Genomic DNA, 71,914 nt, shown 5'->3' on the forward strand with positions numbered 1-71,914 from the left:
TACCATTCATAAATCCCAAGGTCTTACCCTAGACAAAGCATTGATAGATAAAGGAAACACAGTCTTTAAGGAAGGCATGAGCTACGTAGCATTATCATGTTTACATACACTTGACGGTCTATTGCTAATGAACTTTGATGCAAGTAAAGTCAAAGCTGATATTCCTTGCATTCTAGAATACAATAGATTGCGTTCACTGTACACCCCTCATCTGAAACAATACCCTGTTCCAGATAAAGTAAAATGTGGTAAAAGAAAACTAAATGAAACAGAAATGCAACAGAATCCAACAGCAAATTCTGGAAAGAAAAGAAAAGAAGCTAAAGTTTCATCAATTACCGCAAACATAGAAGAACCTTTTAGGGAATGTAAACCAGGGACGTCAGCAAAGAAGCAACAGAAATTCCAAAAAATGCACTCAGATACAGAACTTGCTGGACCATTCAAATTTGCAAATGAAAGTGTGGTAAATTGCTATGCAAATGTGGCAATGAATATTCTATTTCAATTGCCACCAATTGTTAACAATATTTACCTCCACAGTACAGACCAATTGTGTTTGCAAATGTTAGTGCTGCATAGAAATGCAACAAGCAATCCTGACAACACAGACTGTGTTCATGGAGTAAGGCAACAATTGGACGACTGTGCTGGAATGGTGAGATTCACTATGAACTCACAAGAAGATCCACAAGAATTTCTAATGTACATTCTATTAGTATTGGAAAACAAAACCATACCTGTAAATTAAATCTTCCAGATTCCGTACATGTGGAAACATACATGCACTCTCTGTAGCAAAGTGATACAGGAAGAAATCCCAAATGAGCGATGTGTGTATGTTTCCTTACCAGAATTGTGAGAGCATTCCATTTCAGCAACTTGTACAAAATGCAAACCATGGCAGATTATGTACTATTTGCAATTCAGAGAATCGCTCCACCTTACTGATACAATCACATAGTGCCTACATAATACTTATGCTTCTACGTTATAATGCAGATGGCACCAAAAACAACTGCAAACTGACTGGATTCACACACGGTCAAGTGTCACTTGGAAAGAAAACCTTTACAACAGTAGGTATAATCTACCATGCAGGAGCTACAACCAATGCAGGTCACTACACTGCATACATTAAAAAGAATTGTGGATGGTTTGAATGTAATGATAGCACCATTACTTTAAAGCAGAGATTGCCAGCTAATCTTACAAATGTGTATTTAATGTTCTTAAAGCCAAAATGTACGAAATAATGTGTACTTCAAGATTTTAAAAAAAAAATTATGTGAAAGACTAAAAACAGTTAGAATACGCCAACAGGTATCTAACTACCAAACAGGATGGGAGAATGACACAAATAAATGAATATCACAGATCGTTGGGAACAAATGCACAGGAAGAATACGCCTACAGGTATCTAACTGTTGTTCAAAATCAGCAGGAAGGCAACATACATAACATTAATGGAAAAGATGAAGGAAACAGGATATAACAACGACACAAATGAATGAATATCACAAAGCTGTAGGAACAAATGCACAGTTAGAATACGCCTACAGGTATCTAACTGTTGGTAAAAATCGGCAGGAAGGCAACAAACATAACATTAATCAGAAAGATGAAGGAAACACTCAAAGGAAACAAGGAAGTAGTTAGTACCATAGTAAATTAAGGTTTTTTTAATCCTACAAGGATTTCTTTCACCCAGACCCAAGGATTAGAAAAGCAAATACAGAAGCTGAGCGTAATGCACAGTACACTGGTTTGTAAACTAAATATGAGTGAAAAAAAGGTAAACTGTCTATTAAGCAATGAAGTACATTTTAAAAAAATGCAAAGACTAACATACCTGTTTCTTTTATCACAGAAATGGAAAAAGGGATACTTCCGCCAAGTACGATAACCATTTAAAAATTGTATGTGGATTCTGAACAAAGTAAGGAGCAAGTATATTGGCAGTCATTTTCTACACATGCAAATCTACATGTCTAATCTATGGTACTAATATGCTGCAGTGCCTGTAGGGTGGCCCTTGCATCTGCGGTGTGTAACCTACCATGTACGCCTTACGACCAAGGTTCAAGGAGTATAGGTCCTAGCCACAACCATTGCTGCATATCAAAACCATGGTCCTTGTAAATTAGCTACTTATAAATGTACTTTTCGGACCATCGTCTGCAGCCATGCAGGCAAGAAACTAGGGCGTCCACACAACAAGCGCATTACACCACACCCATATTCACTTGTAACTCCACTGCTTATGACTTCAGTCTTGGGTGCATGGCCTTTGGGCATGCAATCAAGAGTCTGAGTCCTGGCTAGAAACACCACAGCATATCGGAACCATTGTGCCTTGTCATTGTACTATGTACAAACTTGGTTTTGGGAGCATGGCCTTCGCCCATGCTCCCAAAATGCTACACCCTCCCCACAATCATCTTAATGATGTTGCATAGTGCAAGTGTACCAATAGCTGTGATATGGTGCAGTAGTTTGTAGCCAGAGGCTACAGAGGTGAGTTTGAGGCCATATCATTATGAATGTATGGGTATAAAGTATTTAAAATGCATAGTTACTTACAATTGCAGTGCTTATTACTTTGTTCAAATACTCTGCATCCTGGCCACTACTACCACACCAAGTAAACAAGTAAAAATGCCTATATTTGTAGTCCCAACCCTGCAGGCTGGAAACGTTTTTTAGTGAAGAGGACAGGTTTTTGGTAGGTCAACTTAACCATAACGTCCCCTTAACAAAGTTTTTTTTGTAGTGAATTTGACATGTTTTTAGTAGGGCAACGTAACCATAACGTCCCTTTAACAAAGTTTTTTTCACTGAATTGCATATGTTTTTAGTAGTGTAATTGAATCATAACATTACAATAGCAACATTCTTCTACTGCATTTATGAGGGTTCTAATAGTAACAAATAAGCATACTACATTTGAAGTAACTGCCACCTTCCGAAGAATGCTACATTATCATATGGTGGCGCACAGCATGGGGGCGTGTTCGAAAACTCATACACACTTCACAATAACATGTGTGCCTGGTTGATAGTGCGGAAGTACATTGTATATTCTTGTAGGAAGTTGTAACTGCAAAATTTCTGGCGCAGAACTCCACAGGGCAAGTTTGCAGTACAAAAGAAGCAAAAGTGCATAACGACGTCTCTGGATCATTAACCGCCATTCCTCCCCAAAAAATGGGGGATGAATGCCATTAGCAATGGAGATTTTACAGCAGTAACCCGTAGTACCAAAAAAGAGGATTATTTGTCTTCCCGGCTGCAGAAAACAAATGCTTTTCCATGATGGCCACCATAGAAAGGGAAGAAGGGTGTTGGATAGAAAGCCTTCTTCGCTTTCCATTAGAGCCTGCAGAAAGCAAAAATTTAACCGTGTGACCATAATGGCAGCACAACATTTTTGTTCCTTGAGAAATGTGTCGTTATGAGCAAGACCTTTACCAGAAAGCCAGTAATGGCCAGTACCCACTTCCCCGACATGTGGCCACTAACCATACATAGAACCTACCCCTCAGAGATGGATGCTATAACGTTGATTTGTTATGTACATGACATGCACATAACAAAGCTTTTCGGTCGCTGTCAATGACCTTTACATACATGTGTTGTACATGCAATAATTTTTGTCTATAAAAATATGTGCACAAAACGCAAAACGCAAAGGATTCGTCTTATTAAGTCTGCACAAAATCCCAAGAAACTCTGTGATGGCAAACACAATCACGTCAGAAATACTGCAAGCAACACCATTACCACTGACCTTTCGACATATAATTTCGTAAGTGGAACAGGTCGAAAGGTGTGAAAATATGTGTATTGGGAGGGTGTAACCATGTATTATTTTACAAACATTTCTGTACAGCAAACACTGTGAGTGCACCTTAACTCATTTTTCCTCTTTTAGAAAGATACCAATCATCTGAACTAATGTTGGTTAATGGGGCATCTTGGTGACAGAAAGTGGCCTGATGGTGACAGAAATTGGCATGATGCACTAAAGCATATGAGATTGGCATGACCCTCCCGTAGTCAAAGCAAGTGGTATGCAATACCTTTCTCCATAACGTTCCTTGGCAGCGTAACCAAATACGTGCATAAGGACTTACGTGCCATGATGCATCACCTACAAAAGAACACATTAGGACCTGCAACGTAGCACACCGCATTTTGAAATAGGAGAGTAAATTTGTTAAAAAAAACACTAAGATTTAAGAATTAGCAAAATCATTGCCCTATGGAATTACTAAAGTAGGTTTGTTTCACAATACACTGTGCGAAATGATCGGCCTATTCACATTTCCATAAAAGTAGTAAGTTTGTCTCTTTGGTCGACAATGAAAATGTTAATGGTAATGGCCACGTTGTTGTTTTCCTACACAGAAAGTAAGCGTTGCTGGCACAGTAGTCGTTTTCATCGCACATTGATATGCAAGACGACATCAATGGCTGTGATCTACACCACCAGAAAGGATCGAATGTTACTCCTTATGGTGACAGCAGCGTAAGGGCATAGAGGTCCAACAGGAAATGTAATGGGACCCTATGGACGGCGACAATGTGCAATCTCCATAATGTGAAAAAAAATTCAATAGCACAGAAAGCTGGACCGTCTTTATTAATAATAACATTTTTGTTTGGAAGTAGCTGAGTGGTGAAAAGGGAAATGAAACGTGTATCAATACGCAACCTCTGCACAAAACAAAGTTGTAACATATACCATTTTTACTAAATATTAATTTAATTTGGGGAAATGTAGTGGAACCCTACAAACGACAACCATGTGCAATGTCCATATTGGGAGAAAAAAAATGTCAGCGGCACAGAAACCTTGTAATTTATTAGGAAAAATATTTTTTTTCTTTTTGAAAGCAAAACTTTAAAGCCAGTTCGGTATATAGGCGTAGAAAATAAACTTACATGATGTGGACCGCCTCCATTGCGTTCAGAACAGTCACCCAATAGTGTATTTCAAAGAGTGCCTCTTCAGGAACTGGTATTTTATGTTCGGTACAAACGTTTTTGAAGCATAACCTTATCAAACGATATGTTTTTCTAACTGTTACTCCCTGCATTCTTTCAGCTTTTTTCCTGTAGCTCAAGGTTAAAAAACAAGTGACCCTTATGGGTGCCGACAAATATGTGGCCGTACTGAGCTCGTATTGAAAAGCGAAAATTAAGTGACTTTCACTCTGAATGGAAATGCATTCTCATTTTGCAACAACATATCAGCAGCTATTCATGAGAACCGCTACTCCCGTACACGTGCAGAAGTGCTCTGTGTTTGAAATAGTGCAGGTGGCTGGCTTAGATTTTAAACTGTAGGCCGCCAGTCTGACCGCAGTAATATTGTTTATGTATTTTAACATGGACGCAGTAAGTTCATTTCATACAATGAGTAGCAAGTCCCACTCTACCATGTGACAGTGCTAACAAGAATATAACAGAAAACGAAGTAAACATGGCGGCCGTATCGAAAGATTATGATGCACTTCACGCTGTGGCACAACCAATCGGTGAAAGCGCAACATGGTCGCGGGCAGCACGCCACGGAATAGCCAATTGAAATCTTCTCCACAGAGCGAACAGCGAAGTGTGACCGCGGAGCGGACATAGATATCACTAATTTTTAGAGACATACTTTTTGATCCTTTTTAAGGAAACTACTGGATGGATTGTCACCAAACTTACAAAAGCACACTTTTGGGACCAAGCCCTTGCCCCTGCCGCTAATTTGGTGAAAATCCGTCCACCAGTTTGGCCTGTAGCCGTGCGCAAAGTTTTTCCCCCATTCAGTCCATGGAAAAAAGAGGATTTGGGACCCCCCCTATAACTTTTCCCCCCCTAGACGAATCCTCACCAAACTTTGCAAAAATATTCAGAGTGGCCCATATACATTTTGCAAAGTTTGGTGAGGATTCGTCCAGAGGGAGCGGAGTTATAGGCCACCCAAAAAGTGCTCTTCCTACAGCAACTTACCCATAACTGCACAGCCACTAAGTGGCTGTGTAATATATATTACATGACCACAGTAGTGGCCATGTAGTTATGGTTAAGTTGCTGTTTCCATAGGAAGAGCACTTTTTGGCGGCTTATAACTTTGCAAGGTTTGGTGAGGATTCGTCCAGGGGGGGAAAAGTTATAGGGGGGGTCCCAAAACTTTTTTTTCCCCATAGACTGAATGGGAAAAAAAATGTGCTCGCGCCTACAGCCCAAACCGCTGAACGGATTTTCACCAAATTTGGACCAGGAGCAGCGGCTTGGTCCCGAAAGTGTGCTTTTGCAAAATCCGTCCAGTAGTTTTTTTAAAATGACCAAAAAGTAGGTAAAAAATAATTAGTGATATCTCGGTTCGCTTCGCGGACACACTTCCCTGTTCGCTCCGCGGACAGTGTCCTGATTGGCCAATCGGCTTGCGTAATGTCCGCGGACATGCAACGTGTTCGCTGATTGGACGGTGTTAAGCATGAAGTGCATCAGATTTTCGGTAGCGCCCGCCATCTTGGATTCGCAGACGTCCGCGGACAGCGCGGTGAAAGTTTGTTCTAAATTTGCATTTAGTAGAGTGTGTTGGTGTGTAGGAGTGTTTGGGGAGGATGGAAGGGTATGAGATAGGATAAATGTTGTGCTTTATTATGCGGTAGACGTTCTTTTTGTGTTCGATTTGTCTGCGGACATCACAGGTGTTCTGGAATGTTCTAAATAAACTGAATGGGGGTGTTCTGAAGACTCAATATGTGTCCGTTTTGTTCGCAAGTAAGCTGAAACTGATCTAAGAACACTCGCGGTGTCCTGAAATGTTCGCAAATAAACAAAATGGGGGTGTTCTGGGGACGCTGTCCGTATTGTTCTGTGGCAAGTTGAATGTGTTCTAAGAACACTCGGGGTGTCCTGAAATGTTCGCAAATAAACACAATCGGGGTGTTCTGGGGACGCTGTCCGTATTGTTCTGTGGCAAGTTGAATGTGTTCTAAGAACACTCGGGGAGTCCTGAAATGTTCGCAAATAAACAAAATGGCGGTGTCCTGAAGATGCTGTCCGTATTATTTGATGGCAAGTTGAAAGTGTTCTAAGAACACTCGGGGTGTCCTGAAATGTTCGCAAATAAACAAAATGGGGGTGTTCTGGGGACGCTGTCCGTATTGTTCTGTGGCAAGTTGAATGTGTTCTAAGAACACTCGGGGAGTCCTGAAATGTTCGCAAATAAACAAAATGGCGGTGTCCTGAAGATGCTGTCCGTATTATTTGATGGCAAGTTGAAAGTGTTCTAAGAACACTCGGGGTGTCCTGAAATGTTCACAAATAAACAAAATGGGGGTGTTCTGAGGACGCTGTCCGTATTGTTCGTTGTTAAATTGAAAGTGTTCTAGGAACTCTCGCGTTGTCCTGAAATGTTTGTACATAAACAAAATGGGGGTGTGTTCTAAGAACACACGCATTGTCCTGAAGTGTTCTAAGAACTCTCGCGGTGCGCTGAAATGTTCATAGGGTGTGTCTTGAAGACGCTCTAAGAACACTTGGGGTGTCCTGAAATGTTCGTAAATAAACAAAATGGGGGTGTTCTGCTGACGCTCTCCGTATTGTTCGTTGTCAAGTTGAAAGTGTTCTAAGAACTCCCGCATTGTCCTGAAATGTTCGTAGGGGGTGTCCTGAAGACGCTGTCCGTATTGTTCGATGGCAAGTTGAAAGTGTTCTAAGAACTGTCTCAGTGTCCTGAAATGTTCGCAGGGGGTGTCCTGAAGACGCTGTCCGTATTGTTTGATGTCAAGTCGAAAGTGTTCTAAGAACACTCGAGGTGTCCTGAAATGTTCGCCAATAAACAAAATGGGGGTGTTCTGAGAACGCTGTCTGTATTGTTCGTTGTCAAGTTGAAAGTGTTCTAAGAACTCTCGCGTTGTCCTGAAGTGTTTGTACATAAACAAAATGGGGGTGTGTTCTAAGAACACACGCGTTGTCCTGAAGTGTTCTAAGAACTCTCCCGTTGTCCTCAAATGTTCGTAGGGGGTGTCCTGAAGACGCTCTAAGAACACTTGCGGTGTCCTGAAATGTTCGCAAATAAACAAAATGGGGGTGTTCTGAGGACGCTGTCCATATTGTTCGTTGTCAAGTTGAAAGTGTTCTAAGAACTCTCAGGTTGTCCTGAAATGTTCGTTGGGGGTGTCCTGAAGACGCTGTCCGTATTGTTCAATGGCAAGTTGAAAGTGTTCTAAGAACTGTCTCGGTGTCCTGAAATGTTCGCAGGGGGTGTCCTGAAGACGCTGTCCGTATTGTTCGATGGCAAGTTGAAAGTGTTCTAAGAACTCTCGCGTTGCCCTGAAATGTTCGTACATAAACAAAATGGGGGTGTGTTCTAAGAACACACGTGTTGTCCTGAAGCGTTCTAAGAACTCTCGCAGTGTCCTGAAATGTTCGTAGGGGGTGTTCTGAAGACGCTCTAAGAAAACTCGCAGTGTTCTGAAATGTTTGCAAATAAACAAAATGGGGGTGTTCTGAGGACGCTGTCTGTATTGTTCGTTGTCAAGTTGAAAGTTTTCTAAGAACTCTTGCGTTGTCCTGAAATGTTCCCACATAAAGAAAATGGGGGTGTGTTCTAAGAACACACGCGTTGTCCTGAAGTGTTCTACGAACTCTCGCGGTGTCCTGAAATGTTCGTAGGGGGTGTCCAGAGGACGCTGTCCGTATTGTTCGATGGCTAGTTGAAAGTGTTCTAAGAACTGTTTCGGTGTCCTGAAATGTTCACAAATAAACAAAATGGGGTGTGTTCTAAGAACACACGCGTTGTCCTGAAATGTTCGTAGGGGGTGTCCTGAGGACGCTGTCCGTATTGTTCGTTGTCGAGTTGAAAGTGTTCTAAGAACTCTCGTCGTGTCCTGATATGTTCACAGGGGGTGTACTGAAAATGCTGTCCGTATTGTTCGTTGTCAAGTTAAAAGTGTTCTAAGAACTCTCCCATTGTGCTGAAATGTTCGGACATAAACAAAATGGGGGTGTGTTCTAAGAACACACGTGTTGTCCTGGAATGTCCGTAGGGGGTGTCCTGAGGATATTATGAAATTTTGGAGCAGTTAGATACCAGTAGGCGTATTCTAACTGTCTATTTTTTAATATATTTTAGTGCTATTGATTTATCTGTTTGATTATTGTTAAATTTTGGGACAGTTAGATACCAACTGGCGTATTCTAACTGTATATTTTTTGATATATTTTAGTGGCATTGATTTATCTGTTTGGATATTGTTAAATTTTGGGACAGTTAGATACCAATTGGCGTATTCTAATTGTCTATTTATTGCTCTAATTTAGTGGTATTCATTTATGTGATTAATTGTTATAGAATCTTTGGGCAGTTAGATACCTTTTGGAATATTCTAACAGTTTATATTTTTTACTTCAAGTTTACTTGAGGTTTAAGTACAGTTTAGTTATCAAATTTTGGTTTTAAGAACATTAAATAAGCGTTTGTAAGATTTGCTGGTAATCTCTGCTTTAGAGTATTGGTACTATCATTACATTGAAACCATCCACATTTCTTTTTTATATATGCAGTGTAGTGCCCTGAATTGGTTGTGGCTCCTGCGTGGTAGATTTATACCTATTGTTGTGAAGGTTTTCTTAACAAGTGATATTTCACCATGTGTGAATCCAGTCAGCTTGCAGTTGTTTTTGGTACCATCTGCATTGTAACGTAGAAGCATTAGTATTACGTATTTACGATGTGTTTGCATTACTAACGTGGAGCGATTATCTGAATTGCAGGTAGAACATAATCTACCATAGTTTGCATTTTGTACAAGTTGCTGAAATGGAATGGATTCACAATTAGGTATTGATATATATAAGAAGCGTTCATTGGGGATTTCATCTTGTGTCACATTTTTGCAGAGAGTGCATGTATGTTTCCACATGTATGAAATCTGGAAGATTTCATTTATGGATATGTTTTTGTTTTCCAGTCCTTGTAGTAAGTACATTAGAAATTCTTGTGGCTCTTCCTGTGAGTTTATAGTGAATTTCACCATTCCAGCACAGTAGTCCAATTGTTGTCTTATTCCATAAACACTATACGTGTTGTCAGGATTATTTGCTGCATTTCTGTGAAGTACTAACATTTGCAAACACAATGGGTCTGTACTGTGTAAGTAAATGTTTTCAACAATTTGTGGTAATTGAAACAGAATATTCATTGCTACATTTGCGTAGCAACTTACACCAACTATATTTGAGAGTTTAAATGGTATCTGACTGCTTTTTTTGCAGTTTGTCTTCCTTCTTTGAAGAAGTACCTGGTTTACTTTCCCTAATTGATTCTTGTTTGCTTGTGGCACTTGATGAAGTGTTACTTTCTTTTACTCTATTTGGAGGATTTGCAGTGACATCTTGTTGCTTTTCTGTTTGATTTATTTTTCTTTTATAATGTTTTACTTTTTGTGGAACAGAATATGTGTTTAGATGGGGAGTGTATAGTGAGCAAAGTCTATTGTATTCTAAAATGCAAGGAATATCAGCGTTTATTTTACTTGCATGAAAGTTGATTAGAAATAGACCGTCAAGTGTACGTAAGCTTGATAGTGCTGTAGCTCATGCCTTCTTTAAAGACTGTGTAACCAATATCTATCATTGCTTTGTCTAGGGTAAGACCTTGTGATTTATGAATCGTAACTGCGTATGCAAGAGTTAGAGAAAATTGTTCTCTGCGTACATACATGTCTTTGAAGAGAAGGAATCGAGCTGTTGAGCGTCCTATCCTTTTAACTTCTGAAAGTTTGTCAAAGAGTATATTGACAAACTGAATTTTGTTGTCACGTGGGTATGTTTGAAAGCCAACAACTGTACCCAGTGCTCCATTAACTAGTCCTTGGTCCACGTCAAGGTTACGTTTAAGCATTACTCTGCAATTTAAGGATAATTTTAATATCTTTTCTAAGCCTGCTGTGTTTGAGATTGATTTTTCTAAACTATTTAGTCTTGTTGTGGCTTGGTCACACATAGGTAGTGTCATACCATGTACATCTAGTTTGTCTGTGGCGCAAATTTCCATTAATGGTTGCATTTCTTTACTTAACATTATTTCATTGAATTTGAAACAGCTTGCAAGAGTTGGCATTAAGGCCATACAATTGACATTTTTGTGGGCTAATTGTTCCATAACATCTGTAGCACATGCATTATCGCCATAAAGTGCATTAATTTGCCGGGTTTTCAATATTGTTTCTGCTTCTTTAGAGAGAATATCAACTCTGATACTTTTTAAGATGTTGGCATAAGTGAGATCTGCAGATTGCCACATGTTTTCTGTTAATTCTCTGTATTGGAAATGTTGCCAAAGGTTGACATTTCCAATGCTGCCAACAGTTTTACGGCAGAGTTTGTGTCCTAATATTTTAAAAATAGGCTCACCTTTTACTGGTGTCAATTGAAGAAGATCTCCAAAAACAATAATGTGTTTTCCTGCAAAGAGCTCTTCATAGTTTGTTTTCAGTACTTCTTGTAATCTAAGGTGAATCAAAGCCAACATTAGGTTGGAGACCATGCTCACTTCATCTATTAGTAGCATTTTCATTTGTTTCAATACTCTGCAGAAGTTTGTATTAGTCTAATTTGTTCTGGTGTTCTACTGGCAATAGTAGTAATCGGTGTAAAGTGACACCACCTATGTTGTAGGCAGCTAAACCTGTGGGGGCAGTGACAACAGCTGACAGTTTGTTGTTTGTCAATTGTTGAAGGAATTTACTGATGATTTTGATTAGGAATGTTATGCCAAAACCAGCTTCAGTAGTATAGGTTTATAATTATGGCAGGAACATTCTTTATTTTCATGTTGTACACCATGTGCAATTTGTTTTGTTACTTCTTCAAAAATGCTACGTTGTTCGTTGTTTAGTTTTGATTGTAGTATAGTTAAGTCTTCTTTATGTTCATACTGACATATGGTGTTTTCTACTTCTATAATAGCTAATTCTGCCTCATTTATTATTAGTGGTTCTCCAAGTGGTTCTTGGCTTCCTGTTACAGAAGGTTGACTACTGTCAGGAGTGTCTTTATCTAGTTGGGCCTGGAGTTCTTCTTCCTGTTGCTGTTCATTGTGCAACATTGTTTTGTATTGTGTAAAGTTTACATTAGTTATAGTGCTTTCATTTGCTTTGAAAGCATCTTCATATGAGTCATAGTTTTCTAGTATTTCTTCTTCTTTGCTCCATGGTTTAAAGAGTTGTAGCAGGGACATGTAATATATTTCTTTATGTTGAGGAATCTTCAATGACAATTTTATATGATTAATTAAATTTGGTTTAGTGAGTTTAACTAAGCTGCCTTCACAGTTTGTCACTCTGTATTTACCTTTTTTTTCATCAGGTTTTATATTATTTTTGTATGTGTAGTTTTGGGCTATGTTGTATAGACACATGGTTTACAAAGTATTACTTCTGTTTGGGTAGTATGTGTCCAATAAATTGTTTTTTGAAATGTCTCGGCTGTTGGGATCATGTTTGGCTATTGCTTCTATATCTTCGTATGTTTTTAGAACTCTTTTTCTAGATTTAGCTGGACCAGGACTTAGCCATACTATATTTTCAGATTTACCATACAATGCAGTACCAGTTAAACGATCAGCTGCTTCATATGATCCACATTCTCTATGGGAGAGCATTTTTATGATATGATAATGATAATGATATGATATGGCATTCATAACGCGCCTATACACAAGTGTTTCAAGGCGCGACGAGGCAAGGGAGGGAGAACAAGGGAAGACAGACAACGATCTTACTAGGCCAAGTGTCATTCAGATCGCGCAAGTGCGTGGGAGGGGAGAAAAGGGAAAAGTGCAAGGGGGAGGGGAGAGGGGAAGTGCATTACATAGGATAGTAGAATAACAAGATAGTAACGGCCAGAAGGCGCCAAGTGCAGGGTAAGTGCAGATAAGTGCTGGTATGGCACTGTAGGGCTACAGAAAACAGTCCCCAGGTACAAGGGTTGCCAGGAAGGCAGTGCGGGTGTACAGCTGGCGGGGCCTGGGCCCGAGAACAGAAGGGTAGCCAGGTAACCAGTGCAGTATCAGCCAGGAATTCGGCAGGGCAGAGGGGGAGAGAAAGCAGAAGCAAAGAGGAAGGTTTTAAGGTGCTTCCGGAACCGGAGATGGTCCTCTTCAAATTTAAGGGGGGCAGGAAGGCTGTTCCAGAGGGAGGCCCCTGCCGACGACAGAGATCTTCCGCCCACTCGTTGCTTGGAGAAGCGACTGACCCGGAGGGAGTTGGAGGGGGATGAGCGAAGAGCTCGAGAAGGAACATATTTAGGAAGACAGAGTTGAAGATATTCAGCCCCAGGCCCCAGAAGGCCTTGTGGACAATGCAGAGGGTTTTGAACTTGCAGCCACTGGGAGCCAGTGCAGAGATTTCAGTCCTGGAGAGATACGATCCCTGGGCTTCAGGCCAAGGACAAGACTCGCAGTCCTGTTTTGGATAAGTTACAGAGGGCGGAGAGTAGAGGCAGGCAGTTTTAGATAGAGGCTGTTACAGTAGTCCAGCTTAGAGGGAACCAGGGCTCTGGAGACAGTGAGCTTCTGGGGGAATGCCCAAGCTGTATAATTTCTGAGACACTGTTTTATCTGATGACAGATCATTCCAGAGGTCTTGGAACTCTGTCTTTTCTGCTTTTGTTAAGTATGCTGTGACATATCGTGCAACTGCAGTAGAATTGTCTGCAATGTACTGCACATCTATGTTTGCATTCCATAAGTGGGCAATGATTGCATTATAATCATTGATATATTTTTCTTCTTCTTTTCGTTTTATGTAATATGTATTTTTAGGTGACTTACCTTTAACACTATGTCTAACTGAAGACATGAGGTTGTTCACTTGACCTGTAATTGTAACTGGTCTAGGGAAACCAAATCAGCATTTGGTGTAGTATTTCCCTTTGTTTTTGTATTTGCGATGACAATATTTGCCACATTTATGTCTTTGAAATTGTAAAATTTCTGCATGAAGATCGCTATTTGTGGATTCTGATGGAATTTCACAAGTGATATATTTTTCAATAAACTGTAAAACAGTGGCATCACTGTCTTAACCAAATTTAGAAGCATCTTTAATCCATAAAAGCATGTGGATATGTGGTGCTCCTCTGGCTTGGTATCCTTTTCTCCAAAAAAAGTGTTGCACTTCTCCAAGTGGAGGAACAGTTTTATTACAAATAAAATGTTGCATAGCAATGAAGCGATGGTGAAAATATCTTGAAACATTAACAGGATCCAAAGAACAAAGTTCTCCTGCTGTTAGTATATCTATGTTTGTTTTGTTTTTATTTGATATGCGTAGGAAATCATGTAAATCTGCCCATGCATATTCTGCACAAATTAATGTAACAAACCAAGTGGGTGGGCCAAGGTTTCTGATCATACAACATAGGCAGAGCCGTGACGTCGAAACCAGTACTCTTTAGTACCACGCATATTTGCTAATAGATTTGTAATATTTGATTGTAAACCTCATCCTTTTGTAATAATTGTGTAGCTGTCATATTTTGAAAGTGGGATCCTGATTTTAATATGTGTGCAACTCCGTAACATAAAGTTGCTAGTTCACTTTCAAAGAGTAGGTGGAATATGTATTGCACATTTTGTCTAAATCTGGGATCTTCAGAATACATCCGCAATGAGCAGTGTTCTGAAGCTGATATTTGAATAGGTCTATCATTATACCTTCCTCCTTTGCCAGTAGGAAAGAGTAGAGGAAAAGCACATGCTTCTATACTTTTTTCCCAAATGCTGATTGGTGATCCTTTTGTTTGATGCATTTGGTATGTTTCCAGTGCATCTTCTATGGTGTCATTAGAGTGCAAAGGATGAATTGTATAATGGTCTAAAGTATTTGATATTGTAGCAGGATCTAGTAGCTCAAATTGACCAGCTTCTTGTGTTTCTTGAATTATTTCAGTTGTATCTTTCAAGTTTTCTTCAATATTAATTTCTTTGTAATATTCATTATTCTCTTTAAGATATTGTAAGGCTTGTCTAACTTTATGTAAATCTACCAGCTGTTGCCATATTTTTTTGTCTTTTGTAGGTTCTCCATTTACTAAGATAATTAAAGATTGCTGCATTGGACGTTGCACTCCTAGGGTATGCACATTTTCTTTTAGATGGTAAATAAACTACTTTTCCACAAATGCCTTTTACCAATTCAGAGGGAGGTAATTTTACTGTTTTTGGTTGAAGGCATATTATTGCTTGAAATGGGTGTACTGTTTGAATTATGATGCTCTCATGTAAATTAAGTTGTTGTAGGGGTTTTGGTAGTGGGTATAATTCCAAATTATTTGTGGTAGCACGTGAAGGAGTTTGATTGTTGTCAAGTTTTGTAGTGCAGTAACTGCAAAGTATTAAGGGGTCACTTATTTCGTATTTGTTTTCTGCTACAAGGTAGAGAGCTAATTCAAACCATTTAGAATCTTCATTGTCTTCTATTTTATATGACAGGTCTACAGTTTTCGTGTTACGTTTATAAAAGGTTCTGCAGCAACATACACATACATGGTTTGGTGTGCATTGGGAACTACAACTAGTAGGGATGTGTATTCTTCAATTAATATGTTACTAAACTCAGATTTAGATGACAAAAAAAATAAGCTGGTGGTGTGGAGAAGTACAAATAGTAAATCTAATGTATACAATAAAAACAGTTGTTTGTTCTATAATATGAAAATTCTAGCGGTTGAGTAGGGTAATTTGTGTGTCCAAAAGTAGGAATTTGTGCGCCATTCTGGCTGTAAATCGCTGTTTAAGAGAGGGGGATTTTTGGACAGAATGGTACACAATCTCTATTTTTAGACACAGAAATAGCATGAATTAACTTTACAGTATATTTGACTAATAATACAAATATTATGGTGATATTCTACTTACTTTTTTTCTAAAATGAGCAGTTTAATTCTTAGTTCTTCTTTGTTGTTGAAATTCGGCTGCTTCTTTTCAGGAGAATGGTCTTCACTGCAATTGTAAAAGAAACAAATTAGTAATCTTGTTTGTATATAGCATTGTTTTTAATTTAGATATTGATTTTTTTCATTGAAATCCTCAGCACCTTCCTTAAAACCATTAAAACTATCTTAATCACATAAAATACGTTGCACCAGTTCAATACATATGATATGTTCTTAATGAACAAATTGTATTGCAATGAGTAACTGTAACAAACAACATATCTTTAGTATGTCTTGTGAAATTCATAATGTACCACTGAATACCACCATTTCTGTAACTAAGCTGTTTTAGGTAATAGTGCCTTAATGTCATGCCTAAATTAAGGTAATCAAATAAATAAATAAATTAATTAATTAATAAATACATGTAATTGTATAAGTATTATTTTTTGAGATTGGAACATAGAGTGTGCATGCATGCAATTTTGTTTCAATATATGTAGTCTATAAATTGAATTTAAAAAATGTTAGTTTAACATGATTTGATAGTGTGTGTATTAAAAAAGTAAATAGCATAAAGGTTTAAAGTGATAGTTGATTTTAGGAAATTGGAAAAAAGACAGTAGATTCATGTTACAGATTACACAAGCTAAAAGTCAGTTTGAAAATGTGTTCATGAACTGTACAGAAAATATGCATACCTGTAGTTTGTGTTCACGCATATGGATATGCATGGAGCTGCAAGTAGAAATCTTGGAGACTTGTACAGTATTTCTTGTAGATGGTGCGTGCCAATGATATGACACTTGTACTCAGAGAGATTCACAGTACATTTGCAGTGCTGATCTATGATGATGCAGTTAGATGTAGAGGTCTTGAATGTGAATGGTGCAAGGTCATGTGATTTCTTAGCTACATCCAATGAGGGAATGGCACAGAGAGTGAAGTGGAAATGGTAGAAGGTCTGTTCATGTTACGATATGTTCGCGGACAAGGCGGTAGTTCGCGGGCATCAGGAGTTACATCCGGGGTTTTTGGGTTCAGAAGTCATGCAAATGAGAATGAGCAGTGGAAGGAATTGGTCAGGAAAGTTTAGTGAGTGTGTTGTGCCAGGAAAGAGTTTCTCAGATACTCTTTTTGCTGAGAGAACAACAGATAGCTATGGCTGTGTGTTTCAGAAAACAGATTGTTTGGATTTTGGGAGATTCGTGGATACATTGGTATAAGGTGCATGCACAAAGCTGTGAAGTAGCTGTAGATCTTGGATTTCCACATGTGGAATGAAGTGGTTGGACTTGCTACCTCTCTGTGCTACTTTGGAAACAAAGCAACATCCAGACATAATTGTAATTCATTGTGGAGGGAACAGTTTAGGACATGTGTCTGGAATTTCTTTGCAATTTGCTATGAAAGAAGGACTTGGGAAAGTCATGGACATGTTTCCTAATTCTGAAGTAATATTTTCACAGATTGCGCAGAGAACAATGTGGCTTCGTTCTTCTTCATTTGGTCCACAAATGGAAAAAGCAAGGCGCAATGTTGATAAGGCTGTTTGTGCATTTCTAAGAGATTTTGGCATATCCTCTTTTCACAATGAAAATATTATGTTTCATAGTACATACATTTTTCGCAGAGATGGAGTCCATCTTACTTATGCTGGCAATCAGATTTTTCTGAGAAATGTACAAAATGCACTGCGACCTTTTTTAGAAATACAGCATCCATTTTGAAGTAGGTGTTAAGTATTTATAATTTTTGATATACAAACACCTCCCAAAGGCTCTTTTCAGAGCCACCACTTCCTCCCAGAGACAAATGCATTGGTAACAATAGGGTAGCACCCCAATTTTTTAAATGTTCGCGAACTGTCTGCAGACTTTTAATAAATACAAAGGGCCCTGCTTTATTTATCTTCACTTCTATTTTTTAACTCCGAAAGGCGGCTCTGAAAAGAGCCTTATTTTTTTTGATTTATGTAATTTTATATATTTTTGGTTTTTTTTAGACACAACACACTAGGAGAGGAGGGAAAAGGAGGGTAAAGGGGGGGATACCAACCACAGGGATAAGAAAGGGCGAGCTGAGAGAGGAAGATGTAGAGTGGGTTTTATTTGGGTAGTGAGCAGGTCTTCTCGTTCTCTGAGACGATAGTCTCAAAAGCACTCCGAAGTCGCTCCCCCCCTGCAGAGTATTGTGTCACAGTACATACATACAAGTGTGACCCTCGAAAGGTAAGGGTCATCAGAATTCTGTATGGCCTGTGAGGCAGCTTGAGGAAGACGCTGTCCCACAGAGGTGGTCCTTGTGGTGACAGGATCAGAAACAGAGGATGAAGTAGAGGAAATCAACCTACTACGTTCTTCGCAAGGTACAACCTTGCAAATAGCCCCAGAGTGAAATAACCTCAGGTGTCGCTTCATGGTCGTGGTCCCAAAGCTGTACGAACCATGCTTCCCGTGACTGAGTATCATTTTGCATTTCATTGCAGATAACACGGTTCGCACAAGCCTTAGGATCATTCCCATAAATGGAAAATAACCTCACGTCTAGTGTGGGTAGTAGGGAATTCCTCTACCTCATTTTCCTCATCCTCTTCTTCCTCCTCTGCATCCTCACTCCTGTTACCCTCTTAAGGCCCTTGGGAAGGTGGTGGTGGTGGAGGGGGTGGGGTGGTGCTGAAGCAGGTGCAGCACCAGGTGGCAGTTCTGCAGCCAGGGATGCCATCTCGATGGTGGAATCAGCAATTGCTGGAGAAATAGCTGTGCTCTGAAGAATAGCCAGAAACACAATGAGAATAAGCTCTAAGGCGTGGTCTTTTTTAGGGGTGCTTGTGCGCGGTTCGCAGACATGCGCGCTGTCGCGGACAGATCGAACACAAAAAAGGGTTCAACAAGTTTCAAAGATATGTAGAAACTCCGGATTACTATGTTGGACTTGTGCCATGATGAGTTTTTATGGAAAAATATTGTGGATTACTCAAAAGTGTACTTTTAAATTGTTCGGGGACACGAACAATGTCCGCATTCAGAACACGCGATCAGCATGGGCGCGGTCACATGATCCCTTCGCGAACAGGTCTGCGAAGGAAGCTCCTGTCCGCAGGATACCAAATGCACGGACATTGGTTTGCGCATGCGCGTTGATGTTCTGCGGACAGTGTTCGGGTCCTGAATTCATTAAAAGTGCGTCACACATCAAACAAACATTTCTGGACATCGCGTATGTTCTAGAACAGTTTAAACTTGCTAGCGAACACTACGGACAGATATAGTGTTCTTTAGGACACTTCCATTTTCGTTTGATTACGAACATTTCAGGACACTGCTTGTGTTCTTAGAACAGTTTCAACTTGCTAGCGAACAGTACGGACAGGTATAGTGTTCTTTAGGACACCTCCATTTTCGTTTAATTACGAACATTTCAGGACACCAACTGGGTTCTTAGAACAGTTTCAACTTGGTAGCGAACAGTACGTACAGGTATAGTGTTCTTTATTGGGACACCTCCATTTTCGTCTAATTACAAACATTTCAGTACACCAATTGGGTTCTTAGTACAGTTTCAACTTGCTAGCGAACAATACGGACAGGTATAGTGTTCTTCAGGACACCTCCATTTTCGTTTATTTACGAACATTTCAGAACACCCGCGCTGTCCGCGGACATCTACATTGTTTAAAAAAAAATAAAAAATGGGAACTAATTACAACACAATATAAAAATGTAACTTTATTTAACATATATTAACAATTTATGACAGAGAAGGTGAGGCAGAAACAGAAACAAAAACAGGAGAATTAGGGGTTTCAACATGATTGATATCAGGTAAAGAAGGCATGGAAGTCTCATCAAAACGTTTTGGATTATGGAGAGGGTTTGGGGATAATTGACTGGGATATGGTGATGGGGACAAGTACATGTGGGACAATGGTATGAGGTTTTTGGTTTAAAATGATCCTCAACAAAAGTTTTCAAATTATTAAAATTGCTCAATAATAAGTCCATTTTTTTCTTTTAAGCTGTCAAGCGTGGTTTCCATGACAGTTTATTCAGACATATTTTCTATTTTGGTATGCTATGTACAAAAAGAAATATATATGTTAAATATAATAAAATAATAACACTTAAATGGTTTATATTGTAAAGTGTTTACCATTAGCTTCACTATTTTCTGACACTTCGTCACGTGGGAAGTGCTCCTCTAGCCATTCCAGAGTACTAGATGTTTCTGTAAGAAAAAAAAATATATAATATATTTTTTTTAATCTAATACAGACAGTTTATAAAGATATGAGTAAAATGATGTACACTTACTATTTCAGGTAAGATATGTTCTGAGTAGTCTGTAGGTCTGGTCTTGGTCTTAGTTGTGGAGTGTCTGTCAGGTAATTATGTTGGAAGCCTATTTATCTTCTCTTGGTATATTCCATTTTAGAATATGTTGTATTTAAATGAATGGTTAGTGTGGTACATATATGGGTTACATTTCTTATGTATTAATACATATAATATGTATGTGTACTACTTTGTGAATTTTTTAAATGTTATCATGTTGTAATATAACAATGAAACATGCCCCCCCACCGACTTTTTAGGTAGTGGTACTGTTGTCCGAATATGTCCGTGGACATCAAAAATGTTCGCGGACATTACATTCAGTAGAAGTGGTTCAGTATGTTCCATATTACATGTACATAAAGTCAAAGTTACTATTGTTAAGCTTTGCTACTAAAACCTATGAAATTCAGTGAAAAAAACTTTGTTAAAGGGACGTTATGTTTAAGTTGTGCTACTAAAAACCTATGAAATTCAGTGAAAAAAACTTTGTTAAAGGGACGTTATGGTTAAGTTGCGCTACTAAAAACCTATGAAATTCAGTGAAAATACATTGTTAAAGGAAATTTATGGTTCCAAGTAAAACTGAAAAACCCTTGAAATTCGCCAGTTATGGTAAGCTAAGAAACCATAACTCACGCCACCACCGTGCACTGCTAAGACTAACACCCACGACATCAAAGATGACATCACAAATGTCATTGATGACATTACTGATGACATCACATGTGTATGTACTTTTCATGAAATATGTGTACGAGGGATTCTTATTATAATGTTGCGAAAAAAGTGTCAAGGATCATAGCAATAAATATCATACCCTAATTAGTGCATTGAACGATGCATTGATATAAATAGCATTCTATTATGGGGTTCTATCTAGTATACTAAGCTACTAATGCAGAAACATAGCATTGTGTGCAGCGTACAAGATGAAGGTATAATATTCGTAATGTTCATATGTTGAATAATGAAATGATAATTGTTTTCTTAATAGATTTTTGTGTACTGTGAAATATGTAATAAGTAGCTAATAAAACCCATGTATTACATAATTGCATTACTATAGACAAAACACAAAGAGACAAGAACACATACCAATATGGGTATATACAGGGAAAGTGAAGTTAGCAAAAAAGCACAAGTAGTAGCACAAACAATTCATAACCTAACTGATTGTTTTCATGCAAATAAATTATTGCTCTGTTTCAAAGCTGCTATTTACCCTGTGTATATGTATCACTTGATGTGATTGGACCCTAAGGAAAGTAGTGTGAGTACAATGTATACAAATATGACCATATACAGGGAAAGTACAGCCATAAAAAAACAACAGAACTATCAGAAAGTGCTGATAAGTCTATTGATTATCTTTATGCACAAAAAGGATTGCTGTCTTTAAAGCTCGTGTCTTCCCCTATGTATATGTTTCATATGATGTGACTGGACTCTAAGGGAATTACTATAAGAACCTACTTGTAGGATACGTCTACAAATAAAATACAATTTTTTGTTTCTGACTGTTACTGAAGAAAACCATGTGGCCTAGATATGTCAGCAAAAGAGAAAAGAGTGAGCCATGCATGTGATGTCATCAGTGATGTCATCAATGACATTTGTGATGTCATCTTTGATGTCGTGGGTGTTAGTCTTAGCAGTGCACGGTGGTGGCGCGAGTTATGGTTGCTTAGCTTACCATAACTGGCAAATTTCAAGGGTTTTTCGGTTTTACTTGGAACCATAACGTCCCTTTAACAAAGTTTTTTCACTGAATTTCATAGGTTTTTAGTAGCGCAACTTAACCATAATGTCCCTTTAACAAAGTTTTTTTCACTGAATTTCATAGGTTTTTAGTAGCGCAACTTAACCATGACGTCCCTTTAACAAAGTTTTTTTCACTGAATATATAAATATATTACATGCCCACGGTAGTGGCCATGTAGTTATGGTTAAGTTGCTGTTTCCATAGGAAGAGCACTTTTTGGGCGGCTTATAACTTTGCTCCCCCTGACGAATCCTCACCAAACTTTGCCAAAAATGTAAATGGCCCACTCTGAATTTTGCTGCAAAGTTTGGTGAGGTTTGGTCCAGGAGGGGCAAAGTTATAGGGGAGATCCCAAAACTTTTTTTTTTCCCATAGACATAATGGGAAAAAACTTTGCTCACGCCTGCAGCCCAAACTGCTGGACAGATTTACACCAAATTTGCAGCAGGAGTGGTGGCTTAGTCCTGAAAGTGTGCTTTTTTTATTTGGTGTAAATCCATCCAGTAGTTTTTTAAAAAAAGACAAAAATGTAAGTGAAAAACATTAGTGATATCTGTGTCCAACAACACACTTGCCTGTTCGCTCCGCAGACAGGACAGGGATTGGGCAAGCGACTTGCGTGATGTCCGCGGACATCTGACGTGTTCTCCCATTGGCTGCAGTAAAGCATGCAGTGCATCTTATTTTCAGAGACGCCCGCCATCTTAGTTTATTGTTCGTATATTGGCATCTGTGGCAAGCTCTGCGGTGACTTCAGACTTCACAAGTGATTATCACAATGTAACAAGCAAAAATTCCGATGCGATAAGATCAGAGGACAGCGGGGCCTCCAATGGGGCTGTGTGAGGTTCATGTGGATTACATTTCCTGAAAGTCCCAGTCTGCTGCAGACTTGCAGGAGACACGCCATCGGTACAAGGTGGCCTGCAGAGGACTGAGGAGCGGATATCCCGTTCCCCCCACCCCCGCTCATTACCCGTGTCTCCCGCCTGTATCCCACCACCCCTGCTCATGCCCGTGTCTCTCTCTTGTTTCCCCCCACCCCACGCTCATGCCCTGTGTCTCCCCTGTTCCCCACACCCCAGCTCATGCACCGTGTCTCCCTAGTGTTCCCCCCACCCCACGCTCATGCCCCGTGTTTCCCTTGTGTTTCCCCCACCCCCGTTCATGTCCTGTGTCTCCCTTCTGTTCCCCACACCCCCCGCTCATGCCCCGTGTCTCTCTCCTGTTCGCCCACCCCCCGCTCATGCCCCATGTCCCCCTCTTGTTGCCCCCCACCCCCTGATCATGCCCCGTGTCTCCCTCGTGTTCCCCCAACCCCGTTCATGCCTGTGTCTCCCTCTTGTTGCCCCCACCCCTGCTCATGCCCCGTGTCTCCCTCATGTTCCCCCCACCCCCCGCTCATGCCCTGTGTCTCCATGCTGTTGCTCCCCACCCCCGCACATGCCCCGTGTCTCTCTCCTGTTGCACCCCACCCCCTCTCATGCCCCTTGTCTCTCTCCTGTTGCCCCCCAACCACTGTTCATGCCCCATGTCTCCCTGCTGTTGCCCCCCACCCCCTGCTCATGCCCCGTGTCTCTCACCTGTTACCCCCCACCCCCCGGACATGCCACGTGTCTCCCTGCTGTTGCCCCCCAGCCCCAGCTCATGCCCTGTGTCTCTCTCCTGTTGCCCCCCACCCCCAGTCATGCCCTGTGTCTACCTGCTTTTGCCCCCCACCCCCGCTCATGCCCCGTGTCTCTCTCCTGTTCCCCCCACCCCCCGGTCATGCCCCGTGTCTCCCTGCTATTGTACCTCACCCCCACTCATGCCCCATGTCTCTCTCCTCTTACCCCCACCCCCCGCTCATGCCCCATGTCTATCTCCTGTTGCCCCCCACGCCCTGCTCATGCCCTGTGTCTCTCTCCTGTTACCCCTCACCCCCCTATCATGCCCCGTGTCTCTCTACTGTTACCCCCCACCCCCGGTCATGCCCCGTGTCTCCCTGCAGTTGCCCCCCACCCCCCGCTCATGCCCTGTGCCTCTCCTGTTGCCCCCAACCCCTGCTCATGCCCCGTGTCTCTCTCCTGTTACCCCCTTCCCCCCTCTCATGCCCTGAGTCTATCACCTGTTACCCCCCACCCCCCGGACATGCCACGTGTCTCCCTGCTGTTGCCCCCCAGCCCCAGCTCATGCCCTGTGTCTCTCTCCTGTTGCCCCCCACCCCCAGTCATGCCTCGTGTCTCCCTGCTTTTGCCCCCCACCCCCGCTCATGCCCCGTGTCTCTCTCCTGTTCCCCCCACCCCCCGGTCATGCCCCGTGTCTCCCTGCTATTGTACCTCACCCCCCGCTCATGCCCCATGTCTCTCTCCTCTTACCCCCACCCCCCGCTCATGCCCCATGTCTATCTCCTGTTGAACCCCACGCCCCGCTCATGCCCTGTGTCTCTCTCCTGTTACCCCTCACCCCAATATCATGCCCCGTGTCTCTCTACTGTTACCCCCCACAACCCGGTCATGCCCCGTGTCTCCCTGCAGTTGCCCCCCACCCCCCGCTCATGCCCTGTGCCTCTCCTGTTGCCCCCAACCCCTGCTCATGCCCCGTGTCTCTCTCCTGCTGCTCCCCACTCCCCAGTCATGCTCTGTTCCTCCCTCCTGTTGCCCCCCACCCCCCGCTCATGCCCGGTGTCTCTCTCCTGTTAAACCCCACCCCCCGGTCATGCGCCGTGTCTCCCTGCTGTTGCCCCCCGCTCATGCCCCGTGTCTCCCTCGTGTTCCCCGCACCACCCGCTCATGCCCAATGTCTCCCTCATGTTCCCCCACCCCCCAATCATGCCCCGTGTCTCTCTCCTGTTGCCCCCCACCCCCCGGTCATGCCCCGTGTCTCTCTGCTGTTGCCCCCCACCCCCGCTAATTCCCCGTGTCTCTCTCCTGTTACCCCCACCACCCTCTCATGCCCGTGTCTCTCATGTTACCCCCCACCTCCCTCTCATGCCCCGTGTCCCTCTCCTGTTGCCCCCCACCCCCGGTCATGCCCCGTGTCTCCCTGCTGTTGCCCCACACTCCACGCTCATGCCTGTGTCTCTCTCCTGTTACCCCCACCCCCTCTCATGCCCTGTGACTGCCTCGTGTTCCCCCCACCCCCACTCATGCCCTGTGTCTCCCTGTTGTTTCCCCCCACCCCCCGGTCATGCCCTGTGTCTCCCTGCTGTTGCCCCCCACCCCCCGGTCATGCCCCGTGTCTCCCTGCTGTTGCTCCCCAACCCCCGCTCATGCCCGTGTCTCCCTGCAGTTGTCCCCCACCCCCGCTCATGCACTGTGTCTCTCTCCTGTTACCCCCACCTCCCTCTCATGCCCTGTGTCTCCCTCGTGTTCCCCCCACCCCATACTCATGCCCCATGTCTCCCTGCTGTTGCCCCCCATGCCCCTCTCATGCCCTGTGTCTCTCTTCTGCTACCCCCACCCCCTCTCATGCCCCTTGTCTCTCTCCTGTTGCCCCCCAACTACTGGTCATGCCCCATGTCTCCCTGCTATTGCCCCCCACCCCCTGCTCATGCCCCGTGTCTCTCTCCTGTTACCCCCCACCCCACTTTCATGCCCTGAGTCTCTCTCCTGTTACCCCGAACCCCCCGGGTATTGTCCTGTGTCTCCCTGCTGTTGCCCCCCACCCCCCACTCATGCCCTGTGTCTCCCTCGTGTTCCCCCAACCCCGTTCATGCCTGTGTCTCCCTCTTGTTGCCCCCACCCCTGCTCATGCCCCGTGTCTCCCTCATGTTCCCCCCAGCCCCCGCTCATGCCCTGTGTCTCCATGCTGTTGCTCCCCACCCCCGCACATGCCCCGTGTCTCTCTCCTGTTGCACCCCACCCCCTCTCATGCCCCTTGTCTCTCTCCTGTTGCCCCCCAACCACTGTTCATGCCCCATGTCTCCCTGCTGTTGCCCCCCACCCCCTGCTCATGCCCCGTGTCTCTCACCTGTTACCCCCCACCCCCCGGACATGCCACGTGTCTCCCTGCTGTTGCCCCCCAGCCCCAGCTCATGCCCTGTGTCTCTCTCCTGTTGCCCCCCACCCCCAGTCATGCCCCGTGTCTACCTGCTTTTGCCCCCCACCCCCGCTCATGCCCCGTGTCTCTCTCCTGTTCCCCCCACCCCCCGGTCATGCCCCGTGTCTCCCTGCTATTGTACCTCACCCCCGCTCATGCCCCATGTCTCTCTCCTCTTACCCCCACCCCCCGCTCATGCCCCATGTCTATCTCCTGTTGCCCCCCACGCCCCGCTCATGCCCTGTGTCTCTCTCCTGTTACCCCTCACCCCCCTATCATGCCCCGTGTCTCTCTACTGTTACCCCCCACCCCCGGTCATGCCCCGTGTCTCCCTGCAGTTGCCCCCCACCCCCCGCTCATGCCCTGTGCCTCTCCTGTTGCCCCCAACCCCTGCTCATGCCCCGTGTCTCTCTCCTGTTACCCCCTTCCCCCCTCTCATGCCCTGAGTCTATCACCTGTTACCCCCCACCCCCCGGACATGCCACGTGTCTCCCTGCTGTTGCCCCCCAGCCCCAGCTCATGCCCTGTGTCTCTCTTCTGTTGCCCCCCACCCCCAGTCATGCCCCGTGTCTCCCTGCTTTTGCCCCCCACCCCCGCTCATGCCCCGTGTCTCTCTCCTGTTCCCCCCACCCCCCGGTCATGCCCCGTGTCTCCCTGCTATTGTACCTCACCCCCCGCTCATGCCCCATGTCTCTCTCCTCTTACCCCCACCCCCCGCTCATGCCCCATGTCTATCTCCTGTTGAACCCCACGCCCCGCTCATGCCCTGTGTCTCTCTCCTGTTACCCCTCACCCCAATATCATGCCCCGTGTCTCTCTACTGTTACCCCCCACAACCCGGTCATGCCCCGTGTCTCCCTGCAGTTGCCCCCCACCCCCCGCTCATGCCCTGTGCCTCTCCTGTTGCCCCCAACCCCTGCTCATGCCCCGTGTCTCTCTCCTGCTGCTCCCCACTCCCCAGTCATGCTCCGTTCCTCCCTCCTGTTGCCCCCCACCCCCCGCTCATGCCCGGTGTCTCTCTCCTGTTAAACCCCACCCCCCGGTCATGCGCCGTGTCTCCCTGCTGTTGCCCCCCGCTCATGCCCCGTGTCTCCCTCGTGTTCCCCGCACCACCCGCTCATGCCCAATGTCTCCCTCATGTTCCCCCACCCCCCGCTCATGCCCCGTGTCTCTCTCCTGTTGCCCCCCACCCCCCGGTCATGCCCCGTGTCTCTCTGCTGTTGCCCCCCACCCCCGCTAATTCCCCGTGTCTCTCTCCTGTTACCCCCACCACCCTCTCATGCCCGTGTCTCTCATGTTACCCCCCACCTCCCTCTCATGCCCCGTGTCCCTCTCCTGTTGCCCCCCACCCCCGGTCATGCCCCGTGTCTCCCTGCTGTTGCCCCACACTCCACGCTCATGCCTGTGTCTCTCTCCTGTTACCCCCACAACCTCTCATGCCCTGTGACTACCTCGTGTTCCCCCCACCCCCACTCATGCCCTGTGTCTCCCTGTTGTTTCCCCCCACCCCCCGGTCATGCCCTGTGTCTCCCTGCTGTTGCCCCCCACCCCCCGGTCATGCCCCGTGTCTCCCTGCTGTTGCTCCCCAACCCCCGCTCATGCCCGTGTCTCCCTGCAGTTGTCCCCCACCCCCGCTCATGCACTGTGTCTCTCTCCTGTTACCCCCACCTCCCTCTCATGCCCTGTGTCTCCCTCGTGTTCCCCCCACCCCATACTCATGCCCCATGTCTCCCTGCTGTTGCCCCCCATGCCCCTCTCATGCCCTGTGTCTCTCTTCTGCTACCCCCACCCCCTCTCATGCCCCTTGTCTCTCTCCTGTTGCCCCCCAACTACTGGTCATGCCCCATGTCTCCCTGCTATTGCCCCCCACCCCCTGCTCATGCCCCGTGTCTCTCTCCTGTTACCCCCCACCCCACTTTCATGCCCTGAGTCTCTCTCCTGTTACCCCGAACCCCCCGGGTATTGTCCTGTGTCTCCCTGCTGTTGCCCCCCACTCATGCCCTGTGTCTCCCTCGTGTTCCCCCCACCACCCGCTCATGCCCCGTGTCCTCCCTGCTGTTTCCCCCCACCCCCCGGTCATGCCCCTTGTCTCCCTGCTTGTGCCCCCGCTCATGCCCCGTGTCTCCCTCGTGTTCCCCCGCTCATGCCCCGTGTCTCCCTGCTTGTGCCCCCACCCCCCGCTCATGCCCCGTGTGTCCCTGCTTTTGCCCCCCATCACCCGCTCATGCCCGTGTCTCTCTCCTGTCACCCCCCACCTGCCGCTCATGCCCCGTCTCCCTAGTGTTCCCCCCAGCCCCCGCTCATGCCCCGTGTCTCCCTGCTGTTGACCCCCACCCCCTGCTCATGCCCCGTGTCTCCCTCATGTTGCCCCCACCTCCCGCTCATGCCCCGTGTCTCTCTCCTGTTACCCCCACCCCCCGCTCATGACCCGTGTCTCCCTGCTGTTTCCCCCACCCCCTGCTCATGCCCCGTGTCTCTCTCCTGTTACCCCCCACCCCCTGCTCATGCCCCGTGTCTCCCTCGTGTTCCCACCACCCCCTGCTCATGCCCTGTGTCTCCCTGCTCTTGCCCCCCACCGCACACTCATACCCCGTGTCTCCCTGCTGTGTCTCCCTCGTGTTCCCCCCACCCCCGCTCATGCCCTGTGTCTCCCTGCTGTTGCCCCCCACGCCCCGATCATGCCCCGTGTCTCTCTGATACGCCCCAACCCCCTCTAATGCCCCGCGTCTCTCTCCTGTTACCCCCCACTCCCCTCTCATGCCCCGTGTCTCTCTCCTGTTGCCCCCACCCCCTGATCATGCCCCATGTCTCCCTGCTGTTTCCCCCACCCCCTGCACATGCACCGTGTCTCTCTTCTGTAACCCACCACACCCCTCTCATGGCCCGCATCTCACTCCTGTTACCCCCATCCCCCTCTCATGCCCCGTGTCTCTCTCCTGTTGCCCCCCAACAACCGGTCATGACCCGTGTCTACCTTCTGTTGCCCCCACCCACCGGTCATGCCCTGTGTCTCCCTGCTGTTGCCCCCACCCCCCGCTCATGCACCGTGTCTTTCTCCTGATACCCCATACCACCCTCTCATGGCCCGTGTCTCCCTTGTGTTCCCCCCACGCCCCGCTCATGCCCCGAGTCTCCCTCTTGTTGCCCCCCACCCCCGCTCATGCCCCATGTCTCCCTCGTGTTCCCCCCCACCCCCCTCTCATGCCCCGTGTCTCCATGCTGTTGCCCCCCACCCCTGCACATGCCCCGTGTCTCTCTCCTGTTGCCCCCCACCCCCTGGTCATGCCCCATGTCTCACTGCTGTTGCCCTCCACCCCGGTCATGCCCTGTGCATCCCTGCTGTTGCCCCCACCCCCTGCTCATGCCCTGTGTCTCTCTCCTGTTACCCCGAACCCCCTCTCATGCCCCGTGTCTCCCTCATGTTTCCCCACCCCCTGCTCATGCCCCGTGTCTCCCTGCTGTTGCCCCCACCCCCCGCTCATGCCTGTGTCTCTCTCCTGTTACCCCTACCCCCCGTTCATGCCCAATGTCTCCCTCTTGTTGCACCCCACCCCCTGCTCATGCCCCGTGTCTCCCTCATGTTGCCCCCCACGCCCTGTTCATTCCCCATGTCTCCCTGTTGTTGCCCCCCACCCCCACTCATGCCCCGTGTCTCTCTCCTGTTACCCCCACCACCCTCTCATGCCCGTGTCTCTCTCATGTTACCCCCCACCTCCCTCTCATGCCCCGTGTCCCTCTCCTGTTGCCCCCCACCCCCGCTCATGCCCTGTGTCTCTCTCCTGTTACACCCACCACCCTCTCATGCCCGTGTCTCTCTCCTGTTACCCCCAGCCCCCTCTCATGCCCTGTGACTGCCTCGTGTTCCCCCCACCCCCAGCTCATGCCCCGTGGTTCCCTGCTGTTGCCCCCCACCCCCTCTCATGCCCTGTGACTGCCTCGTGTTCCCCCCACCCCCAGCTCATGCCCCGTGTCTCCCTGCTGTTGCCCCCCACCCCCCGCTCATGCCCTGTGTCTCTCTCCTGTTGCCCCCACCCCCGCTCATGCCCCATGTCTCCCTCGTGTTCCCCCCACCCCTGCTCATGCCCCGTGTCTCCATGCTGTTGCCCCCCACCCCCCGCACATGCCCCGTGTCTCTCTCCTGTTGCCCCCCACCCCCTGGTCATGCCCCATGTCTCCCTGCTGTTGCCCTCCACCCCCGTCATGCCCTGTTTCTCCCTGCTGTTGCCCCCACTTCCTGCTCATGCCCTGTGTCTCTCTCCTGTTACCCCCAACCCCCTCTCATGCCCCATGTCTCCCTCACGTTCCCCCACCCCCTGCTCATGCCCCGTGTCTCCCTGCTGTTGCCCCCATCCCCCGCTCATGCCCTATGTCTCTCTCCTGTTACCCCCACCCCCCGCTCATGCCCGTGTCTCCCTCTTGTTGCACCCCACCCCCCGCTCATGCCCCGTGTCTCCCTCATGTTGCCCCCCGGTCATGCCCCATGTCTCCCTGTTGTTGCCCCCACCCCCACTCATGCCCCGTGTCTCTCTCCTGTTACCCCAACCACCCTCTCATGCCCGTGTCTCTCTCATGTTACCCCCCACCTCCCTCTCATGCCCCGTGTCCCTCTCCTGTTGCCCCCACCCCCGCTCATGCCCTGTGTCTCTCTCCTGTTACCCCCACCACCCTCTCATGCCCGTGTCTCTCTCCTGTTACCCCCAGCCCCCTCTCATGCCCTGTGACTGCCTCGTGTTCCCCCCACCCCCAGCTCATGCCCCGTGTCTCCCTGCTGTTGCCCCCCACCTCCCGCTCATGCCCTGTGTCTCTCTCCTGTTGCCCTCACCCCCTGCTCATGCCCCGTGTCTCTTTCCTGCTGCTCCCCACTCCCCAGTCATGCCCCGTTCCTCCCTCCTGTTGCCCCCCACCTCCTGCTCATGCCCGGTGTCTCTCTCCTGTTAAACCCCACCCCCCGGTCATGCGCCGTGTCTCCCTGCTGTTGCCCCCCACCCCCGCTCATGCCCCATGTCTCCCTCGTGTTCCCCCCACCACCCTCTCATGCCCCGTGTCTCTCTCCTGTTTCCCCCCACCCCCCGGTCATGCCCCGTGTCTCCCTGCTGTTGCCCCCCACCCCCGCTCATTCCCCGTGTCTCTCTCCTGTTACCCCCACCACCCTCTCATGCCCGTGTCTCTCTCATGTTACCCCCCACCTCCCTCTCATGCCCCGTGTCCCTCTCCTGTTGCCCCCCACCCCCGGTCATTCCCCGTGTCTCCCTGCTGTTGCCCCACACTCCCCGCTCCTGCCTGTGTCTCTCTCCTGTTACCCCCCACCCCCCTCTCATGCCCTGTGACTGCCTCGTGTTCCCCCCACCCCCCACTCATGCCCCGTGTCTCCCTGCTGTTTCCCCCCACCCCCCGTTCATGCCCTGTGTCTCCCTTCTGTTGCCCCCCACCCCCCGGTCATGCCCCGTGTCTCCATGCTGTTGCTCCCCAACCCCCGCTCATGCCCCGTGTCTCCCTGCTGTTGTCCCCCACCCCCCGCTCATGCACTGTGTCTCTCTCCTGTTACCCCCACCTTCCTCTCATGCCCTGTGTCTCCCTCGTGTTCCCCCCACCCCATACTCATGCCCCTTGTCTCCCTGCTGTTGCCCCCCCACGCCCCTCTCATGCCCTGTGTCTCTCTTCTGCTACCCCCACCCCCTCTCATGCCCCTTGTCTCTCTCCTGTTGCCCCCAAACGCTGGTCATGCCCCATGTCTCCCTGCTGTTGCCCCCCACCCCCTGCTCATGCCACGTGTCTCCCTGCTGTTGCCCCCAGCCACTGCTCATGCCCTGTGTCTCTCTCCTGTTGCCCCCCACCCCTGGTCATGCCCCGTATCTCCCTGTTGTTGCCCCCCACAACCCCGCTCATGCCCCGTGTCTCTCTCCTGTTCCCCCCACCCCCCGGTCATGCCCCGTGTCTCCCTGCTGTTGTCCCTCACCCCCTGCTCATGCCCTTTGTCTCCCTGCTGTTGCTCCCCACCCCCCGCTCATGCCCCATGCCTCTCTCCTCTTACCCCCACTCCCCGCTCATGCCCCATGTCTATCTCCTGTTGCCCCCCACGCCCCGCTCATGCCCTGTGTCTCTCTCCTGTTACCCCCACCACCCTCTCATGCCCGTGTCTCTCTCCTGTTACCCCCAGCCCCCTCTCATGCCCTGTGACTGCCTCGTGTTCCCCCCAACCCCAGCTCATGCCCCGTGACTCCCTGCTGTTGTCCCCCACCCCCGCTCATGCCCTGAGTCCCTCTCCTGTTGCCCCCATCCCCTGCTCATGCCCTGTGTCTCTTTCTTGCTGCTCCCCACTCCCCAGTCATGCCCCGTTCCTCCCTCCTGTTGCCCCCCACCCCCTGCTCATGCCCGGTGTCTCTCTCCTGTTAAACCCCACCTGCCGGTCATGCGCTGTGTCTCCCTGCTGTTGCCCCCCACCCCCCGCTCATGCCCCGTGTCTCCCTCGTGTTCCCCCCACCACCCGCTCATGCCCCATGTCTCCCTCATGTTCCCCCACCCCCCGCTCATGCCCCGTGTCTCTCTCCTGTTGCCCCCCACCCCCCGGTCATGCCCCGTGTCTCCCTGCTGTTGCCCCCCACCCCTGCTCATTCCCCGTGTCTCTCTCCTGTTACCCCCACCACCCTCTCATGCCCGTGTCTCTCTCATGTTACCCCCCACCTCCCTCTCATGCCCCGTGTCCCTCTCCTGTTGCCCGCCACCCCCGGTCATGCCCCGTGTCTCCCTGCTGTTGCCCCACACTCCCCGCTCATGCCTGTGTCTCTCTCCTGTTACCCCCCACCCCCCTCTCATGCCCTGTGACTGCCTCGTGTTCCCCCCACCCCCCACTTATGCCCCGTGTCTCCCTGCTGTTTCCCCCCACCCCCGGTCATGCCCTGTTTCTCCCTGCTGTTGCCCCCCACCCCCCGGTCATGCCCCGTGTCTCCATGCTGTTGCTCCCCAACCCCCGCTCATGCCCCGTGTCTCCCTGCTGTTGTCCCCCACCCCCGCTCATGCACTGTGTCTCTCTCCTGTTACTCCCACCTCCCTCTCATGCCCTGTGTCTCCCTCGTGTTCCCCCCACCCCATACTCATGCCCCTTGTCTCCCTGCTGTTGCCCGCCACGCCCCTCTCATGCCCTTTGTCTCTCTTCTGCTACCCCCACCCCCTCTCATGTCCCTTGTCTCTCTCCTGTTGCCCCCCAACCACTGGTCATGCCCCATGTCTCCCTGCTGTTGCCCCCACCCCCTGCTCATGCCCCGTGTCTCTCTCCTGTTACCCCCCACCCCCCTATCATGCCCTGTGTCTCTCTCCTGTTGCCCCCCACCCCCGGTCTTGCCCCGTATCTCCCTGCTGTTGCCCCCCAGCCCGCTCATGCCCCATGTCTCTCTCCTGTTCCCCCCACCCCCCGGTCATGCCCCGTGTCTCCCTGCTGTTCTCCCTCACCCCCCCGCTCATGCCCCGTGTCTCCCTGCTGTTGCCCCCCTCCCCCCGCTCATGCCCCATGTCTCTCTCCTGTCACCCCCCACCCGCCGCTCATGCCCCGTCTCCCTAGTGTTCCCCCCAGCCCCCGCTCATGCCCCGTGTCTCCCTGCTGTTGACCCCCAACCCCTGCTCATGCCCCATGTCTCCCTCCTGTTGCCCCCACCTCCCGCTCATGCCCCGTGTCTCTCTCCTGTTACCCCCACCCCCCGCTCATGACCCGTGTCTCCCTGCTGTTTCCCCCACCCCCTGCTCATGCCCTGTGTCTCTCTCCTGTTACCCCCCACCCCCTGCTCATGCCCCGTGTCTCCCTCGTGTTCCCTCGTGTTCCCCCCACCCCCCACTCATGCCCTCTGTCTCCCTGCTCTTGCCCCCGACCGCGCACTCATACCCCGTGTCTCCCTGCTGTGTCTCCCTCGTGTTCCCCCCACCAGCGCTCATGCCCTGTGTCTCCCTGCTGTTGCCCCCCACCCCCCCGATCATGCCCCGTATCCCTCTCCTGATACACCCCAGACCCCTCTAATGCCCCGCGTCTCTCTCCTGTTACCCTCCACTCCCCTCTCATGCCCCGTGTCTCTCTCCTGTTGCCCCCACCCCCTGATCATGCCCCATGTCTCCCTGCTGTTTCCCCCACCCCCTGCACATGCACCGTGTCTCTCTTCTGTTACCCACCACACCCCTCTCATCCCCCGCATCTCACTCCTGTTACCCCCCACCCCCCTCTCATGCCCCGTGTCTCTCTCCTGTTGCCCCCAACACCCGGTCATGACCCGTGTCTCCCTTCTGTTGCCCCCACCCACCGGTCATGCCCTGTGACTCCCTGCTGTTGCCCCACCCCTGCTCATGCACCGTGTCTTTCTCCTGATACCCCATACCACCCTCTCATGCCCCGTGTCTCCCTTGTGTTCCCCACACCCCCCGCTCATGCCCCGAGTCTCCCTCTTGTTGCCCCCAACCCCCTGCTCATGCCCCATGTCTCCATGCTGTTGCCCCCCACCCCCCGCACATGCCCCGTGTCTCTCTCCTGTTGCCCCCCACCTCCTGGTCATGCCCCATGTCTCCCTGCTGTTGCCCTCCACCCCGGTCAGGCCCTGTGTCTCCCTGTTGTTGCCCCCACCCCCTGCTCATGCCCTGTGTCTCTCTCCTGTTACCCCCCACCCCTCTCTCATGCCCCATGTCTCCCTCACGTTCCCCCACCCCTTGCTCATGCCCCGTGTCTCCCTGCTGTTGCCCCCACCCCCCGCTCATGCCCCGTGTCTCCCTCATGTCGCCCCGTCTCCCTCCTGTTGCCCCCCACCCCCTGCTCATGCCCTGTGTCTCTCTCCTGTTACCCCCAACCCCCGCTCATGCCCCGTGTCTCCCTTCCCTCTTGTTGCTCCCCACCCCCCGCTCATGCCATGTGTCTCCCTCGTGTTCCCCCACTCCCCGCTCATGCCCCGTGTGTCTCCCTCCTGTTGCCCCCCACCCCTCGCTCATGCCCCATGTCTCTCTCCTGTTACCCCCACCCCCCGCTCATGCCCCGTGTCTCCCTCTTGTTGCTCCCCACCCCTGCTCATGCCCCATGTCTCCCTCATGTTCCCCCACCCCCCGCGCATGTCCCGTGTCTCTCTCATGTTGCCCCCCACCCCCCGGTCATGCCCCATGTCTCCCTGTTGTTGCCCCCCACCCCCGCTCATGCCCCGTGTCTCTCTCCTGTTACCCCCACTACCATCTCATGCCCGTGTCTCTCTCATGTTACCCCCCACCTCCCTCTCATGCCCCGTGTCCCTCTCCTGTTGCCCCCCACCCCCGCTCATGCCCTTTGTCTCTCTCCTGTTACCCCCACCAGCCTCTCATGCCCGTGTCTCTCTCCTGTTACCCCCAGCCCCCTCTCATGCCCTGTGACTGCCTCGTGTTCCCCCCACCCCCAGCTCATGCCCGGTGTCTCCCTGCTGTTTCCCCCCACCCCCGGTCATGCCCTGTGTCTCCCTGCTGTTGCCCCCCACCCCCTGTACATGCCACGTGTCTCCCTGCTGTTGCTCCCCACCCCCCGCTCATGGCCCGTGTCTCCCTGCTGTTGCTCCCCACCCCCGCTCATGCACCGTGTCTCTCTCCTGTTACCCCCACCTCTCTCTCATGCCCTGTGTATCTCTTCTGTTACTCCCACCCCCTCTCATGCCCCTTGTCTCTCTCCTGTTGCCCCCCAACCACTGGTCATGCCCCAGGTCTCCCTGCTGTTGCCCCCACCCCCTGCTCATGCCCCGTGTCTCTCTCCTGTTACCCCCACCCCCTCTCATGCCCCATGTCTCTCCCCTGTTACCCCTCACCCTCCGGACATGCCACGTGTCTCCCTGCTGTTGCCCCCCAACCCCTGCTCATACCCCGTGTCTCTCTCCTGTTGCCCCCCTTCCCGGTCATGCCCCGTGTCTCCCTGCTGTTGCCCCCCACCCCCGCTCATGCCCCATGTCTCTCTCCTGTTAACCCTCACCCCCCTATCATGCCCGGTGTCTCTCTACTGTTACCACCCACCTCCCGCTCATGCCCCGTGTCTCTCTCCTGTTACCCCCACCCCCCGCTCATGACCCGTGTCTCCCTGCTGTTTCCCCCACCCCCTGCTCATTCCCCGTGTCTATCTCCTGTTAACCCCCACCCCCCGCTCATGCCCCGTGTCTCCCTCGTGTTCCCTTGTGTTCCCCCCACCCCGCTCATGCCCTGTGTCTCCCTGCTCTTGCCCCCCACCGCACACTCGACCCTGTGTCTCCCTGCTGTGTCTCCCTCGTGTTCCCACCACCCCCGCTCATGCCCTGTGTCTCCCTGCAGTTGCCCCCCACCCCCCCGATCATGCCCCGTGTCTCTCTCCTGATACACCGTAGCCCCCTCTAATGCCCCGCGTCTCTCTCCTGTTACCCCCACTCCCCTCTCATGCCCCGTGTCTCTCGCCTGTTGCCCCCACCCCCTGATCATGCCCCATGTCTCCTTGCTGTTTCCCCCACCCCCTGCACATGCACCGTGTCTCTCTTCTGTTACCCACCACACCCCTCTCATGCCCCGTATCTCACTCCTGTTACCCCCCTCTCATGCCCCGTGTCTCTCTCCTGTTGCCCCCCAACACCCGGTCATGACCCGTGTCTCCCTTCTGTTGCCCCCACCCACCGGTCATGCCCTGTGTCTCTCTCCTGTTACCCCCACCCCCCGCTCATGACCCGTGTCTCCCTGCTGTTTCCCCCACCCCCTGTTCATTCCCCGTGTCTCTCTCCTGTTACCCCCCACCCCCCGCTCATGCCCTGTGTCTCCCTCGTGTTCCCTTGTGTTCCCCCCACCCCGCTCATGCCCTGTGTCTCCCTGCTCTTGCCCCCACCGCACACTCATACCCCGTGTCTCATTGCTGTGTCTCCCTCGTGTTCCCCCCAGCCCCGCTCATGCCCTGTGTCTCCCTGCTGTTACGCCCCACCCCCCGATCATGCCCCGTGTCTCTCTCCTGATACACCCCAGCCCCCTCTAATGCCCCGCGTCTCTCTCCTGTTACCCCCACTCCCCTCTCATGCCCCGTGTCTCTCTCCTGTTGCCCCCACCCCCTGATCATGCCCTATGTCTCCTTGCTGTTTCCCCCACCCCCTGCACATGCACCGTGTCTCTCTTCTGTTACCCACCACACCCCTCTCATGACCCGCATCTCACTCCTGTTACCCCCACCCACCTCTCATGCCCCTTGTCTCTCTCCTGTTGCCCCCCAACACCCGGTCATGACCCGTGTCTCCCTTCTGTTGCCCCCACCCACCGGTCATACCCTGTGTCTCCCTGCTGTTGCCTCCACCCCCCGCTCATGCACTGTGTCTTTCTCCTGATAACCCATACCACCCTCTCATGCCCTGTGTCTCCCTCGTGTTCCCCCCACCCCCCGCTCATGCCCCGAGTCTCCCTCTTGTTGCTCCCCACCCCCGCTCATGCCCCGTGTCTCCCTCGTGTTCCCTCCACCCCCCGCTCATGCCCCATGTCTCCATGCTGTTGCCCCCCACCCCCTGCACATGCCCCGTGTCTCTCTCCTGTTGCCCCCCACCCCCTGGTCATGCCCCATGTCTCCCTGCTGTTGCCCTCCACCCCGGTCATGCCCTGTGTCTACCTGCTGTTGCCCCCAACCCCTGCTCTTGCCCTGTGTCTCTCTCCTGTTACCCCCACCCCCCTCTCATGCCCCGTGTCTCCCTCACGTTCCCCCACCCCCTGCTCATGCCCCATGTCTCCCTGTTGTTGCCCCCACCCCCGCTCATGCCCCATGTCTCCCTCCTGTTGCCCCCGTCTCCCTCCTGTTGCCCCCCACCCCCCGCTCATGCCCTGTGTCTCTCTCCTGTTACCCCCACCCTCCGCTCATGCCCCGTGTCTCCCTTCCCTCTTGTTGCTCCCCACCCCCCGCTCATGCCGTGTGTCTCCCTCGTGTTCCCCCACCCCCCGCTCATGCCCCGTGTCTCCCTCCTGTTGCCCCCCACCCCCCGCTCATGCCCCATGTCTCTCTCCTGTTACCCCCACCCCCCGCTCATGCCCCATGTCTCCCTCTTGTTGCTCCCCACCCCCGCTCATGCCCCATGTCTCCCTCATGTTCCCCCACCCCCCGCGCATGCCCCGTGTCTCTCTCATGTTACCCCCACCCCCCGGTCATGCCCCATGTCTCCCTGTTGTTGCCCCCACCCCCGCTCATGCCCCGTGTCTCTCTCCTGTTACCCCCACCACCCTCTCATGCCCGTGTCTCTCTCATGTTACCCCCCACCTCCCTCTCATGCCCCGTGTCCCTCTCCTGTTGCCCCCCACCACCGCTCATGCCCTGTGTCTCTCTCCTGTTACCCCACCACCCTCTCATGCCCGTGTCTCTCTCCTGTTACCCCCAGCCCCCTCTCATGCCCTGTGACTGCCTCGTGTTCCCCCCACCCCCAGCTCATGCCCCGTGTCTCCCTGCTGTTTCATCCCACCCCCTGTCATGCCCCTTGTCTCTCTCCTGTTGCCCCCCAACCACTGGTCATGCCCCAGGTCTCCCTGCTGTTGCCCCTCACCCCCTCTCATGCCCCGTGTCTCTCTTCTGTTACCCCCCGCCCCCCGGACTTGCCACGTGTCTCCCTGCTGTTGCCCCCAACCCCTGCTCATGCCCCGTGTCTCTCTCCTGTTGCCCCCCTTCCCGGTCATGCCCAGTGTCTCCCTGCTGTTGCCCCCCACCCCCACTCATGCCCCGTGTCTCTCTCCTGTTAACCCTCACCCCCCCTATCATGCCCCTATCATGCCCCGTGTCTCTCTACTGTTACCCCCCACCCCCGGTCATGCCCCGTGTCTCCCTGCTGTTGCCCCCCACCCCCCGCTCATGCCCTGTGTATCTCTCCTGTTGCCCCCACCCCCTGCTCATGCCCCGTGTCTCTCTACTGTTACCCCCTCTCATGCCCCGTGTCTCCCTGCTGTTGCCCCCCACCCCCCTTTCATGCCCCGTGTCTCCCTGCTGTTGCCCCCCACACCTGCTCATGCCCCATGTCTCTCCCCTGTTACCCCCACCCCCGCTCATGCCCCGTGTCTCTCTCCTGTTTCCCCCCACCCCCTGGTCATGCCTCGTGTCTCCCTGCTGTTGCCCCCATTCCCCGCTCATGCCATGTGTCTCCCTTGTGTTCCCCCCAACCCCCGCTCATGCCCCGTGTCTCCCTGCTGTTTCGCCCCACTCCCGGTCATGCCCCGTGTCTCCTGCTGTTGTCCCCCAGCCCCCGCTCATGCTTCGTGTCTCCCTCATGTTACCCCCACCCCCCGCTCATGCCCCGGTCTCGCTGCTGTTACCCCCTACCCCCTGCTCATGCCCCGTGTCTCCCTGTTGTTGCCCCCCACCCCACTCATGCCCCGTGTCTCCCTGCTGTTGCCCCCCACCTGCCGGTCATGCCCCGTGTATCCCTGCTGTTGCCCCCCCACCCCTGCTCATGCACCGTGTCTCTCTCCTGTTACCACCCAACCCCCGCTCATGCCCCGTGTCTCCCTGCTGTTGCCCCCCACCCCCTCTTATGCTCCGTGTCTCTCTCCTGTTACCCCCACCCCCTTCTCATGCCCATGTCTCTCTCCTGTTGCCCCCCAGCCCCGGTCATGCCCCGTGTCTCCCTGCTGTTGCCAACCCACCCCTGGTCATGCCCCGTGATCCCTGCTGTTGCCCCCCACCCCCCGCGCATGCCCTGTGTCTCTTTCCTGTTACCCCCCCTCTTATGCTCTGTGTCTCCCTCCTGTTGCCCCCCACCCCCGCTCATGCCCGTGTCTTTCTCCTGTTGCCCCCCCGCTCATGCCCCATGTCTACCTGCTGTTGCCCCTCACCCCTGCTCATGCCCCGTGTCTCTCTCCTGTTACTCCCCACCCCCTCTCATGCCCCGTGTCTCCCTCGTGTTCCCCCCACCCCCGCTCATGCCCGTGTCTCCCTGCTGTTGCCCCCGCTCATGCCCCGTGTCTCTCACATGTTGCCCCTCACCCCCGCTCATGCCCTGTGTCTCTCTCCTGTTACCCCCAACCCCCTCTCATGCCCCGTGTCTCTCTCCTGCTTCCCCCCAGCCCCCGGTCATGCCCCGTGTCTCTCTCCTGTTTTCCCCCCACCCCCTGGTCATGCCCTGTGTCACCCTGCTGTTGCCCCCCACCCCCGCTTATGCCCCGTGTCTCCCTGCTGTTGCCCCCCACTCCCTGGTCATGACCGTGTCTCCCTGCTATTGACCCCCACCCCCACTCATGCCCCGTGTCTCCCTGTTGTTGCCCCCCACCCCCCACTCATGCCCCGTGTCTCTCTCCTGTTACTCCGCACCCCCCTCTCATGCCCCTTGTATCCCTCGTGTTCCCCCCAGCCCCTGTTCATGCCCCGTGTCTCCCTGCTGTTGCCCCCATGCCCCTCTCATGCCCAGTGTCTCACTTCTGCTACCCCCAACCCCTCTCAAGCCCTTGTCTCTCTCCTGTTGCCCCCCAACCACTGGTCATGCCCCAGGTCTCCCTGCTGTTGCCCCCCACCCCCTGCTCATGCCCCGTGTCTCTCTCCTGTTACCCCCACCCCCTCTCATGCCCCATGTCTCTCTCCTGTTACCCCCCACCCCCCTGGACATGCCCCGTGTCTCCCTGCTGTTGCCCCCCACCCCCGCTCATGCCCCGTGTCTCTCTCCTGTTAACCCTCACCCCCCTATCATGCCCCGTGTCTCTCTACTGTTACCCCCCACCTCTTGTTGCTCCCCACCCCCCGCTCATGCCGTGTGTCTCCCTCGTGTTCCCCCACCCCCCGCTCATGCCCCGTGTCTCCCTCCTGTTGCCCCCCACCCCCGCTCATGCCCCATGTCTCTCTCCTGTTACCCCCACCCCCCGCTCATGCCCCATATCTCCCTCTTGTTGCTCCCCACCCCCGCTCATGCCCCATGTCTCCCTCATGTTCCCCCACCCCCCGCGCATGCCCCGTGTCTCTCTCATGTTACCCCCACCCCCCGGTCATGCCCCATGTCTCCCTGTTGTTGCCCCCACTCCCGCTCATGCCCCGTGTCTCTCTCCTGTTACCCCCACCACCCTCTCATGCCCGTGTCTCTCTCATGTTACCCCCCACCTCCCTCTCATGCCCCGTGTCCCTCTCCTGTTGCCCCCCACCACCGCTCATGCCCTGTGTCTCTCTCCTGTTACCTCCACCACCCTCTCATGCCCGTGTCTCTCTCCTGTTACCCCCAGCCCCCTCTCATGCCCTGTGACTGCCTCGTGTTCCCCCCACCCCCAGCTCATGCCCCGTGTCTCCCTGCTGTTTCATCCCACCCCCGGTCATGCCCTGTGTCTCCCTGCTGTTGCCCCCCACCCCCTGGACATGCCCCGTGTCTCCCTGCTGTTGCTCCCCACCCCCCGCTCATGGCCCGTGTCTCCCTGCTGTTGCTCCCCGCCCCCCGCTCATGCACCGTGTCTCTCTCCTGTTACCCCCACTCCCTATCATGCCCTGTGTATCTCTTCTGTTACCCCCACCCCCTCTCATGCCCCTTGTCTCTCTCCTGTTGCCCCCCAACCACTGGTCATGCCCCAGGTCTCCCTGCTGTTGCCCCTCACCCCCTCTCATGCCCCGCGTCTCTCTTCTGTTACCCCCCGCCCCCCGGACATGCCACGTGTCTCCCTGCTGTTGCCCCCAACCCCTGCTCATGCCCCGTGTCTCTCTCCTGTTGCCCCCCTTCCCGGTCATGCCCAGTGTCTCTCTGCTGTTGCCCCCCACCCCCACTCATGCCCCGTGTCTCTCTCCTGTTAACCCTCACCCCCCCTATCATGCCCCTATCATGCCCCGTGTCTCTCTACTGTTACCCCCCACCCCCGGTCATGCCCCGTGTCTCCCTGCTGTTGCCCCCCACCCTCCCTCATGCCCTGTGTATCTCTCCTGTTGCCCCCACCCCCTGCTCATGCCCCGTGTCTCTCTCCTGTTACCCCCGCTCATGCCCCGTGTCTCTCTCCTGTTTCCCCCCACCCCCTGGTCATGCCTCGTGTCTCCCTGCTGTTGCCCCCATTCCCCGCTCATGCCATGTGTCTCCCTTGTGTTCCCCCCAACCCCCGCTCATGCCCCGTGTCTCCCTGCTGTTTCGCCCCACTCCCGGTCATGCCCCGTGTCTCCTGCTGTTGTCCCCCAGCCCCCGCTCATGCTTCGTGTCTCCCTCATGTTACCCCCACCCCCCGCTCATGCCCCGGTCTCGCTGCTGTTACCCCCTACCCCCTGCTCATGCCCCGTGTCTCCCTGTTGTTGCCCCCCACCCCCACTCATGTCCCGTGTCTCCCTGCTGTTGCCCCCCACCTGCCGGTCATGCCCCGTGTATCCCTGCTGTTGCCCCCCCACCCCTGCTCATGCACCGTGTCTCTCTCCTGTTACCACCCAACCCCTGCTCATGCCCCGTGTCTCCCTGCTGTTGCCCCCCACCCCCTCTCATGCCCCGTGTCTCTCTCCTGTTACCCCCACCCCCTTCTCATGCCCATGTCTCTCTCCTGTTGCCCCCCAGCCCCGGTCATGCCCCGTGTCTCCCTGCTGTTGCCAACCCACCCCTGGTCATGCCCCGTGATCCCTGCTGTTGCCTCCCACCCCCCGCGCATGCCCTGTGTCTCTCTCCTGTTACCCCCCTCTTATGCTCTGTGTCTCCCTCCTGTTGCCCCCCACCCCCGCTCATGCCCATGTCTTTCTCCTGTTGCCCCCCGCTCATGCCCCATGTCTACCTGCTGTTGCCCCTCACCCCTGCTCATGCCCCGTGTCTCTCTCCTGTTACTCCCCACCCCCTCTCATGCCCCGTGTCTCCCTCGTGTTCCCCCCACCCCCGGTCATGCCCGTGTCTCCCTGTTGTTGCCCCCGCTCATGCCCCGTGTCTCTCACATGTTGCCCCTCACCCCCGCTCATGCCCTGTGTCTCTCTCCTGTTACCCCCAACCCCCTCTCATGCCCCGTGTCTCTCTCCTGCTTCCCCCCAGCCCCCCGTCATGCCCTGTGTCTCTCTCCTGTTTTCCCCCCACCCCCTGGTCATGCCCTGTGTCACCCTGCTGTTGCCCCCCACCCCCGCTTATGCCCCGTGTCTCCCTGCTGTTGCCCCCCACTCCCTGGTCATGACCGTGTCTCCCTGCTATTGACCCCCACCCCCACTCATGCCCCGTGTCTCCCTGCTGTTGCCCCCCACCCCCCACTCATGCCCTGTGTCTCTCTTCTGTTACTCCGCACCCCCCTCTCACGCCCCTTGTATCCCTCGTGTTCCGCCCAGCCCCTGTTCATGCCCCGTGTCTCCCTGCTGTTGCCCCCCATGCCCCTCTCATGCCCAGTGTCTCTCTCCTGTTGACCCCCACCCCCTGGTCATGCCCCATGTCTCCCTGCTGTTGCCCCCCACCCCCCGGTCATGCCCCATGTCTCCATGCTGTTGCCCCCCACCCCCTGCACATGCCCCGTGTCTCTCTCCTGTTGCCCCCCACCCCCTGGTCATGCCCCATGTCTCCCTGCTGTTGCCCTCCACCCCGGTCATGCCCTGTGTCTACCTGCTGTTGCCCCCAACCCCTGCTCTTGCCCTGTGTCTCTCTCCTGTTACCCCCACCCCCCTCTCATGCCCCGTGTCTCCCTCACGTTCCCCCACCCCCTGCTCATGCCCCATGTCTCCCTGTTGTTGCCCCCACCCCCGCTCATGCCCCATGTCTCCCTCCTGTTGCCCCCGTCTCCCTCCTGTTGCCCCCCACCCCCCGCTCATGCCCTGTGTCTCTCTCCTGTTACCCCCACCCTCCGCTCATGCCCCGTGTCTCCCTTCCCTCTTGTTGCTCCCCACCCCCCGCTCATGCCGTGTGTCTCCCTCGTGTTCCCCCACCCCCCGCTCATGCCCCGTGTCTCCCTCCTGTTGCCCCCCACCCCCCGCTCATGCCCCATGTCTCTCTCCTGTTACCCCCACCCCCCGCTCATGCCCCATGTCTCCCTCTTGTTGCTCCCCACCCCCGCTCATGCCCCATGTCTCCCTCATGTTCCCCCACCCCCCGCGCATGCCCCGTGTCTCTCTCATGTTACCCCCACCCCCCGGTCATGCCCCATGTCTCCCTGTTGTTGCCCCCACCCCCGCTCATGCCCCGTGTCTCTCTCCTGTTACCCCCACCACCCTCTCATGCCCGTGTCTCTCTCATGTTACCCCCCACCTCCCTCTCATGCCCCGTGTCCCTCTCCTGTTGCCCCCCACCACCGCTCATGCCCTGTGTCTCTCTCCTGTTACCCCACCACCCTCTCATGCCCGTGTCTCTCTCCTGTTACCCCCAGCCCCCTCTCATGCCCTGTGACTGCCTCGTGTTCCCCCCACCCCCAGCTCATGCCCCGTGTCTCCCTGCTGTTTCATCCCACCCCCTGTCATGCCCCTTGTCTCTCTCCTGTTGCCCCCCAACCACTGGTCATGCCCCAGGTCTCCCTGCTGTTGCCCCTCACCCCCTCTCATGCCCCGTGTCTCTCTTCTGTTACCCCCCGCCCCCCGGACTTGCCACGTGTCTCCCTGCTGTTGCCCCCAACCCCTGCTCATGCCCCGTGTCTCTCTCCTGTTGCCCCCCTTCCCGGTCATGCCCAGTGTCTCCCTGCTGTTGCCCCCCACCCCCACTCATGCCCCGTGTCTCTCTCCTGTTAACCCTCACCCCCCCTATCATGCCCCTATCATGCCCCGTGTCTCTCTACTGTTACCCCCCACCCCCGGTCATGCCCCGTGTCTCCCTGCTGTTGCCCCCCACCCCCCGCTCATGCCCTGTGTATCTCTCCTGTTGCCCCCACCCCCTGCTCATGCCCCGTGTCTCTCTACTGTTACCCCCTCTCATGCCCCGTGTCTCCCTGCTGTTGCCCCCCACCCCCCTTTCATGCCCCGTGTCTCCCTGCTGTTGCCCCCCACACCTGCTCATGCCCCATGTCTCTCCCCTGTTACCCCCACCCCCGCTCATGCCCCGTGTCTCTCTCCTGTTTCCCCCCACCCCCTGGTCATGCCTCGTGTCTCCCTGCTGTTGCCCCCATTCCCCGCTCATGCCATGTGTCTCCCTTGTGTTCCCCCCAACCCCCGCTCATGCCCCGTGTCTCCCTGCTGTTTCGCCCCACTCCCGGTCATGCCCCGTGTCTCCTGCTGTTGTCCCCCAGCCCCCGCTCATGCTTCGTGTCTCCCTCATGTTACCCCCACCCCCCGCTCATGCCCCGGTCTCGCTGCTGTTACCCCCTACCCCCTGCTCATGCCCCGTGTCTCCCTGTTGTTGCCCCCCACCCCACTCATGCCCCGTGTCTCCCTGCTGTTGCCCCCCACCTGCCGGTCATGCCCCGTGTATCCCTGCTGTTGCCCCCCCACCCCTGCTCATGCACCGTGTCTCTCTCCTGTTACCACCCAACCCCCGCTCATGCCCCGTGTCTCCCTGCTGTTGCCCCCCACCCCCTCTTATGCTCCGTGTCTCTCTCCTGTTACCCCCACCCCCTTCTCATGCCCATGTCTCTCTCCTGTTGCCCCCCAGCCCCGGTCATGCCCCGTGTCTCCCTGCTGTTGCCAACCCACCCCTGGTCATGCCCCGTGATCCCTGCTGTTGCCCCCCACCCCCCGCGCATGCCCTGTGTCTCTTTCCTGTTACCCCCCCTCTTATGCTCTGTGTCTCCCTCCTGTTGCCCCCCACCCCCGCTCATGCCCGTGTCTTTCTCCTGTTGCCCCCCCGCTCATGCCCCATGTCTACCTGCTGTTGCCCCTCACCCCTGCTCATGCCCCGTGTCTCTCTCCTGTTACTCCCCACCCCCTCTCATGCCCCGTGTCTCCCTCGTGTTCCCCCCACCCCCGCTCATGCCCGTGTCTCCCTGCTGTTGCCCCCGCTCATGCCCCGTGTCTCTCACATGTTGCCCCTCACCCCCGCTCATGCCCTGTGTCTCTCTCCTGTTACCCCCAACCCCCTCTCATGCCCCGTGTCTCTCTCCTGCTTCCCCCCAGCCCCCGGTCATGCCCCGTGTCTCTCTCCTGTTTTCCCCCCACCCCCTGGTCATGCCCTGTGTCACCCTGCTGTTGCCCCCCACCCCCGCTTATGCCCCGTGTCTCCCTGCTGTTGCCCCCCACTCCCTGGTCATGACCGTGTCTCCCTGCTATTGACCCCCACCCCCACTCATGCCCCGTGTCTCCCTGTTGTTGCCCCCCACCCCCCACTCATGCCCCGTGTCTCTCTCCTGTTACTCCGCACCCCCCTCTCATGCCCCTTGTATCCCTCGTGTTCCCCCCAGCCCCTGTTCATGCCCCGTGTCTCCCTGCTGTTGCCCCCATGCCCCTCTCATGCCCAGTGTCTCACTTCTGCTACCCCCAACCCCTCTCAAGCCCTTGTCTCTCTCCTGTTGCCCCCCAACCACTGGTCATGCCCCAGGTCTCCCTGCTGTTGCCCCCCACCCCCTGCTCATGCCCCGTGTCTCTCTCCTGTTACCCCCACCCCCTCTCATGCCCCATGTCTCTCTCCTGTTACCCCCCACCCCCCTGGACATGCCCCGTGTCTCCCTGCTGTTGCCCCCCACCCCCGCTCATGCCCCGTGTCTCTCTCCTGTTAACCCTCACCCCCCTATCATGCCCCGTGTCTCTCTACTGTTACCCCCCACCTCTTGTTGCTCCCCACCCCCCGCTCATGCCGTGTGTCTCCCTCGTGTTCCCCCACCCCCCGCTCATGCCCCGTGTCTCCCTCCTGTTGCCCCCCACCCCCGCTCATGCCCCATGTCTCTCTCCTGTTACCCCCACCCCCCGCTCATGCCCCATATCTCCCTCTTGTTGCTCCCCACCCCCGCTCATGCCCCATGTCTCCCTCATGTTCCCCCACCCCCCGCGCATGCCCCGTGTCTCTCTCATGTTACCCCCACCCCCCGGTCATGCCCCATGTCTCCCTGTTGTTGCCCCCACTCCCGCTCATGCCCCGTGTCTCTCTCCTGTTACCCCCACCACCCTCTCATGCCCGTGTCTCTCTCATGTTACCCCCCACCTCCCTCTCATGCCCCGTGTCCCTCTCCTGTTGCCCCCCACCACCGCTCATGCCCTGTGTCTCTCTCCTGTTACCCCCACCACCCTCTCATGCCCGTGTCTCTCTCCTGTTACCCCCAGCCCCCTCTCATGCCCTGTGACTGCCTCGTGTTCCCCCCACCCCCAGCTCATGCCCCGTGTCTCCCTGCTGTTTCATCCCACCCCCGGTCATGCCCTGTGTCTCCCTGCTGTTGCCCCCCACCCCCTGGACATGCCCCGTGTCTCCCTGCTGTTGCTCCCCACCCCCCGCTCATGGCCCGTGTCTCCCTGCTGTTGCTCCCCGCCCCCCGCTCATGCACCGTGTCTCTCTCCTGTTACCCCCACTCCCTATCATGCCCTGTGTATCTCTTCTGTTACCCCCACCCCCTCTCATGCCCCTTGTCTCTCTCCTGTTGCCCCCCAACCACTGGTCATGCCCCAGGTCTCCCTGCTGTTGCCCCTCACCCCCTCTCATGCCCCGCGTCTCTCTTCTGTTACCCCCCGCCCCCCGGACATGCCACGTGTCTCCCTGCTGTTGCCCCCAACCCCTGCTCATGCCCCGTGTCTCTCTCCTGTTGCCCCCCTTCCCGGTCATGCCCAGTGTCTCTCTGCTGTTGCCCCCCACCCCCACTCATGCCCCGTGTCTCTCTCCTGTTAACCCTCACCCCCCCTATCATGCCCCTATCATGCCCCGTGTCTCTCTACTGTTACCCCCCACCCCCGGTCATGCCCCGTGTCTCCCTGCTGTTGCCCCCCACCCTCCCTCATGCCCTGTGTATCTCTCCTGTTGCCCCCACCCCCTGCTCATGCCCCGTGTCTCTCTCCTGTTACCCCCGCTCATGCCCCGTGTCTCTCTCCTGTTTCCCCCCACCCCCTGGTCATGCCTCGTGTCTCCCTGCTGTTGCCCCCATTCCCCGCTCATGCCATGTGTCTCCCTTGTGTTCCCCCCAACCCCCGCTCATGCCCCGTGTCTCCCTGCTGTTTCGCCCCACTCCCGGTCATGCCCCGTGTCTCCTGCTGTTGTCCCCCAGCCCCCGCTCATGCTTCGTGTCTCCCTCATGTTACCCCCACCCCCCGCTCATGCCCCGGTCTCGCTGCTGTTACCCCCTACCCCCTGCTCATGCCCCGTGTCTCCCTGTTGTTGCCCCCCACCCCCACTCATGTCCCGTGTCTCCCTGCTGTTGCCCCCCACCTGCCGGTCATGCCCCGTGTATCCCTGCTGTTGCCCCCCCACCCCTGCTCATGCACCGTGTCTCTCTCCTGTTACCACCCAACCCCTGCTCATGCCCCGTGTCTCCCTGCTGTTGCCCCCCACCCCCTCTCATGCCCCGTGTCTCTCTCCTGTTACCCCCACCCCCTTCTCATGCCCATGTCTCTCTCCTGTTGCCCCCCAGCCCCGGTCATGCCCCGTGTCTCCCTGCTGTTGCCAACCCACCCCTGGTCATGCCCCGTGATCCCTGCTGTTGCCTCCCACCCCCCGCGCATGCCCTGTGTCTCTCTCCTGTTACCCCCCTCTTATGCTCTGTGTCTCCCTCCTGTTGCCCCCCACCCCCGCTCATGCCCATGTCTTTCTCCTGTTGCCCCCCGCTCATGCCCCATGTCTACCTGCTGTTGCCCCTCACCCCTGCTCATGCCCCGTGTCTCTCTCCTGTTACTCCCCACCCCCTCTCATGCCCCGTGTCTCCCTCGTGTTCCCCCCACCCCCGGTCATGCCCGTGTCTCCCTGTTGTTGCCCCCGCTCATGCCCCGTGTCTCTCACATGTTGCCCCTCACCCCCGCTCATGCCCTGTGTCTCTCTCCTGTTACCCCCAACCCCCTCTCATGCCCCGTGTCTCTCTCCTGCTTCCCCCCAGCCCCCCGTCATGCCCTGTGTCTCTCTCCTGTTTTCCCCCCACCCCCTGGTCATGCCCTGTGTCACCCTGCTGTTGCCCCCCACCCCCGCTTATGCCCCGTGTCTCCCTGCTGTTGCCCCCCACTCCCTGGTCATGACCGTGTCTCCCTGCTATTGACCCCCACCCCCACTCATGCCCCGTGTCTCCCTGCTGTTGCCCCCCACCCCCCACTCATGCCCTGTGTCTCTCTTCTGTTACTCCGCACCCCCCTCTCACGCCCCTTGTATCCCTCGTGTTCCGCCCAGCCCCTGTTCATGCCCCGTGTCTCCCTGCTGTTGCCCCCCATGCCCCTCTCATGCCCAGTGTCTCTCTCCTGTTGACCCCCACCCCCTGGTCATGCCCCATGTCTCCCTGCTGTTGCCCCCCACCCCCCGGTCATGCCACGTGTCTCCCTGCTGTTGCCCCCCACCCCCTGCTTATGCCCCATGTCTCTCTCCTGTTGTTCCCCACGCCCCGCTAATGCCCTGTGTCTCCCTGCTGTTGCCCCCACCCCACACTCATGCCCTGTGTCTCTCTCCTGTTACCCCTACCCCCTTCTCATGCCCCGAGTCTACCTTGTGTTCCCCCACCCCCCACCCATGCCCCGTGTCCCCCTGCTGTTGCCCCCCACCCTCCGCTCATGCCCCGTGTCTCCCTGCTGTTGCCCCCACACCCCGCTCATGTCCCATGTCTCTCTCCTGTTACTCCCAAACACCCCTCTCATGCCCCATATCTCTCTCCTGTTACTGCCCACCCCCTCTCATGCCCCGTGTCTCCCTGCTGTTGGTCCCCCGCTCATGCCCCGTGTCTCCCTGCTGTTGCCTCTCACCCCCGCTCATGCCCCATGTCTCCCTGCTGTTGCCCCCACCCCTGCTCATGCCCTGTGTCTCTCTCTTGTTTCCCCCATCCCTCACCCCCCACTCATGCCTCTTGGCCCTCTCCTGTTGCCCCCCATCCCCGCTCATGCCCTGTGTCTCTCTCCTGTTACCCCCACCACCCTCTCATGCCCGTGTCTCTCTCCTGTTACCACCAGCCCCCTCTCATGCCCTGTGACTGCCTCGTGTTCCCCCCACCCCCAGCTCATGCCCCTTGTCTCCCTGCTGTTTCCCCCCACCCCCGGTCATGCCCTGTGTCTCCCTGCTGTTGACCCCCACCCCCTGGACATGCCCCGTGTCTCCCTGCTGTTGCTCCCCACCCCGCGCTCATGGCCCGTGTCTCCCTGCTGTTGCTCCCCACCCCCCGCTCATGCACCGTGTCTCTCTCCTGTTACCCCCACCTCCCTCTCATGCCCTGTGTATCACTTCTGCTACCCCCAACCCCTCTCATGCCCTTGTCTCTCTCCTGTTGCCCCCCAACCACTGGTCATGCCCCAGGTCTCCCTGCTGTTGCCCCCCACCCCCTGCTCATGCCCCGTGTCTCTCTCCTGTTACCCCCCACCCCCTCTCATGCCCCATGTCTCTCTCCTGTTACCCCCCACCCCCTGGACATGCCCCGTGTCTCCCTGCTGTTGCCCCCCACCCCCGCTCATGCCCCGTGTCTCTCTCCTGTTAACCCTCACCCCCTATCATGCCCCGTGTCTCTCTACTGTTAAACCCCACCCCCGGTCATGCCCTGTGTCTCCCTGCTGTTGCCCCCCACCCCCGCTCATGCCCTGTGTCTCTCTCCTGTTGCCCCCACCCCCTGCTCATGCCCCGTGTCTCTCTCCTGTTACCCCCTCTCATGACCCGTGTCTCACTCCTGTTGCCCCCCACCCCCCTTTCATGTCCCGTGTATCCCTGCTGTTGCCCCCCACACCTGCTCATGCCCCATGTCTCTCCCCTGTTACCCCCACCCCCGCTCATGCCCCGTGTCTCCCTGCTGTTGCCCCCAACCCCAGTCATGCCCCGTGTCTCCCTGCTGTTGCCCCTACCCCCCGCTCATGCCCCATGTCTCTCTCCTGTTACTTCCCCACACCCCTCTCATGCCCCATGTCTCTCTCCTGTTACCGGCCACCCCCCGGTCATGCCCCGTGTCTCCCTGCTGTTGCCCCCCCGCTCATGCCCTGTGTCTCCCTGCTGTTGCCCCCCACCCCTGCTCATGCCCCGTGTCTCTCTCCTGTTGCCCCCATCCCCCACCCCCCACTCATGCCCCGTGTCTCTCTCCTATTGTCCCCACCCCTGCTCATGCCCCGTGTCTATCTCCTGTTACCCCCACCCCGGATCATTCCCTGTGTCTCCCTGCTGTTGCCCCCACCCTCTGCTCATGCCCGTGTCTCCCTGCTGTTGCCCCCCACCCCGCTCATGCCCTGTGTCTCTCTCCTGTTACCCCCGACCCCCTATCATGCCCCATGTCTCTCTCCTGTTACACCCCACCCCCCTCTCATGCCCCTTGTCTCTCTCCTGTTACCCCCCACCCCCCTCTCATGCTCTGTGTCTCTCTCCTGTTGCCCCCCCGGTCATGCCCCATGTCTCCCTGCTGTTGCCCACCACCCCCCGCTCATGCCCCGTGTCTCTCTTCTGTTACCCCCCACACCCCGCTCATGCCTCGTGTCTCCCTGCTGTTGCCCCCCACCCCCCAGTCATGCCCCGTGTCTCCCTGCTGTTGCCCCCCCACCCTGCTCATGCCCAGTGTATCCCTGCTGTTGCCCCCCACCCCCGCTCATGCACCGTGTCTCTCTCCTGTTACCCCCCACCCCCCACTCATGCCCCGTGTCTCCCTACTGTTGCCCCCCACCGCCCTCTCATGCCCCGTGTCTCTCTCCTGTTACCCCCACCCCCTCTCATGCCCGTGTTTCTCTCCTGTTGCCCCCCAGCCCCGCTCATGCCCTGTGTCTCCCTGCTGTTGCCCCCCACCCCTGCTCATTCCCCGTGTCTCTCTCCTGTTGCCCCCATCCCCCACCCCCCACTCATGCCCCGTGTCTCTCTCCTATTGTCCCCACCCCTGCTCATGCCCCGTGTCTATCTCCTGTTACCCCCACCCCGGATCATTCCCTGTGTCTCCCTGCTGTTGCCCCCACCCTCTGCTCATGCCCGTGTCTCCCTGCTGTTGCCCCCCACCCCGCTCATGCCCTGTGTCTCTCTCCTGTTACCCCCGACCCCCTATCATGCCCCATGTCTCTCTCCTGTTACACCCCACCCCCCTCTCATGCCCCTTGTCTCTCTCCTGTTACCCCCCACCCCCCTCTCATGCTCTGTGTCTCTCTCCTGTTGCCCCCCCGGTCATGCCCCATGTCTCCCTGCTGTTGCCCACCACCCCCCGCTCATGCCCCGTGTCTCTCTTCTGTTACCCCCCACACCCCGCTCATGCCTCGTGTCTCCCTGCTGTTGCCCCCCACCCCCCAGTCATGCCCCGTGTCTCCCTGCTGTTGCCCCCCCACCCTGCTCATGCCCAGTGTATCCCTGCTGTTGCCCCCCACCCCCGCTCATGCACCGTGTCTCTCTCCTGTTACCCCCCACCCCCCACTCATGCCCCGTGTCTCCCTACTGTTGCCCCCCACCGCCCTCTCATGCCCCGTGTCTCTCTCCTGTTACCCCCACCCCCCTCTCATGCCCGTGTTTCTCTCCTGTTGCCCCCCAGCCCCGGTCATGCCCCGTGTCTCCCTGCTGTTGCCAACCCACCCCCTGCTCATGCCCCGTGTCTCTCTCCTGTTACCCCTACCCCCCGGTCATGCTCCGTGTCTCCCTGATGTTGCCCCCCCACCCCCGCTCATGCCCCTTGTCTCCCTCCTGTTACCCCCACCCCCCTCTTATGCCCCGTGTCTCCCTCCTGTTGCCCCCACACCCCGATCATGCCCCGTGTCTCCCGCTGTTTCCCCCCACACCCCGCTTATGCCCCATGTCTTTCTCCTGTTGCCCCCCCGCTCATGCCCCATGTCTCCCTGCTGTTGCCCCTCACCCCCGCTCATGCCCTGTGTCTCTCTCCTGTTACTCCCCACCCCCTCTCATGCCCCGAGTCTCCCTCGTTTTCCACCCACCCCCGCTCATGCCCCGTGTCTCTCTCCTGTTACCCCACCCCTCTCTTATGCCCCGTGTCTCTCTCCTGTTGCCCCCCACCCCCCGATCATGCCCCGTGTCTCCCACTGTTTCCCCCACACCCCGCTCATGCCCGTGTCTCTCTCCTGTTACCCCACACACCCCTCTCATGACCCGTGTCTCTCTCCTGTTACCCCCCACCATGCTCTCATGCCCCGTGTCTCTCTGCTGTTTCCCCCCACCCCCTGGTCATGCCCCGTGTCTCCCTTCTGTTTCCCCCCACCCCCCGGCCATGCCCTGGGTCTCCCTGCTGTTGCCCCCCAAACCCTGCTCATGCCCCGTGTCTCTCTCCTGTTAACCCCCACCCCCTCTCATGCTCCGTGACTCCCTCATGTTCCCCCCACCCCCCTCATGCCCGTGTCTCCCTGCTGTTGCCCCCGCTCATGCCCGTGTCTCTCTCATGTTGCCCCCCATCCCCGCTCATGCCCCATGTCTCTCTCCTGTTACCCCCACACCCCTCTCATGCCCTGTGTCTTTCTACTGCTGCCCCCCACCTCCTGGTCATGCCCCATGTCTCGCTCCTGTTTTTCCCCCCCACCCCCTGCACATGCCCGTGTCTCTCCCCTGTGACCCCCATCTCCCCGCTCATGCCCCATGTCTCCCTGCTGTTGCCCCCCACTCCCCAGTCATGCCCGTGTCTCCCTGCTGTTGCCCCCCACCCCCGCTCATGCCCCGTGTCTCCCTGCTGTTGCCCCCCAACCCCCCACTCATGCCCCGTGTCTCTCTCCTGTTACCCCCCACCCCCCTCTCATGCCCCTTGTATTCCTTGTGTTCCCCCCACCCCCCACTCATGCCCCGTGTCTCCCTGTTGTTGCCCCCCCACCCCCTCTCATGCCCCATGTCTCTCTCCTGTTACCCCCACCCCCCTCACATGCCCCGTGTCTCTCTCCTGTTGCCCCCCACCCCCCAGTCATGCCCCGTGTCTCTCTGCTGTTGCCCCCAACCCCCCGCTCATGCCCCATGTCTATCTCCTGTTATCCCCCGGTCATGCCCCGTGTCTCCCTGCTGTTGCCCCCCACTCCCCGCTCATGCCCCGTGTCTCTCTCCTGTTACCCCCCACCCTTCTCTCATGCCCCGTGTCTCTCTCCTGTTGCCCCCCACCCCTGGTCATGCCCAGTGTCTCCCTGCTGTTGCCCCCCCACCCCCGCTCATGCCATATGTCTCTCTCCTGTTACCCCCCTCCCCCGGTCATGCTCCGTGTCTCCCTGCTGTTGCCCACCACCCCCCGCTCATGCCCCTTGTCTCTCTCCTGTTACCCCCCTCTTATGCCCCGTGTCTCCCTCCTGTTGCCCCCCACACCCCGATCATGCCCCGTGTCTCCTGCTGTTTCCCCCCACACCCCGCTTATGCCCCGTGTCTCCCTGCTGTTGCCCCCCACCCCCCGCTCATGCCCCGTGTCTCTCTCCTGTTAACCCTCACCCCCCTATCATGCCCCGTGTCTCTCTACTGTTACCACCCACCCCCGGTCATGCCCCGTGTCTCCCTGCTGTTGCCCCCCACCCCCGCTCATGCCCCGTGTCTCCCTGCTGTTGCCCCCCAACCCCCCACTCATGCCCCGTGTCTCTCTCCTGTTACCCCCCACCCCCCTCTCATGCCCCTTGTATCCCTCGTGTTCCCCCCACCCCCTGCTCATGCCCCGTGTCTCCCTGTTGTTGCCCCCTCCCCCTCTCATGCCCCATGTCTCTCTCCTGTTACCCCCACCCCCCTCTCATTCCCCGTGTCTCTCTCCTGTTGCCCCCCACCCCCCAGTCATGCCCCGTGTCTCTCTTCTGTTGCCCCCAAACCCCCGCTCATGCCCCATGTCTATCTCCTGTTACCCCCCACCTCCGGTCATGCCCCGTGTCTCCCTGCTGTTGCCCCCCACTCCCCGCTCATGCCCCGTGTCTCTCTCCTGTTACCCCCCACCCCCCGCTCATGCCCTATGTCTCTCTCCTGTTACCCCCCTCCCGCGGTCATGCTCCGTGTCTCCCTGCTGTTGCCCCCCACCCCCCGTTCATGCCCCATGTCTCTCTCCTGTTACCCCCCACCCCTGTTTAGGCTGAATTTCCTAACCTAGTGAGTCCCCCAGCAGCTTTGCTGGATTTCTGGAGTTTGTTTTTTTCCATCCTGCCAAGAGTGAGACTCTTTTTCTCCCACTCTTGGACATGAATGTGGTTAATTCCTTTGAATGTCAATGTGTTCTATGGGCTATGGGGTCTGTTACTCCATGGGGTCTCATATGTTTTACTATGTGTGTTACACCGCACCCTCCGTGCCGTAACACTGAGGCGTCCTTGAGGATCCTCACCATAGACTCCATACCCTGGGATGACTACTGTCTCACAGGGCATGTAAAGTCACCGTTGGCTTTACTAGACCTAAATTTATTAACAGAACTAGTACAAACCATCCTCTTGTGGACGTACTAGTAGGGGTAATTCGATTGCCCCTGGGTCTGTTATTCGAGGGGGCACTGTCCTGTCCCCCCTCGTCGAGTTTTGGCTGGTGGCAGTGGAAACAACTTGTTATATTCGACCCCGAATATAATTCTATGGGATTCTTCCCATTGTTGGAGGCTAATAATTTTTCCTGTTAGTCTCTAACATACCACCGGTTTATTTGTCTTAAATAAATCTATCGGTTGGTATTTTATGCCAGAACTCGGTTTTAAAATGGCGTCTGTGTTCGTCTCTGTAACAAGAAACCAAAGGTTGAGCCTTTTGTTCCACTTTTGGCGGGCTTCTACACAGAAGCCCTCCAAAGTAGTGCCAATCTGTCTGGGTACCACAGGGGGTGTGGGAGGGGGTTTAGGCACCCTGGACTGAGTTGCCTTGCCAACTCAAGTCACACTCTGGTGTGATTGGCCCAAGTGGTGAACCACCCCGCTCACCACTTAGCTTGTTTTGATTGACAGCTAGGCTGAATGAATGGGGGTTTGCTGCATAAAAGCAGGTCTTTTGGGACTGGATCTTCAGAAGTCGCCCCAGGACCTAAGAATCCGACGAGGGTAAAGCTGAGCCAACCTGCAACGACGACACCTCCGGTGGAGCCCTGCTGAACCGACTCACCACTTCCCAACGACAGAGGAGATCTCCCCACCGGAGCATCTTCTTCCCCTAACTGGTGGGCACAGCCAGTCCCCTTTGCTTTTTCTTCGCTTCCAGGGCATAGTGGTCGAATTGCCCGTGCTGAGCACCCCGGCAACAGGATAGCCACTAGACCGTACCGCGATCAAAAGGTGGTGCCTTGTGACGGAGCACTCCACGGCTGGTCTCTTCCCTGGTGGTGCAACGATCTTCAACTTTCCTTCGACGACGAGAGCATCTCATCTCTTGGCAAAGCCCCGACCTGCATCCACCACCAGGAACAACTGTCCCCGCCGGAGCTGTTTCTCCACATACAAGGTACCGTGTCCGCCTGGTTTCCCTTGTGACGGTTAGCGTGAGGTGTCTTAATCCTTGCCTCTCCATTGGTCGCCTCCAAGCCTTCTTAACTTTCTGTTCTGAACTGGTCCAATCTTTCTGTGACAATTTGCAACAAAGACTCGAATTGCATTTCCACTGTGATACTTTTGGGACATAGCGCCTTGCCTCTCTCCGAGTGGGCCTGGCCTCTGAACTTTGTGATCTACGGTAGATCCTGCCTTACTTGCCTTGCATTGTTTCGCAAAACTGTTGGTACCGAGCTGGTTTCATACCCTGCCTTTTCTCTCCCGTTCTAACGAATACTACAGTGCCATCTAGGTTAAAGCATTCACCTCTGTCTGCAAATAAGTGGTGCCGATGAACCTAGACTTGTCGACATATTGTTAGAGGAGTGAGATACTTATAGTAATTGTAATTGAAGTTGTTTGCCGTATTAGTGCCAGTGTGTTTTTCATAGATGTGTTTTTATAAATAAATAAATAACAATATGGGCCTCATTACACGGATGGCGGTAAGGATTTACCGGTACCAGTAAATCCTTACCGCCTTACTACAAGGTCCCTTTGCGGGTTGGGGGATTTAACGCCTGCTTTTTGCAGGCGTTAAAATCCAACCCGCAAAGGGACCTCGGAGCTAATTACGGCACCGCAAAATTGCAGTGCCGTAATTAACGCCTTCCCCATTCCCATAGAGGCCTATGGGGCAGAAATGGGAATGGGGAAGGGCAATGGTGGAAGTGGGATTTACCGCCCCTCCAACCTTGAAATGGGGCGGTAAATCCCCTTTCCACCAAGGCGGTGCCGGTATTTTACTGGCATGAGCCATGGCACTAATAGCGCCATGGCTCACCGCCTACCGTGTAATGAGGCCCTATATCTTTACACCCAAGCTCTGTTCCGTGTCTGCTTGTTCTACTGTGTAAATTGCCCTATTTTGTGTACTCCACATACTGCCTAACTCTTCTTGAGTGAAGTCTGACTGCTCAGTCACAGCTACCAAGTGAATCTGTGTGGTACAGACTGCTAACAAGTGGGTTTACTGCCAAACACCTGTAGGCCTAAATCTTTTGCAGTGGGCCCAGAGGGATCTGCACAGGTTTCCGCTTAACACTGGTGTACAGCGGTGGGATTTGTATCGAGCATACAGTTTAGAGTGCTTTTCAACACTGTAGGATAACTAACCACAAAGCTTAGCACTAAAAAGCAACTTTCAAAAAACATGTCTACTATGGAAGTTTACAGCCAAGAGTCCTTGTCAGGTGAAAATACTGAGAGTTCGAGATCTCTCTGTAGACAAGTGAATCTTTCTGTAAGAGGCAAGAAAGTAGACCTGATAGCGAGACTGCTGGAAAACCAAAGTCTGGGTACTGGTTCAGAGGAACCAACTTCTCCAGCGAATGTAGAAAACAGTGATGGTATTGATCTGAATCAAAGTCTTGATAATGAGTCAGAAGAGGAAAGTGAACCTAATGAAGTTAACCACTCTGAGCCTCTGTCTGCCTTACCCACTGTACCTACCAGGCCCATACCAGGTCCCACATGTAACCATGATTATTTTGAACTTGAAAAAATGAAGCTCGAATTAGAATACAAGCGTTTATTAGCCCAATCTGAAAGAAACCAAGAGCTAGAGTTCAGACGGATGAATGCCCAGGCTGAGCAGAAGCAAGCTGAATTAAGGCTCAGAGAAATAGAACTTAATCATGAGTTAGAAATGAAAAAGTTATCTGTGGAAAATGGTTCTCTCTCCTCTGGTTCCTTGTCATGATCTCTGCTTCCAAAAGATCAGGACTTGCCCGACTCCCTTGGAAGCAGACCCATAACCCAGGTTCCGAGTGCCAGCCAGTCCCAATTGGGACCTTTTGGACCCTGTCCTGGCGCCAGTGGCACCAGGCTCATAAAGATGCCCAGTCCCAGCGCTGGAAGCGCCGGGCTCATAATGCTTGGGTGGACTTACCTGCAGCAGACCATGCTGCTTACTTACCTGCCAGTTGAAGCCCTGATCCTCTTCTGTTTGGGACTACTTTTCCTATTGGGTGGGGCAGGAGCCACTCCCTAGGTTCAGAATACTGGAACTCTTCTGGAAAGCAGGAACTCTTTTCTTACCTAGGCGTGGCTGTGGAAGGAGACACCTAAGCACTACAGGAGGCTATTTAAACCACACCCGATGGATGAATCTTGCTTTGCGTTTTTCTGCATTCTCTGCAGCAGAACGCTCATCGTGTCTTCTGCTCCTGGGCCTAAGGGAACAAAGGCTTACCATCCTGGAATCCAGTCTTCAGCAGCACCTGTAAAGACAAAGAAAGAACAGGTCAGCACTACGGTCTTCAGTGGCAGCGCATCTCTTACCTGGTCCATCGGCTGTCACCAACGCCTCGCGCTGCATTCCGGCATCTGAAAGACAAAGGCTTACCTACTCTTCGCATGCTCCGGAGGTCTTCGAACTGCATTTCGGCATCTGAAAGACAAAAGCTTACCAGCTCTTTGCACGCTCCGGAGGCCTTCGGCGCTGCATCCCGCATCTGAAAGACAAAAGAAGGTGCGTTTAAAGACATTGGGCAACTTTATTACTCACGTGCCATTACTCCTTCACACGTCGAATCCAGTGGGTATTCCAGCACCCTTCAGCTTCTCTAAAGCTCCGAACTTGTACCTGCAAGATAAAAGGGACAGTTAGTGCGCATCGTGAAGCAGGCTACAAGCGCTTACTTACGTGCTTCCAGGCGCTTCTATTCCTCACGCGGGTTCGATCCTCAACTCTCATCAGCCCGCCATCCGCCATCGCCGGAACCCTGCAAAACAAGAGATATCATTACAAAAGACTTTTAAGACATTTGAAGTGCCCCGAACTTACCGTTCGTGCAGTTAACGACGGACAGCAGTCCTCTGAGTTCAAGAGGCCTGCACCCTTATCCAGTGAAGAAACTGGTTACGGCCCCCCTGCCCCGAGGCAGATGGAGAGCTCGGCATTCACTTACCTAAGGTGAGGGTGTTAACCTTTGGGATTCTACAGGAGAAGAGAAAGGGAAGAGGAGAGAGGCACCCAATAACCCCAGTTCATTAATCCCATATTTTCTATCTGCAGACATCTTACTCTTCGAGTCAGACATACAGTGCACAGAGGTCCAGCCCAAAGAGCCAACCGTGTGTTACACATCACCTTTGAAGATACGGCATTCACCCAGTCAAGACCGGCGCCTCTGCGGGAATCAGGTGAGCGTTACAGAACGCAAAGCCTATCGCAAAACTCCCACCCAGGCGCTATGGAAACCTTGGATACCGACCACCTAGCCCAGTTACTTGGGGAACTAAGAGCAGAAGTGCATGCAGCCCGTCAGGAAACGAATGCTCTAAGAAGGGAACTGATTATTTCCAAGGAGCGAACAGACGATCTCGCTAGACAATTGCTACAGTCACAAGCCGGACAAACTCCGTTACCCGCATCAGGGGCAAATCTTCCTTCAACATCCTCTACGAACCCAGTGCAGATCAACCTACCTGGGAATGTACCTCTGGCTCCGCCCGAACGATTTTCTGGTGACCCAAAGAGGTTTGCAGTATTTATTAATCAGTGCCGGTTGCACTTCTTATGCCGGCCAGCAGCCTTTCCAACTGATCAAGCTAAGGTAGCTTTTGTGCTTTCGTACCTTAGTGGCAATGCGGCAGACTGGTCGATCCCTCTAGTTAATCAAGATGATCCGGTTCTCCATGATTTTCAAGCTTTTCAGCTCAGTATGGAAAAACTGTTTGCAAGACATTCACAGGGGCAGGCCTTGGACAATGAGCTCCTTTCATTGCGACAGGGTAATCAAGACCTTTTGGCTTATATTGCGTCTTTCAACAGACTGATAGTGGAAACTCGATGGCCTGAGGACAAAAGGATTACGCTGTTTTATAGAGGTCTACGCTGTTTTCAAAGATGTGTTAGCCCAGGTAGGGAATCCCCCGCAAGACTCTTCGGACTATATTGACTTAGTCGTTCAAATTGACCACAGACTGCAGAACAGGAAGGCCGATCGTTCCAAGTTTGATGCTCGAGTATTTTCCAAACCACAAACTCCTACCAAAGGAGTAGACTCCAGGGAACCCATGCAAATAGGGGGCCTGAAAGGACCACTAACACAAAAGGAGCGGGAAAGGAGAAAACAGCTGCAATTATTCCTCTATTGCGGAAACTCGGGACACTTTCTTCGAGACTGTCCGGTGAAACCAGCCAAGAAGGCAGTAGGAGCTGCAGTTACCAGGGTCACAAACTCTGAGCAGGGAAACAACCTTGCCCGACAAGAATAGAGGTCCTCTTGCCGAGCGTTAAAACCAGTTCCGTGACCTCGCATTTCGTGATACCTATGGTCCTTATTAGCCATGAACATCCGGATCGATTACATGCGATTGAAGCTTACGTCGACAGCGGTGCCATCGGCAATTATGTGGATCATGAAATGGTTTTGAGGATGAATCTGACTCTTTGTCCAAAGGCTGTAAAGGACGTCATTACTACGGTGGATGGTACGGAGATAGCCTCCGGACCAGTAACGCATACCACCCAAGAAGTGACGCTAGTAAGTCAAGATGGACACCATGAGAAGATCGTGTTCGATGTGATCAAGGCCCCTCAGTTCCAGATTATTCTAGGAATTCCTTGGTTAGAGAAGCACAATCCTCAGATCGATTGGCGAGCAAGAACGGTTCAGTTTCCAGAATGTGTCTCTACTTGTCACCCTCGACCTGGTGTTGCACTGGCAGCAATTTCCTCGGAGGCTCCCCAGTTACCTCCTGAATACCTAGAATTCCAAGATGTTTTCCGGAAGGATCAGGCTAACTCTCTACCTCCTCATAGGTCTTATGACTGCCAGATAGACCTGATACCTGGATCTACTCCTCCTTGTAGTAGAATTTATGCCCTCACCGAGCCTGAGAATCTTAACCTCCGACAATACCTGGATCAATACCTAGCGAATGGGTTTATTCGTCCTTCCAAGTCCCCTGCTTCCTCAGCTTTGTTCTTCATTCCAAAAAAAGAAGGGGACCTTAGAACTTGTATAGATTATCGCGCCCTGAACCAGATCACCGTTGAGAATAGATATCCGTTACCTTTGATCCCTGAACTCCTGGACCAAGTCAGAAAAGCATGCATATATACAAAGCTGGATCTTAGAGGAGCCTACCACTTGGTACGAGTAAAAGAGGGCGATGAATGAAAGACGGCCTTCCGCACCAAGTATGGGCTATTTGAATATCAGGTCATGCCCTTCGGACTTTGCAATGCCCCGGCCGCCTTTCAATATTTTATGAACGATGTCCTCAGAGAGCTCATAGATGTGTGTGTTGTTGTTTACATTGACGACATCCTCGTTTATTCTTCATCGGAAACTGAACATCGGAAACACGTGAAAATGGTCCTCGAGAGATTGCGTCAACACAAACTTTTCGCTAAGTTGGAAAAATGTGTTTTCAACGTGACTGAAGTTGAATTCTTGGGATTCATATTATCACCTAGCGGAGTGCGTATGGATTCAAAGAAGGTCGATGCAATTCTCAAATGGCCATCGCCATCCTCCGTAAAAGGTGTTCAAAGCATGTTAGGCTTCGCTAACTTTTACCGCAGGTTTATCCCCGAATTCTCTCGAATAGTCCAGCCCATCACCGCCTTGTTAAAGAAAAACAAAGTTTTGAATGGTCTACCGAGGCGGAACAAGCTTTCCAGAATTTGAAGACTAGATTTATCTCTGCACCAATCTTAAAACATCCTTGCCCAGAACTCCCCTACATCGTTGAAACTGATGCTTCGAGCCTTGCCATGGGGGCAGTTCTATCAAAAAAGGATCCAGTAACCAATCAGTTGCATCCCGTGGCATTTTGGTCCCGCAAATTCTCGCCTCCTGAAATCAATTACACTATTACTGATAAGGAACTTCTAGCTATCAAGTCCGCCTTTAAGGCTTGGCGGCATTATCTTCTGGGGGCCCGACACACCGTTACTGTGATTACAGATCACCGAAACCTGCAATATTTGAAAACCGCAAAAGCTCAATCCTCTAGGCAACTCCGTTGGGCACTATTCTTTGCCGAGTTTGACTTCATAATTACCTATCGACCTGGTACAAAAAATGGTAAAGCTGATGCCCTTTCTCGGATGGGAGTGGAAGAACATTTGATCAATCCTAAACCTGTACCTATCATTCCCGAACAAAGAATTCTAGGTGTAAACGCCACACAATCCATAGAGGAAGTTAAGGATAAAGCCAGGCTACTGGTAACTCCAGCAGACATACAGAATTGGCATCTGCAGGGAAAGGACTTTACGGTGAAGGACAACCTATTATATTTCCAAGAACGGTTATAGCTGCCCAGCACAGATTTACAGAAAAAGGTAATCTCTTGTTATCACGATTCTTTAATGGAAGGACATCCCGGTATGACCAAGACCTCGGAAAAGATCAAGCGCTACTTCTGGTGGCCGTCTTGGAAAAAAGATATCAGAGACTTTATAATGTCCTGTGGAGTATGCGCCCAAAACAAGAGTCAAAAGGAAAAACCAGCTGGCCTCTTACGCCCTATTGACATCCCGCCTCGCCCTTGGCATACGCTTTCTATAGACTTCATCACCGATCTACCTCCATGCTGCGGATTCAATACGATCCTAGTAATCGTGGACCTATTCTCCAAGATGGCGCATTTCATTCCACTCAAAGGCTTACCAACAGCAGCAACTCTGGCCCGAGAATTTCTCGAAAACATCGTCCGACTGCACGGTTTTCCTTCAGTTCTAATTTTGGATCGAGGTAGTCAATTTATTTCTCATTTTTGGCGAAGTTGCTGTCGGTCGGCTCAAATTGATGTGAGACTTTCGACCAGCCACCACCCTCAAACCGACGGACAAACAGAGAGGACCAATCAAACTCTGGAACAGTATTTGCGCTGCATGCTACAACAAACTGAAAAAACTTGGAAAGATATCCTTTGGATAGCCGAATATGCCTACAATAACTCTGTCCACTCGGGAACTGGGAAGACCCCGTTTTTTCTTTTATACGGTAGTCACCCTAGAACCTCGGAGTCGGATCCACTCCAAGATCTTGGAACACCAGCAGTAGACCACCTGCATTCTACAATCACCCAAGCCTTTAAGGAAGCCGTTTCTCACCTTCAAAGGGCTAAAGAACAATATAAGAAAGGAGCAGACCAACATCGGAAGGAAGCCCCCCAATATCAAGTAGGAGATCAAGTCTGGTTATCCACCAAATATCTACCTCTAAAAGGACCACGCACATTCAACCCAAGATACCTTGGTCCCTATTCCATCACTACCATAGTAAATCCAGTAGCGGTCAAGTTGGACTTGCCCCCTCTCATGAAGATACATCCAGTCTTCCACGTCTCTCTATTAAAACCCGTGCAACCTCAAACCCGACTAACTACATCTCGAAAACCTATTCTAGTTGATGGAGAACTTGAGTTTGAAGTCAAAAGCATCCTGGATTCCAACATCTCCAAATTTAAACTATTTTACCTGATTGACTGGAAAGGCTACGGTCCCCAAGAAAGATCCTGGGAACCTGCAGAATATGTCCACGCGCCTCGTCTAATCAAAAGATTTCATCGAACATTTCCTAACAAGCCCAAACCCCCGGAGAAGCCCGGTTTGGGAGGGGCCTTGAGGGGGGGTGCTGTCATGATCTCTGCTTCCAAAAGATCAGGACTTGCCCGACTCCCTTGGAAGCAGACCCATAACCCCGGTTCCGAGTGCCAGCCAGTCCCAATTGGGACCTTTTGGACCCTGTCCTGGCGCCAGTGGCACCAGGCTCATAAAGATGCCCAGTCCCAGGGCTGGAAGCGCCGGGCTCATAATGCTTGGGTGGACTTACCTGCAGCAGACCATGCTGCTTACTTACCTGCCAGTTGAACCCCTGATCCTCTTCTGTTTGGGACTACTTTTCCTATTGGGTGGGGCAGGAGCCATTCCCTAGGTTCAGAACACTGGAACTCTTCTGGAAAGCAGGAACTCTTTTCTTACCTAGGCGTGGCTGATGAAGGAGACACTTAAGCACTACAGGAGGCTATTTAAACCACACCCGATGGATGAATCTTGCTTTGGTTATTCTGCATTCTCTGCAGCAGAACGCTCATCGTGTCTTCTGCTCCTGGGCCTAAGAGAACAAAGGCTTACCATCCTGGAATCCAGTCTTCAGCAGCACCTGTAAAGACAAAGAAAGAACAGGTTAGCACTACGGTCTTCAGTGGCAGCGCATCTCTTACCTGGTCCATCGGCTGTCACCAACGCCTCGCGCTGCATTCCGGCATCTGAAAGACAAAGGCTTACCTACTCTTCGCATGCTCCGGAGGTCTTCGCACTGCATTCTGGCATCTGAAAGACAAAAGCTTACCAGCTCTTTGCACGCTCCGTAGGCCTTCGGTGCTGCATCCCGCATCTGAAAGACAAAAGAAGGTGCGTTTAAAGACATTGGGCAACTTTATTACTCACGTGCCATTACTCCTTCCCACGCCGAATCCAGTGGGTATTCCAGCACCCTTCAGCTTCTCTAAAGCTCCGAACTTGTACCTGCAAGATAAAAGGGACAGTTAGTGCGCATCGTGAAGCAGGCTACAAGCGCTTACTTACGTGCTTCCAGGCGCTTCTTTTCCTCACGCGGGTTCGAACCTCAACTCTCATCAGCCCGCCATCCGCCATCGCCGGAACCCTGCAAAACAAGAGATATCATTACAAAAGACTTTTAAGACATTTGAAGTGCCCAGAATTTACCGTTCGTGCAGTTAACGACGGACAGCAGTCCTCTGAGGTCAAGAGACCTGCACCCTTATCCAGTGAAGAAACTGGTTACGGCACCCTGCCCCGAGGCAGATGGAGAGCTCGGCGTTCACTTACCTAAGGTTAGGGTGTTAACCTTTGGGGTTCTACAGGAGAAGAGAAAGGGAAGAGGAGAGAGGCACCCAATAACCCCAGTTCATTAATCCCATATTTTCTATCTGCAGACATCTTACTCTTCGAGTCGGACATACAGTGCACAGAGGTCCAGCCCAAAGAGCCAACCGTGTGTTACACATCACCTTTGAAGATACGGCATTCACCCAGTCAAGACCGGCGCCTCTGCGGGAATCAGGTGAGCGTTACATTCCTCTAGAAGTTCCAGTCCCAAAAGACCCCGGATGCCTAAGGAATTAGTGGGTATGTATGAACCAAGATTGGATGTGTTGGATTGGTTAAAACTGTTTGAATATAATCTTGGGCTACAGGACATCACAGGGAATTAGTTACTTCCCTGGTTGTTCTCTAGGCTTCCCCCTGTTGCGACTGATGTGGTAATGGAGTTGGGGGAGGTGATTAAGAAGGATTACGAAAGTGTGAAACTAGCTTTGATAGCTAGGTTCGGGAAGACCCTTTCCCAGTATCCTAAGAGGTTTAGAACCCTCAAAAAGCATGATGGTACCCCTTGGGCTACCTGGGTGAGTGAAGGGTTGAAAAACTTAGAGGGATGGATTAAGGGTTACAAGGTGAACACTTATGAGGGTCTGAAGAATCTTTTTATGTTGGAGTCAATTTATGATGCCTGTTCTCCTGAGCTCAGACAGCACTTGGCTGATTCGAAGGAATTGGATTCCAGGAAGCTAGCTAAGGCTGCTGACTTGTGGGTTGCCAACAGGGCCACTCATAAGAATTCTGGGGCAACTCAGAAAAAGGATGAGGGAAAACAGCCTAAAAAAGACTCAAAAGAGAATTGTAATAACCCAAATTCCAAAAAGGGCCCCAAACAAAACCAGAAGGGTAAGCCACAAGGAAAACCGCAGCAGAATAGTGTACCTTCTGGTGCCAAACCAGAAGGAGGCCAGAACAAGCCACCATTCCAGAAAGCATTCGGAATATGCTTTGTTTGTGGCTCGACTGACCATGTGAAAGGAGATCCCAGATGTAAGGGTAAACCTTCAGGGGTCCAGCTTGTCTCCTTAGCCTTCGCTCCAGAAGAGGAAGTCCAAATGGCAAGTGGAAACTTTCTACTGCTGGCTGATGAACCCATTGGAGTCTCAGCCAGTGTTTCTTTAGTGTCTCTGGGTTTGTGGGAACAATAGAATTTAGATGTCTATAACTCCATCCCCGATAATGCTAAAGAGTATTATAAGGACAGTGTCCAGGTGAATGGTCAGGAGACTCCTGCCATTAGGGACACTGGAGCCAGCATAACTGTGGTGGATAAAACTTTTTTTCAGGCTGAGGATGTTGCTAAGGCACCCAAACGCCTCACCAAGTTAGCTAGAGGGCCTGTGCAGATGCTTCCCCAATTACCAGTTCTCATCCAGTGTAACGACATGACTGTGAAGATACCTGTCAGCATACAGAGTGAGGTACCAGGACGTGTTCTGTTGGGTAACGATTTGAAAACTCTCGGAGTTGTGTCACACACCCCAGACCTCCTAGTAAACGGTTACAGGAGCTAACAAGACCTGCAAGGGAGAGAACCATGAGAGGTACTCTCCAGGAGATGATGAAAAAAGATCTCACCCCTGCTCCACTGGAATTGTCAGCTGCTGTCTCAAAGAAATCAGAAGCGAAAGGGAAACCTAAGACTTCTATACCGAAACCAGCAGCCAGCATTTCAGTGCAGCCAACAAGGACTTCCCCGCGGTTGTCCAAAGTTACACCCTTAACTCCCCCTCCAGCTGAGGCTGAGAGGGTGGTACAACCCTGTGTGGTAGAATTAGACTCTAAAGAAGAGCTAATGGAAGGCCAGGAACTCATTGGAGATCTGGATCCTGTTGACCATCTGGAGCTGCAGTGTTTACTGGCAGAAGGTGGACCCAGAAGGGCAGACTTCAGTAAGGGACAGAGAGAATGTCCAACTCTGTAAGGTCTTCGCCACCAGGCAGAAGCTCAGGCCGAAGGGCAAGAGCCTGGGAAATACAGGTTGCACTGGGAAGATGGCCTCTTCTACAGTGAACCGACCGGGTCTGCACCCGGAGACTACAAACGACTTGTAGTACTCCAAGAGAACAGAACACAGTTCTTGCAGTTAGCCCACGAGATTCCTTTGGCTGGTCACTTGAGTTTCAAGAAGACTAAGGAAAGGCTCTCTCTCTACTTTTATTGGCCGAAGATGGGGGCCGAATTAGAGAAACACTGCAGGAGCTGCCACACCTGCCAGACCTCTGGTAAGGTTGGCGCCAAGAATGTGGCACCTTTAGTGCCTCTCCCAGTTGTGGGAGTCCCATTTGAGAGAGTAGGGATTGACATTGTTGGTCCCCTTGATCCTCCAACTTCCTCAGGCAACAGGTTTATACTTGTAGTAGACCATGCTACTAGGTATCCTGAGGCAATTCCTATGAGGACTGTTACAGCTCAGGATGTGGCTAAGGCCCTCCTTGGTATTTTTACCAGGGTCGGGTTTCCTAAGGAAGTAATCTCTGACAGGGGGGTCAAACTTTATGTCCCACTACATGAAAGCCATGTGGAAAACCTGTGGAGTTACTTACAAGTTCTCAACAGCTTACCACCCCCAAACCAATGGATTGGTAGAAAGGTTCAACCGAACCATGAAGAGCATGATAGGTGCTTTAGAAGAACCCCTTAAACGAAAGTGGGACCTTCTACTGCCATACCTTCTCTTTGCTTATAGAGAAGTCCCTCAGGAGGGAGTAGGTTATTCTCCCTTTGAGCTTCTCTATGGTCATCCCGTCAGAGGTCCATTGGCCCTGATTAAGGAGGGGTTGGAGAGTGCTGCTTCCCCCAAGCCAGACAGAGTGACTGACTACGTGATAGGTCTCCGGAGGAGAATGTCGCACATGATGACGGAAGCAAGTGATAACTTGAAAGCTGGACAAGCATTGGTCAAGCACTGGCATGATCAAAAGGCTGACATGGTTGAGTTCACTCAAGACCAGCTAGTTCTCGTTATGATCCCAACAAGGCAGAGGCAAGGGTCCCATCCATTTGCAAGACAAATGGATGGGACCCTTCAGAGTTGTGGGTAAACTCGGAGAGGTCAGCTATCTGGTGGACTTGGGCAATCCCAAGGAGGCACCGACAGTCTTCCACACCAACTGATTCAAAGCGTATGTCTCGAGACCTGATGTAGGAGCGTTGCTTCTAGCATCATCAGAGGAAGAAGAAGAGAGTGAAGCTCTTCCTGATCTCCTCCGAGGCTTACCTTTAGACAAAAAAATTGAAGGAGTCAATCTCTCTTCAAATCTGACACCTGAGCAACAAGAAGAGTGCAAATCTATGTTAAATCAGTTTGCCTCTCTGTTCTCACTTTCACCAGGCTTGACCCCTTGGGGCCTGCATGACATACTCACTGGTGACTGTCTGCCAGTCAAAAGCAGAGGATACCGAATGTCAGAGAACGTACAAACCCACATAAAAGGTGAGGTCAGCAAGATGCTTGATCTCGGGGTAATAGAGCCCTCTACTAGTCCATGGTCTAGCCCAGTTGTGTTAGTACCAAAGGTCGGATCTAAAGAACTTAGATTCTGCGTGGATTATAGAGATCTTAATGCAGTCACCAAGACTGATGCCCACCCTTTGCCAAGAACAGATGAGTTGGTGGATAAACATGGTTCAGCCAAGTTCCTCAGCACATTTGACTTGACGTCAGGCTTTGGCAAATAGCCCTGCCAGACCATGCCAAGGAGAAAACTGCATTTTCTACACCCGTTGGTTTATACCAGTTTAAGGTAATGCCTTTCGGATTGAAAAATGCACCTGCTACATTTCAATGGATGGTAAACCAGGTTCTGAATGGAATGGAGGACTTCTGCATGGCATACTTGGATGACATAGCAGTGTTCAGCAATTCCTGGGAAGAACATGTAACCCACCTAAGAGATGTTTTGCAGGCTCTTGGACGAGCCAATCTGACCATAAAGGCGAGTAAATGCCAAATTGGACAGAGCAAGGTAGTCTATCTTGGACATGAGGTAGAAGGTGGAGAAATAAGGCCTTTGCTCAGTAAGATTGAAGCTGTGCAAAATTGGACAACACCTACTACTCAGACCCAAGTGAGAGTCTTCTTAGGTCTCACTGGGTATTACAGGAATTTCATTGAGAACTATGGGACCATAGCTTCTCCTCTGAATGTCATCTCCTCTCTCAAATTTCCCAAAAAGGTTAGATGGAACGAGGAGTGCAATCATGCTTTTGAAAACCTGAAAAAGGCTCTTTGCCAAGCCCCAGTCCTCAGAGCTCCTGATTACCACCAAACTTTCATTGTGCAGACAGATGCTTCTAATGTAGGAATAGGTGCCGTACTCAGTCAACTGGATGGGAAAGGTAGGGAGCGCCCCGTTTGCTTCATCAGCCGCAAACTGAAGGATCCTGAAACAAGGTGGGCAACAATCGAAAGAGAATGCTTTGCTATTGTGTGGGCTCTGAAGAAGTTTAGGCCATACTTGTATGGTTCTACTTTTGTTATTCAGACTGACCACCAACCCTTGAGATGGTTAATGCAAATGAAAGGGGAAAACCCAAAACTACTGAGATGGACGATCTGCCTGCAAGGGTTTGATTTCACCATTGAGCACAGGTCAAGGTGTCACCACCAAAATGCTGATGGTCTCTCTAGGATGTATGTCATCGACTAGAGGTATGAGATTCATCCAGGAGTGGATTAAATCCTCCTGTCCCTTAGTCTGGGGGAGGCGAGTGTTAGGGAGAATTCTATGTTTAGGCTGAATTTCCTAACCTAGTGAGTCCCCCAGCAGCTTTGCTGGATTTCTGGAGTTTGTTTTTTTCCATCCTGCCAAGAGTGAGACTCTTTTTCTCCCACTCTTGGACATGAATGTGTGTAATTCATTTGAATGTCAATGTGTTCCATGGGCTATGGGGTCTTTTACTCCATAGGGTCTCATATGTTTTACTATGTGTGTTACACCGCACCCTCCGTGCCGTAACACTGGGGCGCCCTAGAGGATCCCCACCATAGACTCCATACCCTGGGACTGACTACTGCTCCCAGGGCATGTAAAGTCACCCTTGGCTTTACAAGACCTAAATTTACTAACAGAACTAGTACAAACCATCCTCTTGTGGACGTACTAGTAGGGGTAATTCGATTGCCCCAGGGTCTGTTATTCGAGGGGGCACTGTCTCGTCCCCCCTCGTCGACTTTTGGCTGGTGGCAGTGGAAACTACTTGTTGTATTCGACCCCGAATATAATTCTATGGGATTCTTCCCATTGTTGGAGGCTAATACTTTTTCCTGTTAGTCTCTAACATACCCCCGGTTTATTTGTCTTAAATAAATCTATTGGTTGGTATTTTCTGCCAGAACTCGGTTTTAAAAATGGCGTCTGTGTTCGTCTCTGTAACTCCGAACCAAAGGTTGAGCCCTTTGTTCCACTTTTGGCGGGCTTCTACACAGAACCCCTCCAAAGTGGTGCCATTCTGTCTGGGTACCACAGGGGGTGTGGGAGGGGGTTTAGGCACCCTGGACTGAGTTGCCTTGCCAACTCAAGTCGCTCTCTGGTGTGATTGGCCCAAGTGGTGAGCCACCCCGCTCACCATTTAGCGTGTTTTGATTGACAGCTAGGCTGAATGAATGGGGGTTCGCTGCATAAAAGCAGTGCTTTTGGGACTGGATCTTCAGAAGTCGCCACAGGACCTAAGAATCCGACGAGGGTAAAGCTGAGCCGACCTGCACCGACGACACCTTCGGTGGAGCCCTGCTGAACCGACTCACCACTTCCCAACGACAGAGATGATCTCCCCGCCGGAGAGTCTTCTTCCCCTGACTGGTGGGCACAACCAGTCCCCTTTGCTTTTTCTTCGATTCCAAGGCCTAGTGGTCGAATTGCCTGTGCTGAGCACCCCGGCAACCGGATAGCCACTAGCCCGTACCGCGACCAAAAGGTGGTGCCTTGTGACGGAGCACTCCGAGGCTGGTCTCTTCGCTGGTGGTGCAACGATCTTCAACTTTCCTTCGACGACAAGAGCATCTCATCAATTGGCAAAGCCCCAACCACATACAAGATACCGTGTCCGCCTGGCTTCCCTTGTGACGGTTAGCGTGAGGTGTCTTAATCCTTGCCTCTCCATTGGGTCTCCTCCAAGCCTTCTTAACTTTCTGTTCTGAACTGGTCCAATCTTTCTGTGACAATTTGCAACAAATTCTCGAATTGCATTTCCACTGTGATACTTTTGGGACATAGCGCCTTGCCTCTCTCCGAGTGGGCCTGGCCTCTGAACTTTGTGATCTACGGTAGATCCTGCCTTACTTGCCTTGCATTGTTTCGTAAAAGTGTTGGCTCTGAGTTGGTTTCATACCCTGCCTTTTCTCTCCCGTTCTAACGAATACTAGAGTGCCATCTAGGTTAAAGCATTCACCTCTGTCTGCAAATAAGTGGTGCCGATGAACCTAGACTTGTCGACATATTGCTAGAGGAGTGAGATACTTATAGTAATTGTAATTGAAGTTGTTTTGCCGTATTAGTGCCAGTGTGTTTTTCATAGATGTGTTTTTATAAATAAATAAATAACTATATATCTTTACACCCAAGCTCTGTTCCGTGTCTGCTTGTTCTACTGTGTAAATTGCCCTATTTTGTATACTCCACATACTGCCTAACTCTTCTTGAGGGAAGTCTGACTGCTCAGCCAAAGCTACCAAGTGAATCTGTGTGGTACAGACTGCTACCAAGT

This window comes from Ambystoma mexicanum, chromosome 3q (assembly GCF_040938575.1).
Source record: "Ambystoma mexicanum isolate Mex_15411 chromosome 3q, UKY_AmexF1_1, whole genome shotgun sequence".
NCBI classification, from domain to species: domain Eukaryota; kingdom Metazoa; phylum Chordata; class Amphibia; order Caudata; family Ambystomatidae; genus Ambystoma; species Ambystoma mexicanum.